This window comes from Panicum hallii, chromosome 4 (genome assembly GCF_002211085.1).
Source record: "Panicum hallii strain FIL2 chromosome 4, PHallii_v3.1, whole genome shotgun sequence".
NCBI classification, from domain to species: domain Eukaryota; kingdom Viridiplantae; phylum Streptophyta; class Magnoliopsida; order Poales; family Poaceae; genus Panicum; species Panicum hallii.
The window spans coordinates 33,428,252-33,499,950 of record NC_038045.1 but is presented as its reverse complement, the minus strand read 5'-3'; the positions used below and the strand labels follow the sequence as shown (position 1 = coordinate 33,499,950).

The window sequence follows — 71,699 nt, the reverse complement described above, 5'->3', positions numbered from 1 at the left end:
TCGCCGGATCCCCTGCAGGTATCGTGCTAACTGAACAAGAGCGGTGCAGCGAGCCTCTTTGACAGAATCGAGCTCTAACTGCCTTGCTTCATCCGCCTCACCTTCATTGTACATTTCAACCCTTGGGGATTTCCATATGATGTCGGCCGCTAAGATAGCTTCGGAGCCGTAGACAAGGAAGAACGGTGTCTGTCCTGTGGCTTTGGACGGCTGTGTCCTGAGCTCCCAGACGACGTGTGGTAACTCGTGTATCCACTTTCCTCCTTACTTGCTGTTTTTATCATAGAGTCTTTTCTTGAGGCCATCAATTATCATGCCGTTCACCCTCTCAACTTGACCATTGGCCCTTGGGTGTGCAACAGAGACATATTTGACCTCGATGCACGCATTTTCACAAAACTCCCAGAACTGGTTGGCCGTGAAGTTTGATCCCAGGTACATGATGATGGTATTCGAGAAGCCGAAGTGATGCAAGATATCGGAGATGAAACCAACGACTCGATCTGGTGTGAGCTTGGCTATTGGCTTGTACTCGATCCACTAGGTAAACTTGTCGATAGCCATCAATACATGGGGAAACCGCCTGGCACCGTTGTGAAGGGCCCAATCATATCAAGGCTCGAGCAAGCGAACGGCTAGGATGGCAGTTTGGTGATGAGACTATGAGCTGGGACGTGAGATTGCTTGCCAAAGAATTGGTAGTTTTGGCATCTCCGCACATGGTCCTCAGCATCAGACACTGCGGTGGGCCACCAGAAACCAGCTCTGTATGCTTTCCCCACCAGCGTTCGTGAAGCTGCATGGTTGCCACAAACGCCCTCATGTATCTCCCACAGTATGTCGTAGCCGTCTTCTTTCGTGACGCACTTCATGAGGACACCTGATCGTGCGCCACGCCGATAGAGCTTACTATCGACTAGGACGAACCCCTTACTTCTATGCATGACACGAGCTGCCTCTGTGCTTCTTGCGTCCATCCCTGCTGGTAGTCTTTGATCCCGGATGAAATCGATATAAGCCACTCTCCAGTCCTCTCCAGTCCGATCAGGCTGATGAAGGCCAGAATCAGTGGTTACCTGAGGTGAGGATTTGATGGATGGCTGTTTCAGCTCCTGGACGAAGACTCCTGCTGGAACCTGTGGGCGGGTGGATCCTAGCTTTGATAGTATATCTGTGCCAACATTATGCTCCCGTACCACATGATGAACCTCCAGGCCGAAAAATTTATTTTCCAGCTTGCGTACCTCTTGTACATAAGCGTCCATCATCCCCTTGTTGCAGTCCCACTATTTGTTGACTTGCTGAACGATAAGAAGTGAATCGCCATATACAAGTAGTTGCTTGATGCCTAGTGATATCGCTAAATGAAGCCCAGCCCGTGAAGTAGTGCTTCATACTCGGCTTCATTATTGGATACCTCCCAAAGGATCTGGAGGACATACTTTAGTTGTTCGCCTCTTAGAGAAATAAATAGGACTCCAGCACCACCGCCATCGAGCTTAAGAGACCCATCGAAGTACATGGTCCAGTGCTCTGGCTTATCGACTGGAGTTGGAATTTGATTCTCTCTCCTCTCAGCCATGAAATCGACTAGAGCTTGAGACTTGATTGCAGTGCGTGGCTTGAAGTCGATAGACAAAGCCCCCATTTCCACTGCCCACTTTGATATGCGCCCCGTGGCATCTTGATTATGGAGAATATCCGCCAACGGAAAGTCCATAATCACAGTGATCTTGTATTCGTTGAAGTAATGGCGCAACTTTCTCGATGTAATCAGAATCACAGTGATCTTGTATTCGTACCTTGGATTTGGAGAGTACCTCACTGACAAAGTACACGAGCCTCTGCACTCCAAACGCATGGCCTTCCTCGCTGCGCTCTACTACAATGGCACTGCTGACAACATGAGTTGTCGCCGCAATGTAGAGTAGTAGATCTTCTCCCGGCAATGGTGCTGTAAGGATCGGAGGAGACTGAAGGTGATGTTTCATGTCTTGCAAGGCTCTCTCAACCTCCTCCGTCCACTAGAACTTGTCTTGGCATTTCAGGAGCTTAAAGAAAGGTAGTCCTCTCTCCCCGAGTTGGGAGATGAACCTGTTCAGGGCTGCCATACATCCTGTTAGCTTCTACATATCTTTGATTGTGGCCGGGGCCCCCATATCAGTGATGGCCGAAATCTTCACAGGGTTGGCTTCAATTCCCCAGTTGCTGACAATGAACCTGAGCAATTTCCCTGATGGTACTCCGAAAACGCATTTAGTTGGGTTGAGCTTCCACCAAAACCTGCGTAGGCTGCTGAATGTCTCTTCCAAGTCTGCAATCAGGCCATCGGGATTCCTGGTCTTGATGACCATGTCATCCACGTAGGCTTCAATCTTCCAATGCAGCTAGTCCGCAAAGCACATCTGAATCGCGCGCTGATAGGTTGCTCCTACATTTTTCAACCCGAAAGACATAGTTTTGTAAGCGTACATCCCAAACGGGGGTGATGATATCCTGAATAACAATCAAGGAAGCAGAGGAGTACACAACCCGCCGTCGAGTCGATGACTTGATCAATGCGCGGTAGCCCAAAGTGATCCTTTGGGCAGTGCTTGTTGAGATCGGTGTAATCAACGCACATTCTCCATTCATTATTATTATTATTCCTTACAAGGACGGGATTAGCTACCCACTCTGGATGAATCACTCTTTCATGAAGCCAGCCGCGAGGAGTTTAGCTATCTTCCATTTAATTGCTTCACGCTTGTCGTGAGCAAATCTTCGAAGGCATTGCTTTTTGGGCACAGCCTGTGGGTGTACATTCAGACTATGCTCGATCAGTTCCCTGGGCACCCCTGGCATATCCGCTGGTTTCCTTGCGAATATGTCTCGGTTAGCCCGGAGGAAACTGGCGAGCGCGAGTTCCTATTTCTCATCTAAGCCCGCGCCGATGACAGCGGTCTTGGATGAGTCACTCTCCTGGAGCTGGATCGACTTGAGGGCCACATCGCCAGTCGACTGGATGCTCAACTTGCTGGCCTTTCTCAAAGGGATCTCTAGCCCGTCTTGGGAAAGCTGCTGCGCGGCCGCGAGTACTTCCCCTGAAGCATCTGGCACACGCGTAGTTGAAGCATACTGGATCGCCTCCTAGTTGCAATCATATGACTTCTTCAAGTCGCCTCGGAGAGTGAGTACTCCACTTTGCCCTGGCATGTTGAGAAGTAGATAAACATAATGTGGCACTGCCATGAACTTGGCAAGTGCCGGTCGGCCCAGTTTGGCATGATAAGAAGATTTGAAGTTAGCAACTTCGAATTTAATGAACTCGGTGTGGTAGTTCTCCCTCGTGCCGAAGGTGACTGGAAGGACCACCATGCCAAGTGGGTGCGCCGCATTACCTGGGACAATGTCGTAGAAAGGAGACTTGCTTGGAACCAGCATGTCCGTGAAGTCCAAACCCATCTTTCGTAAAGTGCTGGCGAAGATGAGGTTGAGACCACTCCCACCGTCGATGAGCACCTTGGTAAGCCTGACTTCTGCCACCACCGGATCCAAGACCAGGGGGAACTTACCGAGCTCCGAAAAGCTTATCCACTGCTCATCACGGGAGAACGAGATGGGCACCTCTAACCAGCGGAGTGGTCGCGGTGCCGCCGGCTCAACGGACATGATCACCCGGAGAAGCAGTTTTTGTTCCCGCCTGGAAGCGAAGTCTCCATCTCCACCGAAAATGACGTTGACGGTCTTTGAAGTGTAACACCCTAATGTAAAATTCTGAGATTTATAATGAATTTAATTTGGCTTCAATAATTTTCTAAGGATTTATTTTGCCTAGTTTGCATTTAATTTAATTAAATTCCACAAAGAATTAAAATTTATTTTAGTATCAACATGTTTGTGCATTCATGCTGGTGCATAAGTTTTATTTGGTTGAGTGCATAGGAGTTGAATTCAAATTTGATTTGAAATAAAATAGATTTGAGTTGGTTTGGAAAAGAAAAGGAAAGGAAATAGGAAAGCATGCCAGCCCAGCGGCCCAGTCCTTCCCGCGGCCCATTCCCTTTTCCCTCTCCCGCACGCGGCCCAGCTAGCACGGCCCGCTCTTATTTCCCCGCGGCCTGCTCCACTCAGCCCACCTCCTCCTCTTTCCGCGCTCAGCCCAGCCCGTGCTCTCCCCCTCTCATCCTCCGACACCACGACCCCACCTGTCGGCGCCCGGCCTCCTCCTTCCTTTCTTCCTCCTCGCTCCACCGGCCGCGCAACATCCGGCCTGCGATCCTCGCCGGCCTTCCCCGAGCGCGCCCCCCCAAGATCCCCGGCTTTCCCCTTTAAACGCACCCGTAAACCCCCTGCGCCCTTATCCCCTACCCCGTGGCCGCCGCCCCAAACCCTAAACCACCGCCCGCTCGCTCCGCCGCGCAGCATCTCCTGCTCCGCCATGGACCCGCCGCTCCGCCGCACCCCAGACCCGGCCAACCCTCGCAATTGCTTCGCCTCAATGCCAGGGAGCTCCCCAAGCTCTTCACCCGCGACCCCGGCACGTGCAACGGCCGGAATTGCACTAGAAGTTGCCGCCGGTAAGTAGCTCTGCCACCGCGATTTCTCTCCGCCGGCATGTTTCCGTCCTCCTTAACCCCCGTGGTACCTTCCCAGCACCACTACGAGCAGATCCACGGAGTCCAGAAGCCAGGAGGACCTCTGCAGCAGCTTCTTCCCCGATTCTGGCCCATCCCCGCCGCTCGGACCTCACCGCTGGCCACTCTGCGCTGTTTCTCCGGCCAGTCCGAGCCCTCGGTGAGCACCAGTGCCCTCTCCTGCACCTTTTGTGCTAGATGTAGTAGATCGTAGCCCATCCTTGTGGCCAGACCACGCATGACAGCGCTCCGCCGCCGCTGCTCCACCGGGGCGGGCTCTCTGCAGCACTGCACCGCTACCACATCTCCCAGTTTTGGCTTGCCTTTGCAACACGCACGCAAGCGGCCCCGTTTGCGCCCTTTCCTGTGCCCAGAACAACACGTGCGCGCGCATGCCGGCAAGCTCCGCCGTGCCGAACCGCCACCACCATCGCAATAGCGTCCCCGAGCCTCACCGAGCCCCGCCAAGGCCCTAGGTGGATTACGCATGTCGCGTAGCCTGTCCCAGACCCAAGCCCCGCTCGATTTGGCCACTGGAGCGCCGAAATCGGCGAAGTCCGGCGAGCCCGAGCCGCGCGCCGCCGCGGAAAACTATCTCCGGTGACCAGCGCCGCCACCCCGCGCTCCCTTTAAACCCTAGCCGTCCGATCCACTGCCGCGATCAGATTGGACCGTCCGCTCCACCCCGCTAGATCGGACCTTCCGAAACCACCTCGTCAGATCGGACCGTCCGATCCAGATCGGGTCCGAACCATCCGATCCAGATCTGATGGCTCAAATTATAAGGTACCGCTTCAGCAGTGCTGTTTTGCTAAAGAGCCCCTGAGTTTCCTTGAAATTAACCCGCAGTCCACATTAGTTCAAAAGAAATTCCATTTAAGTCCTGTTTTTTTGCGTCTAGGCTCCTGAGCTTCTTAAAAATAGAACCTGCCATCCAGCCCCTATGCTTTTGCATATTGGACGCTAGATCTACCCTTTAATTATGTTTAGACCCCTAGTTTTCACGCAGAACCCCCTTGAAACTTCAGTTTCCTCATAGAAAAGCCCTTAGACCCTGTTTTAGCTCTAGTTTTCGCGTCTTAGCTCCGTTTTAAGTGGTTTTCGCGCCCACACGACCATTGTAACGCGTAGAATAGCGTTAGCTCAGTTTTGTGTGCTGTTTTATTATATTGTTGTACTATTTCTTATTTGTTTTGCCATTGTTTGCATGTATGTGCCTGTGTGGACCATGTTTTGGCGTTACGATTGTGAGTAGACGTTGAACCACCGGAGGAGTAACAGGAGCCACCTTCTTCAGACACCTTTGAGCAGCAGCAGGAGAACTTTGAGGAAGGCAAGTATAACATGAACATTCTATCATTTTTAAACTGCATTTTAATACTATATGCCTATAAGGATTTCCTAGCCACTTTTATCCTTTATATATAAATACCTTGGGTTGCATTTTGGTCAGTTGTGCTAGGTGCTACGCTCTCACACATTGTGGTCCTTTTTAATTAAACTTGATTAATGGTATATGCAACTTGATTCTGAGAGTGGCCCTCTATGCTGTGTGCTTGAGCGGCTCACGTCTCGTTAAAATATGTTTTTATTAGAAACATGGTTTAGGGGGTCAGCACGGTGCTTAGTGCTTGGTTGGCCACTCTCCATAAGGACCGGTTCATAGAGCGACAACCTGGGACACCCGCGCAACCACAAGACTAGAATGGGACGGTCTTGACTTACTAATTAGGTCATTTTGGTTTGGGAGTAACTTACCTGCGGGGCAAGAGGGATGGTAAGCTTCAATGGTCTCTGCTCCTCCGGCTTGGTCTGTGCTGTGTGCTTGTACCCCCGTGAGGTGGGCCCCATCGTCGCTGATCCAAAAACCTTAGCGGTTAACCTTACTGACGTGGTCCTTTGTAACGGTCTCGTAGTGCGCTTGCTAGTCATCTCACCTAAGGAAGTGTGATGAACAACTAGCGTAGCTCACAACTTGTGGGTAAAGTTGTGCAACCTCTCGAGAGTGTAAAACTGGTATACTAGCCGTGCTCACGGTTATGAGCGGCCTAGATCCTCAATCTGATTAGTGGGGTTTATCTTTGGTGGTTTGGCTTGGTTCTTAGTAGACTCATGATTAATTTTAATTAATTATTCTGTAACTTGGGTTATGGTAATTCATCCACTTGTAGAAAATAGCTTTAATAAAATTTGCCAAGATTAAAAGCTAATGAAATTGAGTCAGCTAACTGTAGAGTCTCATCATTCGTGTTATACTTGTTGAGTACAAGTTGTGTACTCACACTTGCTTTCTCCACTCTTCTATTTTCTTTGGGATATCTTCAACTGCTGCTCAGTACCAGGCGATGTGGAGGACTACATCAGAGGACTCGATGATTTCTAGGCGTTTGTCTCCCAGCCGACGTCCCCGTGGCGCCCTGTTCTTAATGTATTTACTTTACGCTTCCGCACTTCTTGAACCGATTCTTGATTCGGTTGTAATAAAGATATTCGTTTACAATTTATACGCTTTTATTTCATGATGTGTGTTGTGATTTCTTGATAATTCTCTTGTATATATGCGTGACTTGATCCTGGCGCATATATGATTGCTCGGTTTATGTTCTTGTAAATCGGGTGTGACAGAATTGGTATCAGAGCCATATCAACTGTAGGACGAACCCTAGATAGAAATGGTCGAGTCTAAGGACTTCTTTTCTTTTGCCTTGCTTCCGCAAAACTCGAAAACTCATTTCTGCTTCTATTCCTTGAGTTCTAAACTTTGATTTGCTAGCTCTCTCTCCTGTCCTTTCCGAGAATTAGTCTGATCTCTTCCGTAGATGTTGGCCTCTAATTTTCTATCTGTCCTCATAAGCCTAGGATGCCTTTGCAAAAATACGCTAGAGCGTCTGTTTGTTTTAGTTGAGTGGTGTGATAAACTTGGCTAAGGTTTGAATATTGAGTGTTTGTGATTGTGCAAAATGTTTGATTTGGATTTTTGGTTGATTCCATAGTTTAGAAGTTAAACTTGCTCATGCAAATCGACTTAAACGCGAACTTGAATTAAGTAATAAAACTGAGATAGATCGTTGGGGGTAAAACCGTACACTCTTCACTCTCTACTTTACCCTGCCAGAGTTTTTTTTCCGAAATTGCACAATATCTATCTCTTATAAATTTTGTTCTGCTACAAACAGATGGTGAACACCTAGAGCACCGGCACCGGTTCTAGCCAGCAGGGGCAGAACAACTAGAGTACCCGCCAGCCAATGCCGATGCCTCCACCCCTTACTTCGGAGCAGTTCTTCCAGCTCCAGATGCAGATGATGGCCACTCTGAACAACACTGTTCAGACTCTGCAGCAGATCCACACTCAGCCGCCACCTCCTCCATTGCAGCAGCCCCGCGACAGGCGTGTAGACTTTCTGAGGGGTCACCCATCGATGTTCTCCCATGCGGCTGATCCACTCCAGGCAGACGACTGGCTTCGTTCTGTGGAGCACCAGTTGGATGTCACTTAGTGCGACGACCGGGAGCGAGTTCTATACGCGGCAGGGCAGCTGCGAGGCTCAGCTCTTCATTGGTGGGAGTCCTACCCAGCTCGGGACCGCGACGCCCTCACTTGGGTCCAGTTCCGGGAGCATTTCAGGAGCCACCACATCCCCGCTGGTGAAGATGAAGCACAAGGAGTTCCTTGCGCTTAAGCAGGTAAATTAGAGTAAAATCTTTCCGCAGCTCCTTTTGAGCTCAAGCCCACCCTTGTTTACCTCCGTGAAATAGGAAATGTTGAGTAATTTCCATCTTCTTTTTCTGGTATTTATCATTTCAGGGAGCTATGATGGTGACAGAGTATCATGACCGTTTCCTCCAGCTCGCTCGCTACGCCCCCGCTGAGGTCGCCAATGATGGCGATAAGCAGGAGCGCTTCAGGGAGGGGCTGGATGATCATATTGAGTACGTGCTCCTAAACCTCTGCTTCGACAACTTCAACCATCTGGTTGACTCCACCCTCAACACCGAGCGCAAGCGCCGGGAGATTGAGGACAAGAAGAGGAAGATGGCTCCTGCGGCGTCTGGCAGCAACACTCGGCCTCGGTACTAGCACCGCAGTAGCAGCAGAGGCCACCTCCGCTATACCAGCCGCGACAGCAGCAGTACCCGCCTCGTCCTCAGCAGCAGCAGCAGCAGGCGGGACAGGGCCAGAGGTTCCCAGCACCTTTGGCACGCTCAGCTCCACTGGCTCCACCAGCTCCACGGCAGGGAGTGCCTACTCCTCCTGCCGGACAGCAGGCTCCAGCACTCCCATGGGCGTGCTATCACTGTGGCGAGCCGTGACACTACACCAACGCTTGTCCCCGGAAGGCGCAGTCTGGACAGCAGGGGCGCCCAGCTCAGCCCAGGGCACCATCATAGGGCAGGGTGAACCACGTGACGGCCGAGTCGGCGGCCGAGGCTCCCAACGTGGTTATTGGTACGTTCATGGTTAATACCCACCCTGCTACAGTACTTTTTGATACTGGTGCTATGCATTCTTTCATTACTCAGTCTTTTATCGAGCATCATGGTATTCGTACTAGCACATTAAAGAGGTGCATGTTAGTATCTTCACCGGGAGGGCAGTTGAGGTCTCATATCTTCTGCCCTAGAGTCAGTGTTGCCATAAGGGGGGTAGAGTTCGGTGCAAATCTGATGATACTAGACACCAAGGGTATCGATGTGATTTTGGGAATGGAGACCCTTGCTAGATGGGGTGTCAGGATTGATTGTGCTCAGAGGACTGTCCACTTGTCAGCACCGGATGGACAGGAAGTCACAGTCAGTGCTTCGGAGCCCTCTGGATTTCTTTGTCAGATGGAGGCTAGACCCACGGATGGTATTCGCATGGTGTCTGAATTCCTGGATGTTTTTCCGGATGATCTGCCAGGTATGCCGCCTGATCGTGACATTGAGTTTTCTATTGATCTCTTGCCTGGGACAGCTCCTATTGCTAAACGGCCCTATCGTATGGCACCGGTTGAGCATGAGGAAGTTAAGAAGACCATCGATGAGTTGCTAGCCAAGGGCTATATCCACCACAGCTTCTCTCCTTGGGCTTTTCCTGTATTGCTCGTAGAGAAGAAGGATGGTGCGAAGAGAATGTGCGTAGATTATCGGGATCTTAACGCAGTTACCATCAAGAACAAGCATCCATTACCCCATATTGAGGATCTCTTTGATCAGCTTCAGGGTGCTTGTGTATTCTCGAAGATTGATCTGTGTTCGGGTTATCACCAGCTGAAGATTCGTCCCGAGGATATCCCGAAGACGGCATTCACCTACAAGTATGGGCTATACGAGTATACGGTCATGTCCTTTGGCTTGACCAATGCTCCGGCTTTCTTCATGCATCTGATGAACAAGGTTTTCATGGATTATCTGGACACCTTTATGGTGATATTCATTGATGATATCCTGGTATATTCCAAGTTAGAGGCAGAGCATGAGAAGCATCTGAAGCTTGTGTTGCAGAGTTGAGAGAGCACAAGCTGTATGCCAAGCTCAGCAAGTGCGAATTCTGGATTGACGAGGTTCCATCCTCGGTCATGTCATCTCCAAGGGAGGTATTGTGGTGGACCCCAGCAAGGTGAAGGATGTGCTTGACTGGGTGGTGCCGCAGACAGTGAAGGAAGTCCACTCCTTTCTGGGCTTAGCAGGATACTATCGGAGGTTCATTGAGAATTTCTCCAAGATTGTGAAGCTTTTGACTTCCTTGCTAGAGAAGGGTGTGGATTTTGCCTGGACTGATGAGCGTCAGATGGCCTTCGAGGAGCTGAAGAAGAGGCTAACTACGGCGCCAGTCCTTACTCTGCCAGACCAAAGCAAGAGGTTCACAGTGTATTGTGATGCTTTGAGGGATGGTCTTGGTTGCATCCTGATGCAGGAAGGCAGAGTTATAGCTTATGCTTCGCGGTAGTTGCGCCGGCACGAGCTGAATTATTCCACTCATGATCTGGAGTTAGCCGCAGTTGTGCATGCTCTGAAGATATGGAGGCATTACTTGTTTGGGCAGAGGTGTGACATTTACACCGATCACAAGAGCCTCAAGTACTTTTTCACGCAGAGTGAGCTGAACATGCGGCAGAGAAGATGGCTAGAGTTAGTCAAAGATTATGACCTAGAGATTCACTATCATCCAGGCAAGGCCAATGTTGTAGCAGATGCTCTGAGCAGGAAGAGCTATGTCAACATGGCTGTGGCTTTTCAGATGCCTCAGGAGTTATGCGAGAAGTTTGAGCAGTTGAGTCTGGGTTTCTTGCATCACACCTTGAGTGCATCATTCGAGGCAGAACCCACTCTAGAGGCAAAGATCAGGCAGCATCAGAAAGAAGATAAGAAGCTGCAGGAGATCCGTGAACTACTCAAGATTGGCAAAGCACCTCATTTCAGAGAGGATGATCAGGGTACCTTGTGTTACAAGGGCCGGATATGTGTGCCAGATGTAAAGGATCTCACGAAGCTGATTTTGAGTGAAGCTCATGATACAGCATATTCCATTCATCCAGGCAGCACGAAGATGTATTATGACCTCACGGAACGATTCTGGTGGTATGGGATGAAGCATTCCGTTGCGGAGTACGTGGCTATCTGTGATACCTGTCAGCGTGTCAAGGCAGAGCATCAGAGGCCAGCAGGTCTACTGCAGCCATTGAAGATTCCAGAGTGGAAATGGGAGGAGATCACTATTGACTTCATTGTTGGATTGCCTCAAACTCAGAAAGGGTACAACTCTATATGGGTAGTAGTGGATCGGTTGACGAAGGTTGCCCACTTCATTCCGGTGAACACTACTTACTCCGGTGCTAGACTCGCAGAGTTGTACATCTCCAGAATCGTCTGTCTGCATGGTGTTCCGAAGAAGATCATATCTGATCGAGGATCTCAGTTCACTTCATGATTCTGGAAGCAATTGCATGATTCATTGGATACGAAGCTACGCTTCAGTACCGCCTATCATCCTCAGACAGATGGGCAGACAGAGAGAACCAATCAAGTGTTGGAGGATATGCTTAGAGCCTGCGCTATTCAGTATGGTACCAGCTGGGATAAATGCCTGCTGTTTGCAGAGTTTTCATACAACAACAGCTATCAGGCCAGCCTGAAGAAATCTCCTTTGGAGGCCCTGTACGGGCGGAAGTGCAGAACTCCGCTGTATTGGGATCAGATTGGAGAGAGGTAGGTGTTCGGTCCGGATATTATTGAGGATGCAAAACATCTAGTACAGCAGGTACAAGAGAACCTGAGGATCGCACAGACTCGTCAGAAGAGCTATGCAGATGTGCGTCATCGGGACCTGACCTTTGCGGTGGACGATCATGTGTATCTGAAGGTCTCGCCGATGAGAGCAATCCGCAGGTTTAACGTGAAGGGGAAGTTAGCCCCTAGATACATCGGTCCGTTCAAGGTGTTGGAATAGAAGGGTGAGGTAGCATACCGTTTGGAGTTACCTCCCAGTCTCTGAGGAGTGCATGATGTCTTCCATGTGTCTCAGCAGAAGAAGTGCTTGAGAGTGCCGGAAGAGCAAGCACCACTAGAAGGGTTAGAAGTATAGGAGGATCTGACCTACACTGAGCATCCGGTGAAGATTCTAGAGACGTCTGAGAGAGTTACTAGGAACAAGAGGATCAAGATGTGCTGTGTTCAGTGGAGTCATCACACCGAGGATGAGGCTACTTGGGAGCGAGAAGATGAACTGAGGAAGACATACCCCGATCTATTTGCTAGCTAGCCTATTCGAATCTCGAGACGAGATTCCTATAAGGGGGGTAGGTTTGTAACACCCTAATGTAAAATTCTAAGATTTATAATGAATTTAATTTGGCTTCAGTAATTTTCTACGGATTTATTTTGCCTAGTTTGCATTTAATTTAATTAAATTCCATAAAGAATTAAAATTTATTTTAGGATCAACATGTTTGTGCATTCATGCTGGTGTATAAGTTTTATTTGGTTGAGTGCATAGGAGTTGAATTCAAATTTGATTTGAAATCAAATAGATTTGAGTTGGTTTGGAAAAGAAAAGGAAAGGAAATAGGAAAGCATGCCAGCCGAGCGGCCCAGTCCTTCCCGCGGCCCATTCCCTTTTCCCTCTCCCGCACGCGGCCCAGCTAGCACGGCCCACTCTTCTTACCCCGCGGCCTGCTCCGCTCGGCCCACCTCCTCCTCTTTCCGCGCTCAGCCCAGCCCGCGCTCTCCCCCTCTCATCCTCTGACACCCCGACCCCACCTATCGGCGCCCGGCCTCCTTCTTCCTTTCTTCCTCCTCGCTCCACCGGCCGCGCAACGTCCGGCCCGCGATCCTCGCCGGTCTTCCCCGAGCGCGCCCCCCGAGATCCCCGGTTTTCCCCTTTAAACGCACCCGTAAACCCCCTGCGCCCTTATCCCCTACCCCGTGGCCGCCGCCCCAAACCCTAAACCGCCGCCCGCTCGCTCCGCCGCGCAGCATCTCCTGCTCCGCCGCGGACCCGCCGCTCCGCCGCACCCCAGACCCGGCCAACCCCCGCAATCGCTTCGCCTCGGTGCCAGGGAGCTCCCCAAGCTCTTCACCCGCAACCCCGGCCCGTGCAACGGCCGGAATTGCACTAGAAGTTGCCGCCGGTAAGTAGCTCCGCCACCGTGATTTCTCTCCGCCGGCGTGTTTCTGTCCTCCTTAACCCGCGTGGTACCTTCCCAGCACCACTCCGAGCAGATCCACGGAGTCCAGAAGCCAGGAGGACCTCTACAGCAGCTTCTTCCCTGATTCCGACCCATCCCCGCCGCTTGGACCTCGCCGCCGGCCACTCTGCGCTGTTTCTCCGGCCAGTCCGAGCCCTCGGTGAGCACCAGCGCCCTCTTCTGCACCTTTTGTGCTAGATGTAGTAGATCGTAGCCCATCCTTGCGGCCAGACCAAGTACGACGGTGCTCCGCCACCGCTGCTCCACCGGGGCGGGCTCTCTGCAGCACTGCACCGCTACCACATCACCCGGTTTTGGCTTGCCTTTGCACCGCGCACGCGAGCGGCCCCATTTGCGCCCTTTCCTATGCCCAGAACAACATGCGCGCGCATGCCGGCGAGCTCCACCATGCAGAGCCGCTGCCACCATCGCAACCGCGTCCTCGAGCCTCTCTGAGCCCCGCCAAGGCCCTAGGTGGATTACGCATGTCGCGTAGCCTGTCCCAGACCTAAGCCCCGCTCGATTTGGCCACCGGAGCGCCGAAATCGGCGAAGTCCGGCGAGCCCGAGCCGCGCGCCGCTGTGGAAAACTGTCTCCGGTGACCAGCGCCACCACCCCGCGCTCCCTTTAAACCCTAGCCATCCGATCCACTGCCTCGATCAGATCGGACCGTCCGCTCCACCCCGCCAGATCGGACCGTCCGAAACCACCTCGTCAGATCGGACTGTCCGATCCAAATCGGGACCGAACCATCCGCTCCAGATCTGATGGCTCAGATTACAAGGTACCGCTTCAGCCCTGCTATTTTGCTAAAGAGCCCCTGAGTTTCCTTGAAATTAACCCACAGTCCACATTAGTTCAAAAGTAATTCCATATACCTATTTTTTGCGTCTAGGCTCCTGAGCTTCTTAGAAATAGAACCCGCCGTCCAGCCCCTGTGCTTTTGCATATTGGACCCTAGATCTACCCTTTAATTATGTTTAGACCCCTGGTTTTCATGCAGAACCCCCTGGAAACTTCAGTTTCCTCACAGAAAAGCCCCTAGACCCTGTTTTAGCTCTAGTTTTCGCGTCTTAGCTCCGTTTTAAGTGGTGTTCGCGCCCACGCGACCGTTGTAATGCGTAGAATAGCTTTAGCTCAGTGCTGTTTTATTGTATTGTTGTACTGTTTCTTATTTGTTTTGCCATTGTTTGCATGTATGTGCCTGTGTGGACCATGTTTTGGCGTTACGATCGTGAGTAGACGTTGAACCACCGGAGGAGTATTAGGAGCCACCTTCTTCAGACACCTTTGAGTAGCAGCAGGAGAACTTTGAGGAAGGCAAGTATAACATGAACATTCTATCACTTTTAAACTGTATTTTAATACTGTATCCCTATAAGGATTTCCTAGCCACTTTTATCCTTTATATATAAATACCTTGGGTTGCATTTTGGTCAGTTGTGCTAGGTGCTGCGCTCTCACACATTATGGTATTTTTTAATTAAACTTGATTAATGGTATATGCAACTTGATTCTGAGAGTGGCCCTCTATGCTGTGTGCTTGAGCGGCTCACGTCTCGTTAAAATATGTTTTTATTAGAAACATGGTTTAGGGGGCCATCACGGTGCTTAGTGCTTGGTTGGCCACTCTCCATAAGGACTGGTTCATAGAGCGACAACCTGGGACACCTGCGCAACCACAAGACTGGAATGGGACGGTCTTGACTTACTAATTAGGTCATTTTGGTTTGGGAGTAACTTACCTGCGGGGCAAGAGGGGTGGTAAGCTTCAATGGTCCCTGCTCCTCTGGCTTGGTCTGTGCTGTGTGCTTGTACCCCCGTGAGGTGGGCCCCATCGTCGCTGATCCAGAAAACTTAGCGGTTACACCTTACTGATGTGGTCCTTTGTAACAGTCTCGTAGTGCGCTTGCTAGTCATCTCAACTAAGGAAGTGTGATGAACAACTAGCGTAGCTCACGACTTGTGGGTAAAGTTGTGCAACCTCTCGAGAGTGTAAAACTGGTATACTAGCCGTGCTCACGGTTATGAGCGGCCTAGATCCTCAGTCTGATTAGTGGGGTTTATCTTTGGTGGTTTGGCTTGGTTCTCAGTAGACTCATGATTAATGTAGTTGAGTCAGCTAACCATAGAGCCTCATCATTCGTGTTATACTTGTTGAGTACAAGTTGTGTAGTCACACTTGCTTTCTCCACTCTTCTGTTCTCTTTGGGATATCTTCGACTGCTACTCAGTACCAGGCGACGTGGAGGACTACATCAGCGGACTCGATGATTTCTAGGCGTTTGTCTCCCAGCCGACGTCCCTGTGGCGCCCTGTTCTTAATGTATTTACTTTACGCTTCCGCACTTCGTGAACCGATTCTTGATTCAGTTGTAATAAAGATATACGTTTACAATTTATACGCTTTTATTTCATGATATGTGTTGTGATATCTTGATAATTCTGTTGTATATATTAGTGACTTGATCCTGGTGCATATATGATTGCTCGGTTTATGTTCTTGTAAATCGGGTGTGACATGAAGCATCCTGGAACTTCGCGTTGTGCGCCTAGTCCCCTTGGTCGCCGTCTTCAGGTTCTTTGTCCACTGGCATCTTGTTCTTCTTGCCGCCACCGGGATTGCTGAATGTCCTCCGGAGCTGGTAGCAATCGATTGCCGCATGATTGGCACCTGGATGCCATGGTCACTTCTTTTGCAAGAGCTTTTCAAACTCGTCCAGCGTTGTTGACTTCTTGCCTCGCGAGGGACGATCCACAGCCGCAATGAGATCATCTGGCTTGCGCTTTCAGGATGGACCCGAATAGTCCCGCTGGCTCTTGTCATTGCGGTTGTCATTTGGATGCCTCAGAGTGCTATCTTGGCGCCTCAGGAACCGCTCCCGCATCTTCTCTTCCTGCTCGGACCAGTCGTGCATCATGTCACGAAGCCCCACAACAGTTTTCAGTCTGTTCCGCCCGAAGTCTCTGTAGATGCCTGGGTCGGTGATGCCGTTGTAGAAGCAATCGATGATGTCTTCCTCCAAAATATTCGCAATGGTAGCGTGAACATCGAAGAAACAACGTGTATAGGACCGTAGGAGCTCATTACGTTCCTGTTTACATTGAGCAAGATCGTGATGAGTACCTGCGCGAGTGATCGCCCCTTGGAAGTTGTCAATGAAGACCTTCTTGAGCCGCTCCTAGGAGTTGATCGAGTTGTTGCTGAGGATCTCCAGCCACGTGAGCGGCGCAGGGTCCAAAGCAATCGGGAAGTAGACGACCTTGGTGATGTTGGAGCCCCCTGCGACTTAAATGGCGGTGGAGTAGCAACGTAACCATTGCTGAGGAGCTTGCTTGCCATCATACTTGGTGATGCTGATCGGCTTGAAACCCTCAGGGTACTTGTAACTGCTAAACCGTGCGGAGAAAGCTGGGAAACGATCGCTGCAGCAGTCAGTGCCCTCTGTCTCGACTACTTCGTGCTCCTTGCACCTGGAATCAATTATAGACTGCGTATCGCGTCCTTCATTGATTCGTTGGTGCAGGTCTTCTGGAAGAGGCCGATGATTGACCTGTCACGGGTTACCCTCTGGAGGTGGCTGCTGCCTCCCACCAAGGGCCTGACTCCCATAAGCATTGTCATTGTTGCTGCGCTGAGGTCGAGGATGGCCGCCTGCTATTGGACTGTGAGCCTGGTTTTGGCTTTCGCCCACACGCTCCTCCCTGAGGGTAGACGCTAGGTTTTGTTGTTCAAGCTGAATCCAAGCCCTCTGTGCGTAACAAAGTGCTTGACGCACGTTTGGATCGCTTCTGCGCTCGAGTATAGCCATAACCCTGGTGATGTTGGCCACCGGAGTCCTGAAGCCCCGCTCGCTTACGGCAGCGAATTCGGCGTCAAGCTCGCGATGCATGGATCGCATGCGCTCATTGACCCTCCTTCGGCGAGCTGCGCGAGCTTTGTTCCTAATCCTCCGTGCCTCACGATCGGCATCGTTTTCATCGCCGCATCAAATTCGATGATGGGCAAGTCGCCATCGTTCTCGCCTTCTTCCGCCATCAGCACCCGGCATGAGATGAGCTCATCAGAGCTCACGTCGACTCCTCCGCCACGGTGGGTAATGGCCTGCCCTCCTAAAAAGGCAAAGGCTCGAGGTGTGCCACAAGTCGGTCTTTGGCCTCGAGTAGATCAGAAAGTTTCATGCCCTTCCAATGCACGAAACGCCCCTCCGGAGTGGAGGTGATCATCAGATCGTTGGCACCAAAACAACCTGAGGCCCCCCGACGTGCGGTGGCTTCGGGCTTTCCAAGTTGGAGTAGAGTGTCCAAGTCCTCCTCCAATGTGGAGAGGGACTCGGAGATGTCGGCCTCCTGGAGCTCAGTGGCCAAAATACATAAACCGACTTGTGATCGGCTACGCGAGTCCTCAGATTGAAACGAGTCCAACCTAAAGAAAAGTAACGCCCGTGTTTTATCTTATTTAAATTGCATTACCAATCACTCGCTTAAAAATCTTTTAAACCTTTTCCGCCGCTTGAGCTCCCGAAGCCCACCTCCCGATTTTCTGTCGTTCCGACATCGCGCAGTCTCTTCCTCTTTTCCGTGGAGCCGCCCGTCCCTTTTCCTTTTCCACTGGCCCCGCCGTCCCGTTACATCACCATCGTATCGCAGTCGGCCGCGTGCGCCTGCCCAGCTGCAATCGTCAGTGCTGCGCGTGTGACCTCTCTTTTCTTTTCTCATATTTTGTTCAAATCCATTTTATTTCTCTCTTCTAATTTTTTTCCAGACTCTTCTTTTTTTGCACTGGCTTCCTTTTTCTTTTTCTCCCCTGTGCTGCCTGCTGCCTGCTCGAGCTGTAGCCCGCTCCTTGCACGCACACGCGGGCCAGCGCACGACCCACCGCTGCCCCCGTTGCTGGTTTTGCACGCGCGCTCGCATCACGCCGCCCGCGTCACGCCACGGCCGGCGCGGCCGCTGCTACTCGCCGTGCTGCTGCGTGCCTGCTGCCCGTGCACGCCAAGCCAGCATGCAGCCCGCTGCTGCGCCGGCCCGTCTTCGCCCCGTCCCCTCGTCCTTGCAGCTTGCGCCTTGTCCCCGAGCATCCCGGCCGCTATTAATGGCGAGGCTCTTGTACTGCCCGTGACCCTCCCATGCTGGCCATCTCCCCTCTTCCTCTTGGCCTATAAATCAGACCCCAAACCACCCCTCACTCCGCCCACACCGCCCCAGCACCTCCCCTCCTCTACCTCACGCTGCAGCTCTCCGCCGCCGCTCACCATTGCTGGCCACCACCCATCTCCGTGGACAGCCCTCCATAGACCGTCTCCGCACGAGGTGAGGGCCGGAATCAGACCCCCTCAGCCTCCTCTCCGTTTTTCCCTCCTCCCCAGGCATTGCCATGCACCAGGGGGCCGGCGCCCATGGCCTGGCCGCCCCCCCTCCTACCATTCCCCTCCCCCTCCTGTTCTGTCTCGAGGAAGAAGAAAGGCAGACTTGTGCATAACCCCCTCCACTTTTCCTCCTTATGCAGTCCGCAGCCCTCCATTTCATGTGACATTATGTTCCGAATCGATTCCAAACTCTACCACGCATCAAATATTCTCTCCAAGTCTCAGGACATCCGACAAATATAATAGTCTTCTCTATTTTTTTAATTGAAGCTCTCTATTTCCCTCTCTCTTTTTTAAGCTCATCGGCGAACTTTGTTTTTATTTTGTGATAGTTTGTGTGTTGTAGCCGACGGTGTGACCGAGGAGGAGCAGGACCGCGAGCCGGAGCCCCAAGACCCGTACCTCGAGGAGGAGCTTCCAGAAGGCTTTGAGGACGGCAAGTCCAATCCCATACTTTGATGCATATTTATCCCAATTTTATAAACACAACTTATTGGCCTGTTTTATAAAATGCATTATTGCAAGACATGGTTGGATAGCCACCCCTTGATTGCTATGACGATTCCTTGATGACCTAGATTAATGTCTATATAGGGTTGCTCTGCTGGATGTTAACTACTGCTAGAGATGCTTAGGACCTTTTATTCCCTTTATTATATTTTAATCATGACCACAACGCGCTTTATCAAAAATAAAGGTGTGAGTGTTATAAAAGATAAAATGGGATTTTAGGAAAATAAAAGAAGGATATAATCTGATGAGATGGACGGTGTTTCCTATGCGAAATGCCACGGGTGAGCTTGCACCTTTGTGGTTGAGCATGGTTGGGAGATGTCCGTCTTGTCAATGTAAGGATGAACTGAGGTGTCATCTTGCCTAACCCACTTATCGTACAACCACTCGACCGTTGAGTGGGCAACGGCTTAGCATAAACCCCACTAGTTGTTCTGCTAGCCAAAAGGAGAGCTGGTGAGCAACGGGTGATCATGGAGAAGGAATACGATCTATGTGAGTTATGTCCTGGTTATGACTTTGTTGATAGGTCATTAACCCCATGGTTGCTTCCGTGTTGGTTAGTTAGATTCAGCTAAGGTGGGTAATGGCTTTGTTAGGATCCGTAGCGACACTAAGGTGTTCGTAGTGCGGTATCCTACTTGTGGATAAAGTGTACAACCTCTGCAGAGTGTAAAATCTATTCGAATAGCCGTGTCCACGGTATTGGATGAGTTACGGCATGGTCACTTCAATAGACATTTTGGGATGGTTGGTTTTGTGGCGTGAGTTGTTTTGAAAGTGTCCAGCAGTTGTGCCGTGAGCTACCGTGGACATGGAGTCCGGTAGCATTAAAACTTGGATCCTTTGTGTAGGATCAACCCCACTTATTATTCGAATACTACAGAAATGTTTTGAGACAACTCTTTTATTAAGTGAACCCTTGCATGTGTAAAACCTCGCTTTATCGCAAATGAACCCTAGCCTTACCCTTGATATATCCTGTGCATGATCTTTATTATCCCCCTCCGTGGGTGTGGTTGGATTTGTATGATTACGTATGTACTCACTCTTGCCTAGTTTTTACAGAGGAGGATCCGAACTTCATTCCTGAAGATGTCAAGTAGGTCGCCGTCCTGCACCCAACCTTGCCTGTGGTTCAGGGTCTCCACAGGAAACTTACCATGGCGCAAGACTCTGATGTTATCTTAGATTTCATTGGCACTTTAGTTTGGCTTGTAGTCCTTATGTTGTCCCTCTTGATAGTGGCGCTTCAGTGCCGGCTACCTCAATGGTTTGTACGGTAATGAACCATCTGATGTAATAAATGTGTTATCAGCCTCCTGGGACTGATATTTGTATCACATTTAGTCACCTCGGATGAGGAGACGCTTCAGGTGGTATCAGAGCCATAGGTTGGTTGTAGGACGCGACCCTTAGGACCGAGGACATTTTCTAAGCCGTTTCCCACTAGATCTTTCCCCACTTAACTCACCTTTCCACACGGCACTTACCTTTGGCCCTTGTTTGGTTTCAGATGGCTGACAATGGATGGAGTGACGGAATCTGCCCCGCAGAGCGTGGCCTCCCAAAGTTATTGCTACTCAGCCTAGAACGCGTCGGAGTTGTGGACCCACCGGAGTACACCTACCGGAGTACAACTTCAGAGGCACCCTTCGGTGTGACCTGATGATCTCCGTGGGAAAAAGCACACTCTACCCCGACATGGACCCCTGGTTCATCTCCACCACTGGCTTTGGGAAGGGAAGAGGATGCCCGAAAGGCTGCCCGAAAAGCCCTGCGACGCCTATGCGTGGTCTATAAGCATCATCTTCAGCGAACTCCTATGGGATTTTTCCCACCTATTGGAGGAAGAGGACGCTCATGGATTGCCCGGATGAGAGGATTGGGAAGGGAAGAAGAACTAGAAGTTACGGTTTCCCACCTGTCCATTTACCTCACCAGCCTAGACCGACTTTACCACGAACAGGCAAAACAACTGAAGCACCAAATCCGCAGGGCAGAAAAGGCAGAACAAGAGTTGGAAATACAATGGAGGAGAACAATAGAAGCTAAGGCACAAGCTGAGAGTTCCCTAGCCTCTCTCCAAGACATATGGCGAAGCAACGCTCGAGAAAGGAAAGTATCAAGGCACGTAGAAGAGAAGCTGGTTTACTGGAAGGAGAACCCGAAGAAACCCATTGGGATAAGGGCACTCAGACCAAAGATGAGGTATTGGAGCAATGTCTTCCACCAAAGAAGTGCCCTAACCAGATCGAGGAAGAATCCCCTTGGGAAGAGTAGAGTACCTAAGCTGGAGCTATCACCCTAGTAATAATGTATCCTTGGGAGATGTACCCAACCCTGTTGAAAAATAAGGACCACCTATCCTTTTTTACCCTACCATGTGTGCAAGACTTGTTCACTCTACCTTTGCCAAGAAGAGCTTGGTTTTCCCCACCTTTTGATCAACTCCCTGGAGCGCCTCGGTGTTACTGAGCACCCAAGGTACTACAGCAGAGAGTATGAACACCTCGGCACTCTTCGCTGCAGGGTGGTTCTTTCCGTCGCCAGAAGCACCCGTTACCCCGACATCGAGCCGTGGCGAGTGACTGCCATAGGATTTCAGCATCGGGATGCCTATCCCTTGGCCATCAGAAAGGCTCTCCGCTACCTGTGCCGGATCTTCGAGGAACACCTCATTCCCACACCGATGAGGCTTTTTCCCCCGGCCATCAGGACGCAAGTCTGGTAGGCCTGCATGAGGAACTTGGAACGGTGCCGCCATCAAGAAGATGTTTTGTACCATGTGGTCGCCAACCTCATCTCCTTGGACAAGCTCTTCAACGAGCACGCCCGATTTCTAAGGGAGCAATCCCACCGGGCCGAGCAAGCAGAGCTTGCAGTGAGGATGCACCAAATCCGGGTGGCTCAAGCTGAAGCAAGAATCACGGCTGCTATAAGTAGCGAAGCCATCGTTCATGAGAACCTCAGGCAGATTCAGGATCGGTGTATGCAAGAATGGACAAGCAGTGGAACGCCCGTCCCGTCAATCGGGGAGACCCAAGTCCTAATTGGAACACCCATCATAGGATGGGGAGGACTTTTTGGGACCCCGCAAGCTCCACCCGAAGGTGCCGAAAGGTCAGCTGCAGCCGCAGAAGAAGGAGCTGTCAAACAGCCCCGAGAAAATGGGATCCTCGAGGACGACGAGGAAGAGCTACCCATCCCACTGGAAGTGCACTCCGCCCCGGAAGACGGCTCGCCCCGTGAGCAGCATGCCTCAGAGATGCCCCCAGGAATGAAGCCATCCCGGTCCTAAGCTTAGAGTTGTGCCTCTCCCATCTGTTGTGCCCTTTGTACCCGACTGTGTAGTGCGTGTTTTGGCTGTACCCTCCCAAGTGTTGTACCCCCAGCTTAATAAATAAAACTATTTGTGCTTGTACTTGTTAATCTGTGTGCTTGTCTGCAGGAGGTGGATTCTGCCTTTTCAAAAATATGAAAATAAATAACTTAAACATCACTTAATTCCAAATCTAAGTCTCACAAAAGTTTTACCCAATCCATAGATGGGCCCCAGGTGTAACACCAGGACCTTCCAAAGTCAAGCACATACCACTCCAAGTACGGAGAGGCAGCAGGGTGTGCAAGGACAAGCCCCCGGCCTTGAAGATCAGGAAGATCAGGAAGTAAGCCAGCAGGGAGGAGAAAGCTAGGTAGGAGCACGTCAGGCCCCACCCCCACCGACCATTGACCTGGTGGAAGTGTTGAACAACCAGAACCTCTTACTGGAAGCGTTGACCAATGTCATCACCAACCCAAGGCCCCATGAGCAGAGTACAAATGACAAACTGATAGCTTTTCTGAGGGCCAAGCCACCCACCTTTGCAGGATCCCACAACCCCTTGGATGCAGATGACTGGCTGCGTGTTATCAAGAGAAAACTCGAACCATTTGAGCATGGAGACTATGACAAGGTCCATTTGGCTGCTCACCAGCTCACTGGAACTGCTTTGGCTTGGTGGGAGAACTACTGTGAAGCTGCTCAGGATGCCTCCACTATCACTTGGAAGGAATTTGTGGATGAGTTCCGTTGCTATCACATCCCAGCAGCCACCATGAAGCGCAAGGCAGATGAGTTCCATGAGCTGCAACAAGGCAACAAGTCCGTTAAGGAGTACACATATCAGTTCATAGAACTAGCTCGCTATGCACCGGAGGAAGTAGACAAGGATGAAAAGAAGCAGGATATGTTCAGAAAGGGTTTGAATGCAGAACTTAAGAAGCTGCTTTCCCCATGCATCTACCCAGACTTCAACACACTGATGAACATGGCTATCATCACTGAGAGAGCCATGGTAGAGGAAAAGAGAGACAATAAGTGTAAGTTCCTGGAAACCAAGGCTTGCCAGCAGGACCGTTTCCAGAAGCCGAGGCACTTCGGCCTTCCAGTGCCTAGGTCCCAAGCCCCTATGCAGTACAGGACCCAGTCACAAGCTACTGGCTCTCAAGCCCCAACACCCAGTTTAGACAGTTCAAGAGCCAGAACACCATGAAGGCCCCACAGAGCAATGCAAGCCAAGTTACTGCCAGCAACAATGCCAGAGCATGCTTCAACTACCGTGAGACAGGGCACTTCATTGCCAACTGTCCATATGCCAACAACAAGCCGGCAGCATCAGCCTTCTCCAACTCGGTGAATGGACCAAGGCCAGCTCTATCAGGAGCCAATCGTGTACCCATCCGCAGCAACAACACCGGCAACAACAACCAGCAGATAGGGCCGCCCCAGCAGTCCTTCAGAGCGCAAGAGGCTCAAGAGGCTTAGGATGCTCAGGGCGTAGTGCTCGGTGAGTTTCTAGTCAGCTTAGTTTTAGCAACAATATTATTTGATTCTGAAGCATCATATTCATTCGTATCCTCAAGTTTTGTGGAAAAGCACAATATACCTACAGTACTACTAAAAACACCCCTATTAACCCGAACACCTGGATGTGACATTAAGTGCCGACTGGATTGTTCTCGGGTAAGGATCATTTTAAGTGGGGTAGAGTTCCTAGCAGACGTAGTAGTACTTAAGTCTAAAGGTATAGATGTGATCCTTGGAACGGATTGGCTAAGCCTGCATAATGGCCTTATAAGTTGTGATGACAAGGTGGTACACCTAACCAATCTAGAAGGAGTACAAGTAACCTGCCATACTCGGGGAAGTGGACCGGACCCAATGGTTTTTAGTATGGAAGCTAAATCCTTGGAAGAAATTCCAGTAGTAAATGAATACTTAGATGTTTTCCCTGAAGAACTCCCGAGAATGCCGCCAGATGGGGATATAGAGTTTATCATTGACCTTGTCCCTGGAACCTCCCCTATAGCTAAGAGACCTTATAGGATGGCAGCTTTCGAATTGGCAGAACTAAAGAAACAACTAGAAGAGTTACAACAAAGTGGTTTCATTAGACCGAGCTCATCACCATGGGGAGCTCCGGTCTTGTTCATCAAGAAGAAGGACGGAAGCATGAGGATGTGCGTGGATTACTGTGCACTAAATGAAGTCACCATCAAGAACAAATACCCTCTTCCCAGAATTGATGACCTCTTTGATCAGCTGAAGGGAGCCAAGTATTTCTCCAAGATAGACTTAAGGTCAGGATATCATCAGCTCAAGATTAAGGAAAGTGATATTCCGAAGACGGCCTTCGTCACCCGCTATGGGCAATATGAGTTTACGATGATGTCCTTTGGACTCACCAATGCACCTGCTTATTTCATGAACCTCATGAATAACGTGTTTATGGAAGAGTTAGATAAGTTTGTCATAGTTTTCATTGATGACATACTTATTTACTCTAAGAGTGTCGAAGAACATGAGCAGCACCTACGAGTGGTTTTGGAAAAGTTGAGAGCGCACAAGCTCTACGCCAAATTCAGCAAGTGTGAATTTTGGCTTGAGGAAGTAGCATTCCTTGGTCATATCTTGACCGCAGAAGAAGTAGCAGTGGACCCTGAAAAAGTCGAAGCAGTCTCCAATTGGCAGCAACCAACCAATGTTAGTGAAATCAGGAGCTTTCTCAGTTTAGCCGGATATTACCGGAGATTTATTGAAGGATTCTCCAAGGTAGCCCGACCCATGACAGAACTACTTAAGAAAGAGAAGAAGTTCACCTGGACCGAGTCATGTGAGAGAAGCTTCCAGGAGTTAAAGAGAAGACTGACAACTGCCCTGGTATTAACCTTGCCGGATATTCAACGGGACTTTGTCATTTATTGTGATGCATCCCGTCAAGGATTAGGATGTGTCCTTATGCAAGATGGGAAAGTAGTGGCATATGCTTCCCGACAACTCAAGCCTCATGAGCAGAATTACCCAACCCATGATTTGGAGTTTGCAGCCGTAGTACATGCCCTCAAGATTTGGAGATACTATCTAATTGGAAATAAGTGTGAGATCTACACAGACCATAAGAGCTTGAAGTACATCTTCACCCAGCCAGATTTGAACTTAAGGCAAAGAAGGTGGTTAGAACTAGTTAAGGATTATAATGTGGTAATTCATTACCATCCTGGTAAAGCAAACGTGGTAGCAGATGCCTTAAGCCGGAAATCTTATGGACCTAAGGATGCCCACCTACAAGAAGAAATGGCACGATTAAATGTGCACATCGCGCCCCATGGTTCCAGTCGCAAGTTGAGTGTTCAACCCACTTTGGAGGATAAGATCACAAAGGCCCAAGGTTCAGACAAGGACTTGATGAAAATCCGCATGCATACTGGAGAAAACAAGGCAACAGATTTTAGAGTGGATGACAAAGGAACCTTATGGTACAAAGATAGAATTTGTGTACCTAAGGAAGGAGAATTCCGGCAGACTATTATGGATGAGGCCTACAACTCAGCATATTCCATCCACCCAGGATCCACCAAGATGTATGTGGATATAAGACAAAAGTATTGGTGGAGTGGAATGAAGGCAGACATTGCACGGTTCGTCGCCCATTGTGATACTTGTCAGAGAATCAAGGCCGAACATCAGAAGCCAGCAGGATTGCTGCAACCCTTACCCATCCCGGTTTGGAAATGGGATGAGATAGGAATGGATTTTGTAGTGGGTTTACCAAAGACACAGAAAGGACATGACTCCATATGGGTGATAGTGGACCGGCTCACAAAAGTCGCTCACTTCCTACCCGTACGGACCAATTATGGTGGAGAAAAACTAGCCCGGCTCTATGTGGACAACATAGTGAAGCTGCATGGTGTGCCTAGCAGAATTGTTTCGGATAGAGGAACCCAATTCACCTCTAGGTTTTGGAAAAGTTTGCATAAGGCCATGGGCACCAAGTTGGATTTCAGTTCGGCTTATCACCCGCAGACCGATGGTCAAACAGAAAGGGTGAACCAGATTATGGAAGATATGCTAAGAGCATGTGTCCTTACTTATAGCAAGGATTGGGAACAAAATTTACCCTATGCTGAGTTTTCGTACAACAACGGTTATCAAGTAAGCTTGGGCATGTCACCATTTGAAGCTCTCTATGGGAGAAAGTGCAGAACCCCCCTGATGTGGTCAGAAGTTTGAGAGTGTGCCCTAGTTGGACCTGTACTCATAAAGGAAGCGGAAGAAAGAGTGGCCGAAATTAGAGAAAAACTGAAGGCCGCCCAATCTCGACAGAAGAGTTACTCAGACAAGAAGAGACGAGAAGTAAGCTTCAATCCAGGAGACTTCGTCTATCTCAAGGTTTCACCTATTCGAGGGACTCGAAGATTTCAGGTACATGGGAAACTAGCCCCTCGGTACATTGGACCGTACCGAGTACAGAAGAAAATTGGAGTTGTAGCATACCTTCTAGAGCTACCAGAAAGAATGGCTGACATACACCCAGTATTCCATGTATCCCAACTGAGAAGATGTCTGAGGGTACCCGAGAAAGAGCGTGTGCCGGAAGAAGAAATAGCTTTACAGACAGATCTTCGGTACCAGGAAGTACCTGTCAAGATTTTGGACACTGACACAAAAAGGACAAGAAACTCCAAAGTACGGATTTGCAGAGTTCAGTGGAGCAGACATGGAGTGGAAGAAGCTACATGGGAACGTGAAGATGCCCTGAAGAAAGAGTTTCCCCATCTATTTAGGAGCCAGCCGAATCTCGAGGATGAGATTCATTTTAAGTGGGGTAGGTTTGTAACACTCGTGTTTTTATCTTATTTAAATTGCATTACCAATCACTCGCTTAAAAATCTTTTAAACCTTTTCCGCCGCTTGAGCTCCCGAAGCCCACCTCCCGATTTTCCGCCGTTCCGACATCGCGCAGTCTCTTCCTCTTTTCCGTGGAGCTGCCCGTCCCTTTTCCTTTTCCACTGGTCCCGCCATCCCGTTACATCACCATTGTGTCGTGGCTGGCCGCGATTGTCGGTGCCGCGCGCATGTCCCCTCTTTTCTTTTCTCATATTTTGTTCAAATCCATTTTATTTCTCTCTTCTAATTTTTTCCAGACTCTATTTTTTTTGCGCTGGCTTCCTCTTTCTTTTTCTCCCTTGTGCTGCCTGCTGCCTGCTTGAGCTGTAGCCCACTCCTTGCGCGCACGCGCGGTCCAGTGCATGACCCGCCGCTGCCCCATTGCTGGCTATGCACGCGCGCTCGCATCACGCCGCCCGCGTCACGCCACGGCCGCTGGTACTCGCTGTGCCACTGCGTGCCTGCTGCCCGTGCACGCCAAGCCGGCATGCGGCCCGCTGCTGCGCCAGCCCGTCTCCGTCCCGTCCTCTCGCCCTCGCAGCTTGCGCCTTGTCCCTGAGCATCCCAGCCGCCATTAATGGCGAGGCTCCTGTACTGCCCGTGACCCTCCCATGCCGGCCATCTCCCTTCTTCCTCTCAGCCTATAAATCAACCCCAAACCGCCCCTCGCTCCGCACACACCGCCCCAGCACCTCCCCTCCTCTACCTCACGCTGCAGCTCGCCGCCGCCACTCACCATTGCTGGCCACCACCCATCTCCATGGACAGCCCTCCGTAGACCGTCTCCGCACGAGGTGAGGGCTAGAATCGGACCCCCTGAGCCTCCTCTTCGTTTTTCCCTCCTCCCCGGGCATTGCCATGCACCAGGGGGCCAGCGCCCATGGCCTGGCGGACCCCCCTCCTACCGTTCCCCTCCTCCTCCTGTTCTGTCTCGAGGAAGAAGAAAGGCAGACTTGTGCATAACCCCCTCCACTTTTCCTCCTTATGCAATCCGCAGCCCTCCATTTCATGCGACATTATGTTCCGAATCGATTCCAAACTCCACCACGCATCAAATATTCTCTCCAAGTCTCAGGATCCACATCCGACAAATATAATAGTCTTCTCTATTTTTTTTAATCAAAGCTCTCTATTTCCCTCTCTTTTTTCTAAGCTCGTCGGCGAACTTTGTTTTTATTGTGTGATTTTTTGTGTGTTGTAGCCGACGGTGTGACTGAGGAGGAGCAGGACCGCGAGCCGGAGCCCGAAGACTCGTACCTCGAGGAGGAGCTTCCGGAAGGCTTTGAGGACGGCAAGTCCAATCCCATACTTTGATGCATATTTATCCCAATTTTATAAACACAACTTATTGGCCTGTTTTATAAAATGCATTATTGCAAGACATGGTTGGATAGCCACCCCTTGATTGCTATGATGATTCCTTGATGACCTAGATTAATGTCTATATAGGGTTGCTCTGCTGGATGTTAACTACTGCTAGAGATGCTTAGGACCTTTTATTCCCTTTATTATATTTTAATCATGACCACAACGCGCTTTATCAAAAATAAAGGTGTGAGTGTTATAAAAGATAAAATAGGATTTCAGGAAAATAAAAGAAGGATATAATCTGATGAGATGGACGGTGTTTCCTGTGTGAAATGCCACGGGTGAGCTTGCACCTTTGTGGTTGAGCATGGTTGGGAGATGTCTGTCTTGTCAATGTAAGGATGAACTGAGGTGTCATCTTGCCTAACCCACTTATCGTACAACCACTCGACCGTTGAGTGGGCAACGGCTTAGCATAAACCCCACTAGTTGTTCTGCTAGCCAAAAGGAGAGCTGGTGAGCAACGGGTGATCATGGAGAAGGAATACGATCTGTGTGAGTTATGTCCTGGTTATGACTTTGTTGATAGGACATTAACCCCATGGTTGCTTCCGTGTTGGCTAGTTAGATTTAGCTAAGGTGGGTAATGGCTTTGTTAAGATCCGCAGCGACACTAAGGTGTTCGTAGTGCGGTATCCTACTTGTGGGTAAAGTGTACAACCTCTTCAGAGTGTAAAATCTGTTCGAATAGCCGTGTCCACGGTATTGGATGAGTTACGGCATGGTCACTTCAATAGATATTTTGGGATGGTTGGTTTTGTGGCGTGAGTTGTTTTGAAAGTGTCCGGCAGTTGTGCCGTCAGCTACTATGGACATGGAGTCCGGTAGCATTAAAACTTGGATCCTTTGTGTAGGATCAACCCCACTTATTATTGGAATACTACAAAAATGTTTTGAGACAACTCTTTTATTAAGTGAACCTTGCATGTATAAAACCTCGCTTTATCGCAAATGAACCCTAGCCTTACCCTTGATATATCCTGTGCATGATCTTTATTATCCCCTCCGTGGGTGTGGTTGGATTTGTTGAGTACGTATGTACTCACTCTTGCCTAGTTTTTACAGAGGAGGATCCGAACTTTGTTCCTGAAGACATTGAGTAGGTCGCCGTCCTGCACCCAACCTTGCTTGTTGTTCAGGGTCTCCACCAGAAGCTTACCATGGTGCAAGACTCTGATGTTATCTTAGATTTCATTGGCACTTTAGTTTGGCTTGTAGTCCTTATGTTGTCCCTCTTGATAGTGGCACTTCAGTGCCCGCTACCTTGATGATTTGTATGGTAATGAACCATCTGATGTAATAAATATGTTATCAGCCTCCTGGAACTGATATTTGTATCACATTTAGTCACCTCGGATGAGGGGGCGCTTCAGGAAAGTTGTTGCAGTGCTGGATGAAGTCATGCCGGAAGCAAACTCCTCGGTCCTCGTAGCGGATCCATGGATTGACAAGTCATCGAGATCATCAACGAACTTGTTGAGGTCGCTATGAGAACCCGCCGCAGGAGTTTTCGGCTTCATGTCGATGAGGAATCGATGGAAACTGCACGCACCATCTGCGACGCAGACCCACGAGCCAAAAACAAACGTCATACCCTGAGAAGGTACTAACCTGGTGAACTGGAAAGATGCCATCGAGTTCGCCGGTGGATCTTCGATGCGCTCCCCTACCTGGCGCGCCAGCTGTCGATGTTTTACCGGCTGCCCACCGAGGGGTATACCCAAGGTGGTAAGTTTAGGTGAGGAGACGCCGAGATCAGAAACTCGAAGGTGCAAGGAACACAAGACTTAGACAGGTTCGGGCCGCGAGGTGCGTAATACCCTACGTCCTGTATGGTGGTTTGTATTGCCTTGGGTGTTGATGTTGTGTTTTGAATGGGTCCCTGCCCCCCCCCCTTATATATCCGGGAGGTCAGGGTTACATGAATCCTAGCCAATACTAGCCAAGGAATCGTACCCGGGTATAACTCGAGTAGTTTCCTTCTGCACCGACTAGCTTTATCTCCTACTCAAACAAGTAGAAAACAACATAAATAAGAGATAAGATAGGATTTATCTCTTAATCCTGTTTAAACTACGTTATGTACACAGCCCCATAGCCCCGGGTCTAACAAAACAGTTCGGTCCGACCACGACAAGACATTGGGAACTTCAGAACAAGAAAAAAAAGAAAGGGGAAAAGGAAAAGTTTCTCGATAACTCCAACTCTGTAGAGGAAGGTGATCGGCGGTGTGTGTCGGTCAGGTAGCTTTGATGAGCTATTAAGCTTCGGAAAGGAAGGGCAAAAGAAGGACAAAAGGCGAAAACAAGGATGTTCACTACGGTACCTCAAGGAGAAGCTTTTGATTTACTTTTTATCAACAAAACGCGACAGATAATGAGATTATGGCGGTGGTCAAGCTCAAGCTTGTACGTGGCATGATTCTAGAATTTAAGGCGGACTAGACCCAAAACAAGTTTAATCCAGCTCGAGATGAAAAGAAAAAGAATTCATTTTTCAAAACATATATTCAGGCTTAAAATAAATCAAGAAAAGTCTAGATAAACATTTTAAACCATGAAAAATATGTCCTGAGGACCCGAAAAATTTCGGAAAAAATCCTAGGACACGAAGAGTCCAAATAAAATACTTGGATCTCACGAAAAAGATTTTAGAGCCTTCAAATAAATAGATTTTGCTATAGGAAAAATAAGAATAATTGCTAGAAAAATCTGAAAAATTCCTAAAAATCCTAACGATGGATGAACGCATTCTAAAAGATAATCACATCCTAAAATTAAATATTTTATAGCATGACATAGCTGCCCAGGAGATGATGGTGAAGGAGAATGTTGTGGTGCAGCTGGCGGAGATGGTGGACTCATGCTGGGTGCCCTTGGAGGAGGTTGCGAAGATGATGGCCTTGATGCCTGATCAGTAGGCTTGAGGATGATGTTGCGCTTCTCCCACAAGATATAACCATGAATGGCCTTACTAGTGTCTTCTCCCCATCACCTCCAGAAATGTCGAGCTCGAGCGTCTCATAACCCTTGCACACCTCCTCCACGCCCACTCTTGCGTATCCATCCGGAATCGGCTGTCCATGGTAGACCTCGCCTGTTTGGTTTGGCATAGCGGTAGCAAAGGCAACCATGTTGATTAAGCCTATGATGAATTTGCAGCTCACACGGTGTCCGCTGAGTGATATCATCCACAGGATAGCGCTGCTGGCCGGTTTCAACTGCGGAGATTATGTTGTCGACAGGGAGACCCATGGAAGAGCAGCTACTTCTTAGCTGAGACAAATTTGCTGGATTGACATTAGGCTCTGGAGTCGAATCTGGTTGCTGCTGCTGGCTCATTACTATGGCAACTTGTCGTTTTATTTCCTCCACCATTCTATCATCTTGAGATAACAACTGTTCTTCAAGACTTCTCAAGTGCACTTGCTCCTCGTTCTTCCTTCTTTGTCGACTTCTATAAGAGTCGATGTACTTGCTGAACCCATATTTCCACGGAATCACGCCTTTGCCTCATGTTTGGCCCGGATGTTCTGGATTCTGATGGGCGTAAGTCAATGCATCCTTTTCTCCATCAGGCTGGAATGTTCCCTAGGCAACTGCTTCTATTGCCTCAGGCAGAATCCCCTGTAACACAACCGGAAGAATTTGAGTCAAAAGCACGTGACACTCATGAGACTTTAGGTTTGTGAATTTCTTCTCTGGCATATTTAGGATTCCTTTTATATTCGAGGAGTATCCAGATGGGACCTTGATACTGCTCAAGCATTCAAAAAAGCTTTCCTTCTCTTCTTTGCTAAGAGTGTAGCTTGCAGGACTTAAGTAGTGTCGTCCATTTTCTCTCATTTCTGGATGTAGGCCATCTCGCTCTTCCATACGTTGTAATTCCTGTCGTGCTTCTAGTGTATCTTTTGTCTTCCCATACACTCTCAGGAATTCTATCTGGTTGATGCAAAGATTCTTCATGACACGCATCACGTCAATTGCATTGCGAACATCTAAGACTTCCTAATATGGTAGCTCCCAAAAAATAGACTTCTTCTTCCACATGGGCGCCATTCCGTTTGCTCGGAACAAGTTGGCTACCAGGTCCCTTGCCAAAACTACTTCTATATCCTTTAGCATATCAAAGACTTCCCTACCACTACGGTGCATCGGCTTTGTACGGTGGTCTGCTTGCCCTTTGAAATGCTTGCCTTTCTTTCGTACCTGATGTTTGATGGGGAGAAACCGACGATGACCCATGTATACAACCTTTCAGCAGTGATTCAAGTATATACTATCTGTTTCATCTAAGCAGTGTGTGCAGGCTCTATATCCCTTGTTTGTTTGTCCGGACAGATTACTAAGAGCAGGCCAGTCATTGATGGTTATGACCAACAATGCTCGTAGGTTAAAGTTCTCCTGTCGGTATTCATCCCACATCCGTACACCTTCTTGGTGCCACAACAATAACAGTTCTTCTATCAATGGTCTTAGGTACACATCAATATCATTCCTAGGCTGCTTTGGGCTTGGGATAAGCACCGGCATCATGATGAATTTCCGCTTCATGCAGAGCCATGGTGGGAGATTATATATACATAGAGTCACAGGCCAAGTGCTGTGGCTACTTTTCATTTCACCGAAAGGATTCGTGCCATCCGTACTCAAAGCAAACCTTATGTTCCTCGCATCCAGTGCAAAGTCTCTGTAAGTTCTATCTATTTTTCTCCACTGGGAACCATCAGCTGGGTGTCTCAACATCATGTCTTGCTTTCGTTCTTCTTTGTGCCATCGCATCAACTTAGCATGCTCTTTGTTTCTAAATAGACACTTCAAACGTGGAATTATAGGAGAGTACCACATGGCCTTGGCAGGAACTCTCTTCCTGGGACGACGCTCCCCTCAACTTCCCCAGGGTCCTCTCTCCTGATCTTATGCCACAATGCACCGCATACGGGGCATGCATCCAAATTCTCGTACTCATCACCGCAGTACAGGATGTAGTCATTGGGACATGCATGTATCTTTTGTACTTCCAATCCTAGAGGGCAAACAAGTTGAGTTGTTTTGCTTCGAATATTGTGGTAGGCAACTCATTATCTTTACGAAGCATATTTTTTAAATGTTCCAGTAATCCACCAAATCCCTTATCGGATACACCATGGGTTGCCTTCCATTGTAGCAACTCCAGAGTGCTGCTAAGCTTCTTCGATCCATCTTTGCATCTTGGGTACAACAATTTGCGGTGGTCCTCTAACATCTGCTGGAACTTCATCCTCGCCTTCTCACTTTCACAATCTTCACGCACATCGCGTAACGCCTGCCCAAGATCGTCGGTGGGATCATCATCTGTCGCCTCTCCTTCAGGAGTCTCTTCCATTGCAGTATCATCATCAAAGGCACCGAATCCAGCGTGGGCAGGAAAGTTGTCTTCACACTCTTGTTCTTCATTTTCCTCCATTATAACCCCTATTTCTGCACGACTTGTTCAACAAATGTAATTGGGTATGAAACCATGGGCAAAAATATAGCTGTGAAGGGTTCTTGAAGAGGAGTGATCCTTCTTGTCCTTGCAATAACTGCATGGGCAGCACATGAAACCATTCCGCTTGTTTTCCTCGGCCACATCCAAAAAATGATGCAGGCTATCGATGAACCCCTTGGAACGTCGGTCAGCATTGTACATCCATTGCCGGTCCATCTGCATTGTTTCCAAAACTAAAACTAATTTTACCACTAAAATTCTCATATTCAGAGTTGAAATGGATACAATTCGTTACATGTATCAAATAAATATAAAAAATGAATAAATTCTCATAATAACAATAATATGAATAATTTAAAGGTCCAAAATATCCATCGCACAACATGAATAATAAATTGAAAAGTCAAGAATTAAAAGGTCCAAATTATTTTGACATTCTTCGGTCGTCCCACGCCATATAGGATGCAATCAAGGTTCACAATTTTATTTCAAGCGAAATATTCTACGATTATCGAGAAGTAAAAAAATCTTTATTTCGAAACATGTATCTGTCGTTAATCTTGACTCTACGTGATGATACTGCCATTTAGGACCAACATTGATATCCGCGACACAGTGCGGTATAAGGACGTGATGAAGGAGTGCGGCCTTGGTCCATATGGTGGCATGCTCACCTCGCTCAAAGGTGAGGATTTCTTCATTGAGATCAAGACCGTACTCCTTCATCACGTCCTTATACCGCACCGTCTTGCGGATATCAATGTTGATCCCGAATGGCAGGTCATCATTGCAAGGTCAAGATTAACGACAAATACATATTCCGAAATAAGATATTTTTTCTCTCGATAGTTTCAATGTGAGCCTGAATAAAGTAAATACCAAATATACAAAGTAATAACATATTGCAAAGTAAATACCAAATATACAAAGCCACGAAAATAAAAATAATTCATTCATAATACAAAGTAAATACCAAATATACATCTATTTTTCACTTTCAATAATTATTCAATTTGAAATTTCACATTCACATATTTACATTTCACATTCAAATCCACATATGGTCATATATACATACTCTCATTTTAAAAATAAAAAATTTCTAATATACTTATTGTCATATCCATATTTTTTCTAAATACTATTCCCCTCTCTCTATATATACTCCCATTCCAAAAAACAACATTCTGCTCTATATACTCATTTTGATGAACTAATACAAGTAAATCGTATTTACATATGCAAACCTTAAGTAAATTTGAGCTCAAATGATGTATAAATCGAAAAAATTCCAACATTTAACCCAATCTAAAAAATCCTTAAAATCTCTATTTCTAAATCATAAAATGAGCTCCACTAGCGATTGAAGTTGAGAGGATCAGGTTTCTAACCTTTAGAACTGTTAGATGGAGGGAAATCAAAAATCTTCTTAAATCTTGGAGAAAATGGGCATGAACTCCCCGCACCCGAGCCAAAAATAAGAAGAACATGACTGGAAAAATGGCTTGGGCGGGGGAGGAAGAAAGTGGCTAAAAAGGTATGAGGAATTAGTCCCAGTTGGAGCCACCGACCTGAACTAAATGGGCGTCTTTAGTCCTGGTTGGAAGCTACCACCGGAACTAACTGTGCCGCACGTTATTAGTTCCGGTTGGAGCCACCAACCGGGACTAATGATGGAGCTTTAGTTTGTGGCTCCAACCAGAATAAAAGGCCCCTCCCTACCTCCATTCCTAGATGTTGGACTCACAACTGATGTTTTCATATTTTCATTAGTTTGGGATCTAATCCCGATCGGAATTAAAGAGGTGGATGAAAGATCTGTTCTTGTTCTGTGCTAGTGACACTTACCAGAAGCCATTTATTCAGTGCATTATTCCTGTTGAATCGTGACCGATGAGTTCCCGTACGCCATGCATTTCGGTGCCACATATTATTGTTAGAGGTCACAGGATAATTATAAGCTATAGATTTCAGTAACCCTGTCACTTCGTGTAAGCTACTAAGTCAGTTTAGGCATTATTGAGCCATACAAAACCTAAGAATTAGGCGACGTGACATGCATGTGTAGCGGCCGCTTTTGTTGTTGCGTAGACAGCTCGCGGGCGCGGCTGCAGTGCTGTACTCCAATGGGTAGTTACCAAAGATTTATACGGAGAATATCTCGTCTCCGCGTGAGTGGTTGGCCGTACGTCACCCTAGGAGAAGTATTATGGCTAGCTGTAATCACGCTAAATGCTGATGTGGAGAAACAAGGAAAGGAGGGAGAGAAGAAGAGGGATGTAAGTTTACAGACGGTTTTGGCCAGTTTGATATAAGAATCAAGGATGAGTGTGTTATGTATTAATGGTAAAAAACTAACAAGGTTAAGAAATAGGCAGTAAAGATCCTTATAGCGAGCGAGCGGCTGTATTATTAACTACCAGCACTACATCAAAGCAGCTCAATTTCGTCGGCCAGATGTAATTTCGTCGGCTAAGATCTGGCCGACAAAATAAATGGACCATTTTCGTCGGCCTGCCCTAAGCCGACGAAAATAAGTCATTAGAGGTACCCTAATAGCCCCATCGGATCTCGTTCTACGCCCCCACACGCACGGTCTTCTCTCACCCGCGCCCGAGCCCCCCGCCCCAAGCCCCCCCCCCCCACCCCCGCCGCCACCGCCGCCGCCTCGGGCGCACGGCCCCCGCGCCGCCGCCGCCTCGAGTGCTCAGCCCCGCGGCCGCCGCCTCGGGCGCACGGCCCCCGCGCCGCCGCCGCCTCGGGCGCACAGCCCCCGCGCCGCCGCCGCCCCCGCGCCCCTTTGCCCCGCGGTATGTACTAAATGATCCTGTATTTGACAGTTATCAAGTGGAAGATATGCGGTGAACAATTTATGGCAATGAAGTTCGCTAGTGTAGCCTGGATAATTAGAAAGTTCTAACTTATCTACAATTCTAGTTTATATATAAGTGTTATGTACTAAATGTCTAAACACAATTCTTAAGCAAGAAATATTTGTTTGCATATGCACTAGTAGGTTAGTAGCTTTCATTTATTTTCTGAATTTTGTACAAATGTAGTCCCATGTGAACCAAGATAAGAACAAGTTAAAGACTTCTGTAAACCTGTTTTTGGCAATCTTTTGAACAAATAGCGCAAGTGCAAGGTGTTCTATAGTAAAAGATAAATAATACTATTGTTTTTCATGTCTAAACACAAAATTTGCAGGTTTGTTGAGGGGGATTTTGATACATATGTATCGCATATTAGGGAGCCACATGTGTGGGGTGGCGAGCCAGAATTGTTCATGGCTTCCCATGTTCTTCAGTAAGTAACTGCATTTGTATTTTGATACATGCATTTCAAATTTTGTTAGCAGCAATCCCTAACATTTAAGCTTACTAACTCTTGTGATCTTGTCTAAAATGTCTATCAGTGCAGTGTCATCATTAGTTGAATAGTCGAATTGTGCCGCCATCACATGCAACTGATAATGGTCACTAGAATGCATTCTGATGATACACTACTACTTTGTGCACAGGATGCCAATAACTGTTTACATGCACGATGAAGATGCGGGTGGTCTGATAGCAATTGCGGAATATGGCCAGCAGTATGGGAAAGAGGACCCAATCCAGGTCTTGTATCATGGTTTTGGCCATTATGATGCTCTACAGATTCCAGCAAAGATTGGTTCAAAGCGGAAACTGTAGAAATTGTTCGGTTCAAAATTGAAAAGGTAAGTCATGAGGTGATATCTTCCCCTTTCTTCATTTGTAAATAGATACTATTACTAAAGTGCAAGAGCGAGCTGCTAACCCTGTCTCAGCGTTCATCCCACTTACTGAACATTCAAGCTATATGCACCTGTACATATGTGAATGTGGAAGATGGCTTTGATGAGAACTTGAAATGGCATCAACTCACCAAGCAGAAATGTTGTTGCATAATTCAATACTTCCCCAGCGCCTGATGAATTAGGAACAGAGCATCACTTGTACAGAAATATATACCATAAATGTTACTGTATACAGGCTCTGAATTTCTACCGTAGAAATTCGTGTTCCATGGAGTAGTTGGTTTTCTTTGTGCACTAAATGTGATCACGGACCATCTGCTTGCCCATTGAGACTTGCAATTACTTCACCTCTCTTCTGCTTCTATATAGCCAAAATGCCAAATTAAGTCACTGGCAATGTGCAAAGCTGGAGCTACAGTGAAGAAGATTTCTCTTTTTTTTAGCAGGCATCCGATTATTTTCGTCGGCCATTAAAGCCGACGAAAATACTTGGCCGACAAAAATACTTGACGTATTTTCGTCGGCCACTTAGACCGATGAAAATGTGAACATATTTTCGTCGGCCGTATTGGCCGACGAAAATACCGTTATTTTCGTCAGCTGCCGACGAAAATAATCCTATTTTCGTCGACTTTATTCCGTCGGCCTATTTTTGTTGGCATTTGATCGACAAAAATAGCCTATTTTCCTATAGCGCAGCGGCCGGCTATATTATTAAGTTTGCTCTAACGGTGCGGATGAAGAGGCCAAATCAACACTTAAACGCGATCATGTGCCTGCCCTTTTCATATCCTATCCCCACACATGCCCCTGTTGCCTGCGTGTCAATAAAGTCGCCTGCCGCTGGCTCCTGCCGGTCGCCGATCGAGCGCTGCAGGAGCTGGAGGGTACCCGTATTTAATAGCTGCAGGGCGGCGGATGCAACGCGCAACCACCGGATCATGCACGCCAGTGGCGGCGTCACAGCTGCTGCACGCGCGCCCGCGCGCGTGCTTCCCTCCACGTCTCGCGCGCGCTATAAAACTGGTGCGGTGTCCCGGCAGCAGCTGCAGAAGCGACTCGCCAATAATGGCATCTTTGACTACCTGTCTTGGGGGCCATTCTTCGTGGCGCCGGCCGGTACTGCTGCACCTCGTGGTGGCGGCGGCGGCGGCGGCGGCGGCGTTTCAGCCGGGGGTAATCCATGGGGCAGCCTCGGCTGAGGACCAGAAAATCTCGGCGATCTTCATGTTCGGCGACTCCATCGTCGATCCCGGCAACAACAACAACCGGTTCACGGAGGCGAAGGCTAACTTCCCGCCATACGGGCAGGACTTCCCCGGCGGCGTTGCCACGGGGAGATTCTCCAATGGGTTGGTACCCGGGGACCTCTTAGGTATGTTGTTGAGTTATACTGTTTACGACTCAATGTTGTAAATTGTCGGATCGGAGGTAAGCAACAGATTAATTTAGAGCATCTCTAATAAATTACTCATACCTCATATCTAAAATACATTTTTTCTCTATTATTAATAACTACTTTTATATTTTTATACTTTTGGTAATAGTCACTGTAGCAAACTATTAAAATATAATCACCAAGAATAGGGTAGAACGATAAATTCTCTTCATTCAAGATGGATCCAATCACCAAAAATCTGGAGGGAGGTGTGTTTTGTTGATTGCTAAAAAATATTTAGATATTAGGGATTGAATTGGTAATCTGTTGGAGCACCTTCAATCATCAAAACATCATTTTTTTATTGGAGAGAGGGATGAATAATCTGTTAAAAATGCTCTATAGAAGCTCGTATACATTTATTAATCCATGCATTTTTTTATTAGAGGTGCACCGTGTTCTGGACACTGCGGATGCTTGCGATCCTACAATAAATGTAGGCATTTGAGTACATGGAACAATGGTGGCGAGACTGACTGGTAGATGAAAGCTCTATGGGGAAGTAGTACACATGAAGAATGAAATCGTTTGTGGCACTCCAATACATTCGTTTTGTTTCACTATAAGTCGGTTGGTGCTCTGGAGCTTGCGAGCTAGTAGAGATTCTTCAAGGGTAAGTTTTGGAGAATGATAAATTTATTCAAAAATAAAGTTTTGGAGAACGACGAGACTGATAAAGTTTAGGGAATTGTTAAGTAAAACTCGATAACATTTACATACAATGTTGGATAGAACTTTTCCATCGTACAAGTCTGCAACTTGCTTAAATGGCACGGTTAGATATCCACGAGAACTAACTCGATAGAACATGAAACAAGGCGCGGCTTAAATGGCACGGTTAGATATCCACGAGAACTAACTCGATAGAACATGAAACAAGGCGCGGCTTACTTCAAAGTCAAATTAACTGAACAGCTAGTTACACGCAAATTAATACGCAACAAGCATATCAGAGCATAGATGAGAGGAACCCAATTGCAAGGATTGGCGAACTGTTGGTACTCTGCTTGCCGCAGAATGGCGAGCCTACCACGTCAATCGTGGGCATCTCCCGTTTCCTCATCACCGGTCGGAAAAATGGTGGGAACTTATTCTGGTCCTCCATCGCGCGTCTATCCTCCCGCTTGTTTGTCTTTAGCGGGTGTATATGTAGTATATTCATTTTATTTATGGACCGTATATGTACCTTAGACGGAATCCCGGGCTGACCGATGAGCACGTAAAGCTCTGATCCAACATGCTGCACTCGATATCACTCAGTTTCAAAATTTGAAAGTTATCCGTTAGACATGGCCAGTTCTCTGCTGCTTATTCTCATTTTTTAAATCTATGTTTATTGTTAGGTTGATCCTGCATTTAAGATAAATAGGTAGCACATCTATTTCAATATACATGGTGGTACTGCACATGTACCCATTAATTCATCACATATATAAATTTCATAAATAATGTTCATTTACCAATGTCTGCCGTGTGTTATCATATAAGCTATCTAACTATTACATTGTCCTTCATTTTTGTTTTAATATACACCGTGGTACCACACAGTACCACATAATATTTATAGGTACCAAGGAGTACAACAGACATAATTCATATTCATGGCACATAAAACACCTAAAATTTTATGTTCCACGATGTAATATATTAACATCAATAAAAACATAAATACAAATTCTCCCTGTACATCACAAATTGCTCAAAGATCACTCTAATTTACATTTTTTCTGCTTGAGAATATTTGCACAAAATAGTCTCCCATCAAAAAGTGACAGGAGCCGCTGACCCACAAAGATTAATCATGAATTGGGGATGAAAATGAAGAGCTCCAAATCTGTGCTCCAACAGATTTCACCAAAGAAACACGCACAACTCTACAAGCCTTACCTGCTCCGCGTGGCCGCGAGCATCCCCAGTTCAAGTTGACAGCCGCAGCAATTGCAACTTGCAACACCACGCTGATGCACCCGCTCCACGAGGAGTTGACAGGCAGAGGAGCAGAGGTAGATGAAGTGCTGGCGTGCGGCAGCGAGCTCGACCGCGGTGGGCGCGGCGCAGGACAGGAGCAGCGGCCGTCATCGCCCTGGCCACGCCTGGAGCGCGCGCGGCGCCGGCGCCTCAGCGAAGGGCCTGCACGGCAGCAACGGCGGCTGCAGGTCGGCAAAGAAGCCCCCGCACGCGGCGTCGTCGTCGCCCAGAAACGCCGCTCGTCGTCCTCCACCTTCAGCAGGTGCCCGTGGAAGAGCACCTCGCTGCGGCGCCGCGTTGGTCGGAGACGGGAGCGGTGCCGGCGCCGACCTCACAATAGCCGCGGGGCGCGACGCGGGCCACCACGCCGGACGCCTCGGAGCAGTCGCACCCGTACGTGACCCAGTCAGCGCCGCAGACTGGGTTCGGGCTGAAGCAGCGCACCGGGCCCAGGTGGACGTCGCCGTCCCCGTCTGCGGCAGGGGTCCTCGACGCGTGCGCCGAACCGCGTCGCGACGCCGCCGCCGCGGCGTAGCCCTCCATGTACGCCACGAACTGGTCCTTGAACGGGTACACTCTGGGTAGCCCTCCGGGAACGGGAGCAGCGACAGCTCGCAGAAGCGCTTAGGGGAGGCGGAGCGTGAGACGGTCGTAGGTGCGGTGGCGCGACTTGGAAGCCAGCGTGTCAGCCATCTCCAGCACCGTGGTCGAGACACCGCGCGCCAAGAGACACGCGGCCGCGGCTAGCCCCGACGGGCCCGCGCCGACGATGATGGCGCCCGTCTCCCGCGCAGTGCTCGTCGGGGCGCGTCGGGGAGCAGGCCACAGATCTGGAGGGCCCGCGCAAGCAGCTGGAGGCCTCCGGAGCCACTGTACCGCGCCGAGTTACGCCACATCTAGGCCTGGCACCGCCGGATCTTGGCAGCCTCCCGGCCTAATCTGGCTCCGGCACCGCCGGATCTGCTCCGGTTCCGGCGACCATCAATTGCCCTCCGTGGCTGCTCTCGCTGCCAACGTAGCTCGCGTTCACCCTGTCGAACCTCGTCTAGGATGCCATGCCGCTGGATCTGGCCGGGGCTTCGTATGCCCGCCGGCGGATCTGGCCGAGGGGTCGCACGCCGACGCCGCGGATTTGGGTACAGAAAGAGTGAGCCGGCGGAGGACTGGTAGAAGAGAGAGAGGAAGGTGCTGACGGGGGGAGAGGGAGGAGGGTACATATTTATTATGTATCGCTTCTGTACGTGTACGCGGGGTCCACTCCACTGTACAAATACACGGTGGGATATAAATCTGTCCATTCTAACATATGCCTCACATCTCGGCATACCAACAGTATACAAACCAACGGACAGAATAACACCCCTCGTGCTTCCATGATGTATTATATCTTAGTTCGTCACCGGTCTTCTTGCACGGAAAGACGAACAGCTCGCGGACAAGAACGCGGCTAGATGCTAACTCCAGCAAAAGAAGCCACTCGGAGTAGGCAAATACACATTTTGGCTACCGGTTAGGAAATAGTTACGGTAGTTATTTTTTCTAACCTCCAATAGCATAAGCAAAAGCATACTGCATTTCACTGGTAGTTGGCTCCCGCCAGCGGCAAGAAATCTCTCTCCTCCCGAACCGGCGAGTTCTCCCTTGCCCCATAACCTTCTCTCTCCTCCCACCCAACTGACCGTTGGTCCAGCCGCGGATGGCTTGGCCTGGCAGACCATGCATTTTAACTTCCCTCTCCCCTGCTAGTCAAAATATCTTACCTTTATGTCTACTCTGTTGGAGACGGATATCTAGTGCCATAGTACTTACACAGTAGCCATTTTGTCTTTGCCTAGCCGAATAGCCTAGCCGAATAGCTCGTCTGTTGGAGTCAACCTGCACAAGATATGGACGACGAATGTGATGTGGTGGTCCTGGTGGAGAAGAGGTGGTGGCATGCATGCAGTTATTGGCCGGCAGGCCGTGTATTGGGAGTGAGCTGGACGACATGCTTCTGTGCTTGAAACGTCGTTAGCGCGGTTGCTACATGCAGCTATCTAGTCTCCAATTGTCCTAGAATATTTTTCATGTGAATTTCTTGTATCTCCATCGCACTCCCAGTGGTCCAAGCCATACGTTTCTGTTTGTTTGTTTGGCTATATTGATTGCAAAAGCCAACCACCGTAGCCCATTCACCATAGCTGCAGTTCTCCTTCCCATGCCTTAGCTTCACGCGGCCATGATTGGCCAAATGGTTTACGACGTTTGGTCCGGCTAGGTTAACAGTTTGACTGATTATGTATATATCTACTAGGACCATCAGTCTATTTTTAAGTGTATAGATTTGAAAAATACAAAGTAAAATATTGCATATTGATATATATATATATATAATCTCATGAATTATTAGAAACAAAATCTAAACATTTCTTGAATTCTTTCTGGCCGTCAAATATTTTTGAATTGAAATTTTGGAAATCTTCCCTTCTTTATTAATGAAATAGGCACAATCTCGTGCCCGTTCGTTCAAAAAAAATCTTGGAAATCAAAAGGACCTTATTATAAGTTAAAATGGGGTGGAGTTCTTGATAATTCTTGAATAGTAGTGCAATGCATCACCTATAGGGCAACTCTGGGAGAAATATTAAACTTCTTGTAAAGTTGTAATGTAATTATTGTTTGAACACAGCTTCAAAGTTGGGTGTTAAGGAGCTACTGCCTCCTTTCCTTGGTGATGATCTTGAACTAAAAGACCTACTCACTGGTGTGGCATTCGCATGTGGAGGCAGTGGCTATGATCTACTCACATCAAAACTCGCGGTGATTTCTCTCTCTCTTTCAAATAATGTATCTATACCAATGTTGGAGTATTTAGTTATTTTTTAATATATCTGGGAACAATAAAATCCAGTCGAAGCTTATTAATGTACGATGCTTATCAATGTAGACAACCTTGTCGAGTACCGATCAACTTGACCTATTTCGTGACTACAAGGAGAAGCTAAGAGCCTTGGTTGGAGAGGAGAAAATGACACGTGTTATTTCAGAGGCCGTCTACTTTACAGTAATGGGGGCAAATGACATTCTAAATAATTATTTCATAGTTCCGTTGAGACGCCACGAATATGATCTTCCATCTTATGTGGATTTTCTTGTCTCTTCGGCAATCAACTTCACCAAGGTAATTGCTATTGTTTGAATTTTTCTGATAAATTCTCTTTGTTTAATTTCCATCATCTGTTCATTATTAAAAGTCGTTTGTACATCCCCTAATTTCTTTACGTGCTTCTCAACAATCTTACCTTTTATTTTGTTTCTTCCTCTATTTTTTGCCATTTTTTACGCTGAAAGATTTGGCTACATCCCCTAATTTCTTTACGTGCTTCTCAACAATCTTACCTTTTATTTTGTTTCTTCCTCTATTTTTTGCCATTTTTTTACGCTGAAAGATTTGGCATGCTATCATATTCTGTTCATTAAATGAACCCCCTCAGTGCACTGAACCTTCCATTCTGCGTTTTGTTTTTGTACTACAACGGCATGTTTAATAATTCCTCTCTACTTTTGTATAGACTCTGAATGATATGGGAGCTAAGAGGATTGGGTTTGTTGGTGTCCCACCATTGGGATGTTGTCCTTCACAAATAACACTTGGAGGAAGCCCCTCACGTCAATGCGAACCATTAAGGAATCGAGCATCAAGATTATTTAATTCTAGAATTTCACAGGAAATAGAGATACTAAATGCTGAACGAAGTGCTTCTGGATCAAAAATTGCTTATTTTGATATATACTACAACTTACTTGATCTTATTCAGAATCCAGCTTTATATGGTAAGTTTTATGCTGTAACCCTATTTATATATTTATGTGCAGAACTTATAATTTTACGCAGCGAGACTTCTTTCCACAGCATGGGGAAGAAAATGTAGCTTTAAGATGTGAAAACTAATCATCCATTTTTCCTATTAGCATGTAGTATGTAGTTGGTATTGTGTCTTCTTTCTGAATTGAATGTGTTAGTTGACGTGTTCTGGATACGACCATTTCTGTACTAAACAATGCGGCACAATTTTGTAGGTTTCAAGGACGTGAGCGAAGGATGCTGCGGTAGCACAGTGTTAAATGCTGCCGTATTCATTGCATATCACAGTGCATGTCCAAATGTCATTGATTATATTTTCTGGGACGGCTTCCATCCTACCGAGAAGGCCTATAACATTGTAGTGGATAAGCTTATTCAGCAAAATATGAAGTACCTAATGTGAAGAAATTGTTTGTTGTACGTACGCCCTGAAACGATTTAATTAATATCACATTACCATATAGAACAATCTGACCATGAATGTAACTTTTCAATGCCATTTGCCTAGTGGACAAAACATATTGGTCCATTTGTTTTTTATGCCCAAACTTTTCCTGGCTGAAAAAATGGAACTTGCAACTCCAATCAACTAAAGATATCCTGCAAAATGACTGTTATAAAGCACAAAGAAAATCATGCAAGCATGCTTAGGCACCATCATTGTTCTGCCATGTATCCACCATTTGGAATCGGAAAAGCATCAAGCATCCTACATCTGTCATCTGAACATTGTAATGTGAACCATACATGGCATAGTAGAAGTACACTACAATAGCAATACAAATAGTATACATCATAAGTTTTTGCCATTCAGATCACAACCGTATTCTGTAAAGTGCAAGCAATTTCTAAGGCCGAGTATTTTTTTCTTTCAATGACGATGAGTTAATTCAAAAAAATTCATTGTCATCACATCTCAATGTATTTCAAGCAAACCATCGATTTGATCAGGAGGCTGGAAAATATATTCTGTAGTAGGCAAAGAGCAGTAGAATTGTTGAGGTAGGCAAAAGAGCAACAAATCATCGATATTGAAGGCATGAGTCTCGATTAATCTGGCATGCTCGAGGTCTTCGATCTACCCCAAACTAGGGGCACTGTGTTTGCGATGGCGTCGTGGGGTGCAATGGCGTCATTTTTTAGTCCATTCTTGTTGGACCTAATTACGAAACAGGTCGCGAGGAGTCAAGCGAGGAGAGGTGCGTTCTATGGGGCCATCGGCGTGGGACGCGTCCGCTTGTGCCACGCGGGATCGAGATTCGAGCCTGCAGCTGCCGTGCCGAGGGAGGGTTGAGGCAACAAACCCGAGCGCGACGAGAGGGATGCACCCATCACGAGCGTTAAACACAAGCAGCAAAGGCAATGGACGGGGGAGGGAGGGAAGGCGATGAGGCGGGTCGTCGCTGCCGCTGCCGTGTCTAAAGTATGGTTTTTCCTCCCTATCCAACACTTTCCCATCATCCTTCTTAACCTGCACAGTTTGTACAACGTGAGAGGTAAGGGGAAATATATTCGGGTGGAAAACGTTCTTACCAGAACTAAATCTTTTATCTCTACAACTAAAAAGACCAAAAGAGCGATGGCAGGTCGCCAGCGATCCCGCGATCGTCCGGCCGCCTGCGAATTTTAACCATGCGATCGTACGTCCTTTGCCGAACGATAACCCAGAGCCATAAGATCTGATGTCCGTCATCCGCACGCGATCGTCCTGCCACGCTATAAGCTGCCGCTGTCCGATCGTACCGATCCTTGCGCCCTCCGATTGCGCCCGCCTTGAGTCTCGGTACACCCGGCAACTAATGATCCGCAATCATCGGGAGTAAACAAGGGCATGAAAACACGCACGGTTTGATTTTCATCGCGTGTCCTCTCGCGACGGCGGAGTCGTCGTAGTCCTCTCGCGGCGTCCGGTCGATCTCCTTCGTATCCTTACGCGACGCCGTAGCAGTCGCTACGCCGGACGGTCTGGATGCCGGCGCTTCCGTGTTGGACGACCTGGACGCCGGCGCTTTCGTGTTGGGTCTGCCGTGCCGTGTGCGCCGCTGGTGCGTCCGGTGTTCAGAGAGCTGCATAGGTAGTCCGCGACTTCGCTTCTGTTGCCGGCCCCAGGTACGTTCTTCGTCGTGGTGGGTTTGTGGTGCATTGTACGCTTGATGTTAGTTTGCTTTCCGAATTTCAGCCATGGGATCGAATGGCAATAAGGTGCCATCTATTGGTTCTTATTGCAAATTTGCAATGCTAATCATCACTGCTTCAACCAGATGCAAAAGAATTAAAAAGACAAAGGGAGAGGATACGAACCAATGCTATGTCTCAAGAGCAGAGGGATGCACTGGCGACGAGAGGCGTACGCAAAGAAAAAGGCTGATAAGAAAACTGAAGTCGGAGGTGATGTCACTCAACAGCTAGGTATTGTATGCTTAGTGGCAAAAGCCGTAATTGTGTTCGCACTCTGTCTCCTGACCATCAGAAATCCAGGTACACAAGTCGATTTTGTGGATGAACAAGCCATTGGTGCGATGGATTTTGGAGAATGTACTGATAAAAAGGCTGAAGATAAAAATGAGGTAGTAGTTGATGCATCTCAGCAGCCAGGTATTGTTGGCCTACAGCCGAAAGCCGTGGTTGTATTTAAACGATCTGCCTCCTGACCATCAGAAATCTATGTTCAGATGTCTATTCTATGGATGAACAAGCCAATGATGCAATGGATATTGGAGAAGGTACTGATTGGTTGCACAGGAATGATGCATATGTGTGCATTCCCGTGGAGCAGCAATCCGAGACGACGAACAGGGATGCAGGTAATCTCGCATATAACCCTGTATGGTGCCGTACATATTTTTGAATATTTATCGTTTCTTATGTGTGAAGTTGTGGGAGATGTGAGTCTGGAGCTACTCAATGTGAATCGTCCCACTTCGAAATGTGATTTGACCTGTGTGGAGGAGTTCAACACCCCGAAGGCGACGCACGGTGTTGTTGATGCTATGCCTGTCACCTGTGATAAAACACAGGTAGCACCGTGGTGTAGTGTTTGAATTATAAATTCACGTGTGGATACTATAATAATGCAATTTTTTCAGGTATTACTGACCCTAATCAGCGTAGACGGGAAAGGGTTCGAGCTCGAAGGGTGTCAATGTCAGTGGAGAAGAGGGCCCTTATAAATCTCCGCCGTCGCAAGTCATACCATGCAAAGAAACTGAATAATCTTTAAAGTGTGGAGAAGATGAAATTGCAAAACAGAGATCAGGTACGGCGGGAGGCGAAGAAAGATTATAAAAGAAGACTCAAAGAGTATCGTGCGAACAATTTGCACAGAGAGTCAATTGCCATCCCAACCCCTAGCTTCACTCCAAAGCTTACATTCCCTTATAATCCTAAGCCAGTTAGCGCACAATGTGTTATTCCCGATTTTGGATGGACACCGTTTTATCCTCAGCCACAAGTAGACAGAGTGGAAGAACACATGCTGGAAATCATGTGAACACTCCAAGGTTGCAGCCTCTAGCTTCAATTTGGAATTGAAAAGAGTTGTAAATGCTGAAGGTGAGTCTCAATTGTTCTTAAAAAAGTACCTGAGTTTTTATGTTGGCATTGTTTATGGAAACATGTATTGCTTCATATACCATTTCCTTATCAGAACTTAAAGGTGTGCAACTTTTCTGATGGCTGCATGGACGGCAAGGACTGTGTATCTATAATGGCTTGCGCTTTCAAGGCATATCTGCTTGTTATCTCATGTGTAACCTGCAGTTTTGTTTCAGAGGTGACAATGCAATTGTTTAATTAGACTATGGCTATAATGTGCTTTGATCAATTTATTTTACCGTTCCTACATTATTTTTCATAATTTATGCACTACCAAAAAAAAGAGATGCACAAAGTTAGCGAAAGCAAAAGAATAGATCACCAGGTCTTAATATTCTTTTTTTAAGTAACGAGCATGTTCTGTTTGAATCCATGATGTGTCATATATAGCTAGATATTGAGTTGTTCTGGTGATAACCTTTAAGTCATATGTTAATCTTGAACTTGCAGCTACCGGGGGGGGGGGGGGGGGGGGGGGGGGCGGGGGGCAACTAATAATTCCTGGTGTTAAGTTTGAGAACATGCATAAATGCACAAATCTTGTGCAAGCAAATTAGTTAATTCATTTGTTGTGCATAGCAACATATAGATCCAATTTGAATTAATAAATTTATTATCCGTAGCAATGCACGGGCATACTCCTAGTAGTATAGATTTTGTACTTTACTATCCAGTTTCCAACAAAGCACATTTGTCATGATTATTGGACCAAATGAAGACTACATGACCATTAGCTCTGACTGATATGTGCGAACTGGAATATTTTATTTTTTCAGAATTACTCATCATCAACCAGTTGATTTTCTATTTATCTATCAATTGACGACATGGTCTGTTGGATCGGCAACGGGCAAATGAGATTGACTCATGCATAAATGGTTCCCACGCGGCCCGACCCAGCCGGCCCAGTTCCCCTTTCCAAGCCTGCCCCGCCTCCCTTGCCTCTCCCCTCCCTCTCTCGCCGCCAGGTGGGACCCGCCCATCGGGCTCGTCCCCCACCTCGCTCTAGGCTTGGATTTGAGCCCGAGTCCAGCCGGGGCACGCCTCCCAGGCCATGTTGGCCCGCACACCGAGGCCCTCGGCCGCCCTTATATAAGTGCCGCTAGGATCCCCCCTTGACCCCATCGAATCGCAGCCGCCGCCTCACGAAACCCTAGTCCTAGTCTGCCGCTGCTCGAGCTCTCGGTGCCACCGCCCTCCCACCGTTCCGCTGCCCCTCCTCGACGACAAGCCGCCGCCGAAGCTTCGCCGCGTGGTAACGACCCTTGCCGGCCTCTTTTCCCTCTCCCTCATGATTTCTCGCCGGAGCAGTCGAGCCGCGCGCAGCCACGCGCGCCCTGCGCCGCTCGCCGAAGCCCCGCACCGAGCCCCTGATCGTGTTCTCCATCCCGCTCTCTCTTTCTTCGGCCTTTTTCCGAGTCGAACCGAGCCCTAGAACACCAAAAGCGGTGAACTCCGCCGGCAGCCACCGTCGTAGTTCTTCAGCCGGCCACCCAGCGTCGCTGCCCGAGTGCCCCTTTCTCCCTTAGCCGCCCGATCTAGATCGGATGGCTCAGATCTGATCTAGACCGGATTTAACCCAAGTCAACAAACCAGCACCCTTCATCCCTAGGTGTTTTTGCAAAAGAGATCCTCTATTTTATGAAAATCAACCCGCTCTCCACCCTAGTTCAAAAATATTTATAAAAAGATCCTTTTTCTTCTATTTTAGTCCCTACATTTTTATAAAATTAAACTTGTCGTCCAAAACCCATCGGTTTTCCAATCTAAACCCTAGATTTTAGATTTATTTATATTTTGGCCCTTGTTTTATTTGGACAGAGCACTTTTAGTTTCAAATCTTTTACAAATAAGCCGTTGTAACCTTGTTTTAGGCATAACTTCTTTGTTTAACTCTGTTTTCATCAATTCTTGCGCTCACGCAATCCTTGCGACGTGTATAGAGCTTTAAAACCTTCTTTTGTACTATTTATATTGTTTGGTATACTGTTTTTATTTATTATACTTGCTTGTATGTACTTGTGTGATTCGATAGAAGGTGCGCTGTTCGAGGATCCGCAAGAGCGAGGGTTCGAAGAGGCTGAGCAGCAGCAGGATTTTGAGGAAGGCAAGCGTTCCTTGATCATATTCCGTTTCCAATAACTTTTACTATACACATTTACTTTATATGCATGCATGTATTTATAATACGATAGAATCCCAAATTAAGGATATGCCTAGTTTCTACTGTACTTGCTTGATTAAACCTGGGTTGTTTACTTAATGTTGGGTACCTTTGCTAGTTGCGTACACGTATGGGCTATGGTTGGTTAACTTGAAACAAATGCTACACCTATTTTAATTCATGTTCTGGAATACTTTTGGTGATGATTATAAGATCATTGCTTTAATTGGAACATGGAGAACCACCCAGAAAAATAGTGCAACCATAATACTATATGGCTCTGATCTTGGCTAATTAATTAGAAATTTTAGCTTGTAATGGTCTTACCGAAAGGGCAAGAGGGGAGTGTGTTGATGGGGTATAGCTCGGTCCTCTTGAGGTTTAGATATGATCCTGGTTAAGGCGTCTAACTCATTAGGGAGGGTTATAACCACTGCGGCCTAAAACCTTAGCGGATCATTGCAAGTTAGGGAATCTTTATAATGGCCTTGTAGTGAATCCTTGCCACTCACCTCGGAAGTGTTTAAGTGCCTTGCAAACCTGGGCATCAAGGGAAACACGAATTGTGGGTAAAGTGTACAATCTCTGCAAGTTTAAACTGATATATCAGCCATGCTCACGGTTAAGAGCGACTTGAACCCTCATATGATAATTGAACTTGAAGATGATCTAAATTGATGCTCTTTATTTATGTTGTTGTTACTTATCTCTTTTAATTATTTAAGGGTTTTTGTATACACTTACACTTAATGCTTGCTAAATAAAACTTGACCTACTAAAAAGAGCTTATCGCGGTCAAACTATGTCAGTTATTCCTTGGAATTGGCCTCGCATATCATATAATTTACTCCACTTGCTGAGTACCAACTATAAATGTACTCACACTTACTTTATTAAAACCAGAGTTCCCTGAAGACTTTGAGAATTTATAGGCGTGTGTCTTCCAGTTATCTGCCTGTGAAGATGAAATTCCGCTGCTAGTTTAAGATGTTTATTGGTTTTCTTAAGATCAAGACTTCCAATCATGTAATAAAGTACTTTAATACTCTCTTTCGTTATGATATTGTTTCGAATATACACTTGTATTGTCTATCGTATATGTGGAACTTGATCCTGACGCACATATGAGATGCATCTGGTTTCTTTTTAAAACCGGATATGATAGAAGTGGTATCAGAGCAGTATTGGCTGTAGGACGTTAGCCTAGTAATTAATGGTCGAAATTAAGGCTTATCTTGCTTTAATAACCTATCTTCTGCTCGCTTGTTTTCAAAAATTGCTTATTTCTAGATTATATCACTATTATCGTACCCTTGTTTTCTTGCTTGTGTCACAAGTGTGTTTGCCTGTTTTTCAAACTCCTTCTTGCTTTAAGGTCACTCATAGCCTCTTTTAAATATCCTCTATTTTGCGCTATCCTTATTTTTCTACAGATGGCCAGAACCAGGAAGACCGCCTGCAAGAGCACTTGTGGACCGCCCCATCAGATTTAGCGTCCTCAGGAGGTGCATGTGCAGCAGCAGGAGTAGGAGGTGCCCACATAGGAGGAGCCTGTGCAACCAGACGACGCCCCAGTGCTCGTGGAGATCAAGGATGAGCCCTAGGAGGAGGATGACGATGATGATTACTACGGCTACTATTGAGGAGGATGGGTGGACACTAACCCTGACGAGGAGCCCATGGAGTTGCTTGAGGACCACCCAACTGAAGAGAGAGGAGATGATTCTGATCAAAGCGCCGCAGGAGGAGACGGCACTGATCTAGGTGCCCTAGGAGGAGATGACACTAGAGATGATGGAGATGACCAAGCTGCACCAGATGGTGGTGATGATGACCTAGAGGACCCCCCAGAGTAAGCGGCACTAGCAGCAGTGCCACCAGCATCCCATTATGAGAAGGAGCTACAGTATGTGGACTTTGCTGAAGATCCATTCCCAGCACACTATGGATGGCCATGTAGAAGATTGGCTTTTCACTGATACCATGCTATGAAGCCTACTTGTTCAAGAATGCCCAGGAGGAAGAGAAATGGTTGGTGTCAGTGGTGATCACAGTTCCGGATGAGAAGTATGGCAGTCAGAGGGAAGTTCAGACGCACTATGATGATGTGCCCAGGAAGACCTTGGATGCAGGGACCAGTGAAGCTGCTAGGAGAGCTGTCTTCTCACTCTGCCATGTCTACCGGGAAGAGCTGCAAGACACCGCACCGAGTTCCAACAGTTCCCTCGCCACATGAGAGGTGCCGCCAGTGCACAGATTTCTGTTCCACCCTCGGTGGGAGGAGCCTGCTCATGGAAACCACACAGGAGTTGGTGGCCGCCCTCAGCACTTACTTGGATGCCGCTGGGATAGAGATCAAAGAGGTTAAGGAGAAGTTGAGGAAGACGCTTAGAGAGAAGGAGATTCTAGAGGCCCAGCTGAGATGAGATTAGGAGCTGCCCCCAGAGTACGATAGTGATGACTCGGCAGACTACTGGGTAGAATCACCTCCGCGCAAGCGTGTTCACTATGGAGGCCCTGGCCACCACACCCGCTACCTTTAGAGATGATGGAGTTAAGTTAGGAAGTCGTTTAGGAGTGTTCTTAAGAGTCTTTTTGTGTCACACCCAGTTCAGAAAAAGGTAACCGAATGCATCCCATATGTGCGCCAAGATCAAGTTCCGCATATATAGTAGACATCACAAGTGTATACCCAAAACAACACATTAACGAAATAGAGTAAAATAGTACTTTATTACATGACCGACAGTCTAAATCTTAAATGAATAAATAAACGTTATGAACTCGCAGCGGACTTCAACTTCACAGGCAGATGACTGGAAGACATACGCCTAGTACTCTTCAAAATCTTCAGGAAACTCCGGACATTTATCTTGTTCTGAGCAGCATTAGTTTTTATAAAGCAAGTGTGAGTACACTTATGGTTGGTACTCAGCAAGTGGAGTAAATTATATGATATGCAAGGCTATAATCAAGGAAAAAGCTGATATGGTTTGACTGCGATAAGCATTTTTAGTTAGTCAAATTTTATTAAGCAAGCATTAACTAAGTGTAAATATATACTAATTCCTTAAACAAATATATGTATTAGATAATCAACAACATAAATAAATAAGTAAAGACCATCAATTTAGATCATCTTTAAGTTCAATTATCATGTGAGTGTCCAAGCCGCTCTTAACCGTGAGCATGGCTGATATATCAGTTTTCACTCTGCAGAGGTTGTACACTTTACCCAAAATTCGTGTTTCCCTCGATGCCTGGGTTTGCAAGACCCTTAAATACTTCCAAGGTGAGTGGCAGGGATTCACTATGAGACCTTTACAAAGATTCCCTAACTTATGATAATCCGTTAATGTTTCAAGTCAAAGCGGTCATAACTCTCACTAATGAGATAGTACCTTAGCCAAGGACCACATATATCCATATGCCTCAAGAGGACCGAACTATACCCTGACGATGCAACCCCTCTTGCCCTTTTAGTAAGATTATCATAAGCTAAAATTTCTAATTAATTAGCCAAGACCAGAGCCATGTAGTATCATGGTTGCACTATTTTTCTGGGTGGTTCTCCATATTCCAATTAATGCAACGATCTTAATTATCATCAATAAAGTATTCCATAACATGAGTAAGCCAGTGTAACATGATTTGCAGGTTATCCAACCAAAATCTAAGTAAAAGCAATTAGTGTAGCTACAACATAAATATAATAACCTAGGTTTAATCAAGGAAGTTCAATAGAATCTAGGCACATCCTTAGTTTGGGATCCATCATATTCTGGACACATGCATGCATATAAAGTAAATGTGTGTGTGTTTATAAAGTTATTAGGACTGAAGTATGATCACGGACCACTTGCCTTCGTCAAAGAACTACTGTTGCTCAGGAACGTCTTCAAAGCTCGGCTCTTGCGGACCCTCGAACTGCGTACCGTCTATCATAACACACAAGTACATACAAACAAATAAATACAATAAATAAGAAACAGTATACAATCAATATAAACAGAGCAAAATATGGTGATAAAACTACTGCATATGTTGTAAGGATCGCATGAGCGCAAGAATCGATAAAAATAGAGTTAAAACGGAGAAGTTAGGGCTAAAATATGATTCTAGGGGCTTATTTGTAAAAGATTTGAATCTAGAAGGGCTCTGACCAAAGAAACCGAGGGCTAGATCATAATTAAACCTTAGACCTAGGGGTTAGACTATAAAATAAAAGGGTCTAGGACTGCGGGTTCTATTTTTGAAAAAGATAGGGGTCTAAACAGAAGAAAAAGGGATCTATTCGTGAATACTTTTGAACTGCTGTGGACTGCGGGTTGATTTCTACAAAACTCAGGGGCTTAACTGCAAGATTTCCTAGGTTTGACCGGTATTCATTTATTTGACTGTGGTCTAGATCTAATCTAGAACGTTGGATCTGGATCGGACGGTGTGGGACGGTTGGGGGCGCGGAGCGGTGGCGGACGGCGGCAGCTCATCGGGGAAAGCGCGTAAACGCGCTCCCGGCCTCGGTTTTGAGCGGGGATTGCACTGGGAGGTTGCGGGCTCCATGGGTAACCCATCTAGAGGCTTTGCGGGCGGCGGAATCGGCTAGAGTGGTAGCGGGGTGGCGAGCGGCGGCTCGGGAACAACGGTGAGGTTGCGCGAGCACAATGGGGCAGGGAAGAGAGGAAAAGAGAGGCCGGCGAGGATCCTCACCACCACGTGAAGCTTCTAGGCAGCTGGCTCAATGGTGGGGAGCGGCGGAGCGGTGGTGCGGCAAGCGCCCGAAGCTCGGAAATGGCGGCGGCGGAGGAGCGCGGGTGCTAGGGTTTTCTCGAGCATGCGGCGACGGCTACGGCTTGGAGAGAGATAGGGCACGGGGCGGGGCTTTAAATAGGGGCGGTTGCGAGCCTAGGCGTGTGGGCCCGAGGCCCCACGCGGTGGAGCAGCGCCATGTTCGAGCCCGGCTCGGAGGGGGAAGACGACCCCGACAGATGGGGTCCACCCATCAGCGAGAGGAGGGGGAGAGAAAGAAGGCGGGCCGCGCGGAAGGAATTGGGTTGGGGGAGCTGCTGGCTGGGCCGTGCGCGAGAGGAGAAAGGAGGAAAAGAAAAGTGGCCGGCTGGGCCATGCGGTGGAGAAAGGAAAGGCCGGCTCGGGCTGGGCCGCAAAGGAAAATGGGAGAGGGAAAAAGAAAAAGAGAAGTGGGCCGGGGCCAACTACGAAATGAGAGAGAAAAAGAAATGTATTCAAATGCATTTGAATTTGAATTTGAAATTTAAATTCAAATGGAAGACGATCAATAAAACAATGCAATGGGGCATGACATACACAAAACCTATAGTTCCTTATATTTCTTTTTATGGTTTATTAAATTGCTATTAATTCATGGTAAATGCTCTAAAATCAAAATGAGGAGATAAAAACCTTATGGTCCTAAGAGGAATTCTAGCAAAATTTATTCAAGTTCCTAAATTCAAAATTAGGGTGTTACAAAACCTACCCCCCTTAAAAGGAATCTTGTTCTCGAGATTCGGCTGGGCTAGCAAAGAGTTAGGGAAATTCTGCCTGTAACTCGTCCTCTCGTTGTCAAGTGGCCTCATCCTCTGCATGGTGACTCCACTGAACCATACACATCTGTATCCTCTTACTCCGGGTGATTCTCTCTGCTGTGTCTAGGATTTTGACCGAGTGCTCCATGTAACTCAAGTCATCCTGCACATTCAACTCCTCCTGTGGCAACTGTTCCTCTGGTACCCTCAAACACTTCTTCAACTGTGATATGTGGAACACATTGTGCATGTCTGACAGTCGCGCAGGTAGCTCTAGCTGGTACGCTATGTCGTCTTTCCGTACCAAGATCCTGAACGGGCCAATGTAACGAGGTGACAACTTCCCTTTGACCTTAAATCTGCGCAAACCTCTGATAGGTGACACTTTTAGGTACACATAGTCTCCTTCCTCAAAAGTCAACTCTCGTCGTCGAGTATCTGCATAACTTTTCTGCCTTGACTTAGCCATTTTCAAATTGTCACGGACAACCTGTACTTGTCTTTAATGATCTCAGGCCTGAACAACTGACTTTCTCCTATCTCACTCCAATACAACGGAGTCCTGAACTTCCTGCCATACAATGCCTCGAACGGTGCCATCTTCAAACTGGCCTGATAACTGTTGTTGTAGGAGAACTCTGCGAATGACAAACTCTTATCCCAACTGCCCTCCATGTTTTAGAGCACAAGCCCTAAGCATATCCTCCAACACCTTTGTCGACACTATCTTCTTAGGTACCCAATGCAAACACATGATTCGGGAGATATATAACTCCGCTAATCGAGCTCCGGTGTAGGTAGTCTTTACCGGAGCTTGGAGGTAAGTCCCTGTCCGGAGAGAGGTAGAAAAGATGATAAAGTTCTGAGCAAATTCGCTCAAAATCTTCGCCCAGATCTCTTTCATAGGTTGGGTTCAGACCAGGATGGTCTTCATAAATTCCAGTTTCTTCTCTCTGCGGAATCATCATACCATTACTATCAAGATTCGCAGCATTACTTGTATTAGATCCGTCGGTTATTGTTCAAACTGAGCTGACGGTTGTATGAACGGAGCTATCGATTGTTCCATCCCCGCTGACTGCTCGGACTTCATCAATAATGCACTACCCTTATCAAACAACCATCGGGGCCCAATGGCGCCTCCATCTTGGTCGGGCGGGCCTAGGCATTGGAAGGGTACGAGTCCTCCAAGCTAACCGGCTTAGCCCACCTTTCTACGCCTCCATCATGGTTGGGCGGGCCCAGGCATTGGAAGGGCACGAGTCCTCCAAGCTACCCAGATCAGCCCACCTTTCTGCGCCTCCAACTTAGTCGGGCGAGCCTGGGTATTGGAAGGGCACGAGTCCTCCAAGCTACCGGGCTCAGCCCACCTTTCTACGTTTTCAACTTTGTCGGGCAGGCTCGGGTATTGGAAGGGCATGGAGTCCTCCATGCCACCCGGCTTTCACCTTTCCGCGCCATCAACCCTGACAACCTGTTGGGCCTAGCACCGTTCCAAAAAGGCAGGACCCTCGACTCCTCGACGACTACTTTGCCATCGCGAGGGCACTCGGCGACCCGCCGCCGACTACTTCTACTACACAACTAGTTGGGAGCGGGACCCACACCGCCAGTACTAGTTGGAATTGATTCCGACTAGTTGGGATAATAAACAAACCAGCGCAGCTTCATCAACAAGCGACATGATTTTGTCGGCAATCACCAACGTATCAAGATCACCAATTATCTACGCTTGTTTGGTTTGTACGCTCTGGGCTGAACGCATCAAGGAGGATACCCATGAGAAGATTGAGACCAGATTCAAGGAGATTTTATGGAGAGCTTTAGAATCTCGTGTGTCTTCTGGATTTGGAGTACGAACTATCTTCGCCAGCCCAAGGAATTTGTTTAACCATTGTCTCGAGTTTTATCTCAACACAAGGGGTTTTTTCCCAAAGAATTCGTTCAACCACTCGATTAGGGCATCAAGGAGTTTACCTAGAATAGGGCTTGTTCGTTCATCTATATTTCAGTGCTGTATGAACTGTCTTCGCCCGCCCAAGGATTTCCTTCGGGCTAGCCGAGTCATCTTTGCACAACGACTACTTTCGTAACAATGCATGTGCAGCATTGCGTTGTCACTTACTTTGGGCTAACCGAGCAGAAAACCAAGAAGGGTCTAAGACTTCAAGATAGTTGAAGACAAAACTTGCCTGCTTCTGCAGTGGCTGGATCCGCCTGCGATCATGAGAACGTGCTCACTACGCAAGTAACGCCCGCATCCCTCTGCTTTTTGATCATACCAAGTAATTCTGGGATCTGACTTTCATCCCTGTAGGGCTTGGACCACTCACGCGTGATCTTAAGTGCTCCCGCGCTCCTCTCTGGCAAGGAAGGTGCGTGGTTTCTGATGTAGAACCACTTCTCTCTCCACCCATGACAAACTACTCGGGAATTTGTACAAGATGTATTTTTTCTCCATCCCTTGCCTCAGCTGCAGCCCAGCACCGCCGACCTCATATGGGACCTTATCATTGGGTTGGGACTTGAGGTGGAAAAGATAGGTGAAGAGGTCAAAGTGCAGCTCTATTCCTAAGAATACATCACAGAATTGAACAAAAATGGAAATGTGAAGGATGCAGATGGGATTAAGATGATGCAACTAGATTCCATAGTAAAAGAGGAGATCACGGAAAAAGTCAGAAGTCGGGAGGGCTAATCCTCGCTCGATGAAGTATTGAAAAAGAACAATCTCATCAACTCCTTCATATTGCCTTTTGTCCCCAGTGGCAGGGCGCCACTGGATGACTTCTTTGCTCTGGAGAAGACCCTCATCGACGAGGGCATGGAGATTCTTGGAGCACTTACTTGGCTTCCACTCGTCTCCGGTTGTGCTGGCAGCCTTACACTCCTTTTCTTTCCCCTTGGAGGCACCTCGCTTATTGCCGGCCATCCTTGTGGTCACGAGATGCTTCAATCGCATGCTCTCGGGGGCTACGATGAGAGAGGCGGCGGAGCAGGGCTTTTAGGGAGAAGGATGAACTGGGTGACTACTTCTTGCAATGCAAATGACCTAGATCTAACTCTAGAAGTGGCAGTGGCTGCGAGATAGAAGAAGATGAAAGGCTCGAGCAGTAAAAAGTACAAGTGAAAAGATGAGTAAAACCCTAGGTTACCGCGCGGTTAAATAACCAGCAACGGGCCCAAATTCCCTATGCGGAATGTGAAGAGTTTTTTACAAGATAAGATTTGTTTTGAGCGGTAATCTCGGGTTACCTTGGGAAAGTTTTGTTTAACCATTTTTTCAGGGATAATGTCCTGGAAAAAAGGCTTTTCAAATTTCCAAACCAATTTACCCATTTTAACCATCAATTCAAACTCTTATTTTTACACAACTCATGCCACGGCCTTTGGGATCCTTTTTTCAAAACTGAGAATTTGGGTTAAGGGCTCGGGGCTCCAAGACACGTGTCATCGATGGATTATTTTCCAAATTCAAGACTAATTTGACCCTCAGCCTGATTCTTCGATTCGACCTAAGGCTCGGGGGTTACTCCATATAGAGTGCGAGTTCAATCGCACCTCATATAAAAGAAGACTTGAAAACTACACGGGACATGAGCATCTCATAGCCTCGAAGCAACCAAAGAAGTACTCAGAAGAAACCTTCAAGACGGAGTTTGGAAGAACTCGAAGATGCCTTCAGAAGTACTCGGGAGCCTGCAGTACTCGACTATGAAGAGCTCGGAGGTTTCTCAGACCCGGAAGCACGGGACTGCGCACATGGCGTTCTTATTCTAGGATAAGGGGTGGGACATGGGCCACACCCTACACCAGTTGTAACTATTCGTACAGGAGTAGGACTAGTTGGAACAGAAGGAAACTACCCGATTAGTACTCGGGTAGAACTCCTATGCTCGTATCTGGCTAGGATTTCCATGAAACCATATCCCCCAGACTATATAAGAGTGGGCAGGAACCCCCTCGAAACACATTATCATCTAAGACAATACAAACCACCACATAGGACGTAGGGTATTACTCTCTCTGTGGTCCGAATCTATCTAAAGTTTTATATTCCTTGCACATTTTAGTTTCTAATCTCGGCGATACCTCACCTACAATCTACCAACTCGGGGTATCCGTTGGTGGGCTTGGAGGTTAAACACCAACACTTTCTTTGCCTCGGTCTAATTTCCCATCATTTATTTCTCTTTTCTTTTTTTGTTTCATTTATTTCAATTGACATATAAATTACTCTAATACGGATAATGGATTTCTAATGATTTTTTATTTATTTGCATGCGCTCAAGATGTTGGGGGCAACAATCATGAAACTTAATTTAAGAACTGTCCAGATCTATTTTTAGGTCGTGTTAACCAACTTTTAGATCTACTTTAATAAATTCCTCTATAAGATGTAAGCAGGTCATGTTCAACGGTAATAAGAAGTTCAAATCTATGCCTTGGAAATTGGTGGGGATTATTGGATTAATTAGGCCTAGGCCTATTTAGCCAATTAATTGAATAATTTTAAGACCCAAAGAAAATGGTGGTAGTTACATTTATGATAAAACCACCTTTGAAGTTGAGAGGTCCCTAACCAACTCACTGGGCATGGTCGTGTTTTGCCGCTCTTAATCATGAATAGTAACTAAAGCATTGATGACTGGCAGCAAAAGACCAGTAAACGAGCAGTAACTGATGTGTTGATGACTGGCAACAAATGACTAAACTGGAGAGATTGATGGTTGTAGAGTTACCTGTAACTGATGTTTAATAGCAAGAGTTATCGGTAACTGTGTCATTAGTGCAGCAGATGCTCAACAGTCTAAAAAACGTCAATAAAAGAGTACCCTCCTCTCTGCTTACGCACACGAATCAACATACTGACTCCACTGCCTTTGCTGCTCCTTTGCATTCCTGTTCTAGTGGTATGTGCGCATAGACTTGCTGGAAGAGTGCCTTCGAAACTCTGTCCTCTCCGAGACTCTGCATCGAGTGGAGGAAATCAAGCATTTGGGGAGCGACTATCTGCGTGACTTCTTGCAGCGACTACTTCCCGACGAGCTGTTGTAAAGGACTTTCCTGGTGGCGCACCTACACAACAATCATCTGCACGACATCAACTAGTGATAGACTACATCGAATAGACCCGATCATAATATCGACTAATATGGGTAACAAGCATATAGTGCCTTCGGCAGTGACCCGCTTCAGGGTACCTACTAAATTTTTTGTTTATTTTTGCTATCGTTGTTGCGTACACAATGAACCATGCTCCTATTTTTGCTATCATATTTTTCATGTTTTATCTCATATTTTGGATTAAAATTAACCATAAATTGCGTCTAATTCCAACAATCTAAAAACTTAGAGGCCTTTTTGTTCCCCGGTTTTGCTGCCCATTTGAAACTGAATATTTTTATAAAAAACTATAAGAGATGGATTCGTAAGCTTGAGCTATGGCTCATAGAGATGAACATATGGTTCATCACTGAAGGTCCTCCTGTCGGGCTGCGTACTCTCCAAGAGGAGAGAGCATATTAGACTGCTGACAAATTGTTCATATGGGCTGTGGTATGTGTTCTTGGAGAGAACCAGGTCGATGCATATACGCAACTTCCCTCGTGTCATTTCCGGAAATGGCCGGCAGCTAAACCTACTCGAAGTGTGTATCGTGCATCATGATCGGAGGTGGTCTAGCATACAATGACTCAACATTTATACTGGTTCAGGCAAATGTGCCCTACGTCCAGTCGGGGGCAGTCGGATGTAATTCTTGAGCCTAGAGTCTCGTGAGAGTTGGGGACTTACAAGCTTTCGAGTGGAGGATGAATCTCTTGGATTTCGGTCCCCTTTCCTAGGCGGCTGACCCTCCCTTTTAGATAGTAAAGGGGGGTCTCCTTTATGGGGAACTAAGGGTAGGAAAAGAGAGGTAGAGAGAGAGAGAGAGAGAGTTCTTATCCCCACCGGTCGGGGTCGTCAGCTCTGTCAGTCAAAGTCGTTGGGTGGTCACCGTCTAAATCCTATCTCACAGAGTGGCCATCGCGTTCCATCCCTATACGTCGTGTTCCGTCGGTCGGGGGGTGGGTGTGCGCCGATAAGTACCGTACGGCAGCCACGCCATGCCCTGTCACTCCGTCATGATCAAGGCATGTCCGTCATGTCATGATGACGTTGCACCCCGTCCCTTCGTGAGGATGGGTAGGTGGAATAGCATCCCTCTGCTGTGGCAGCAAGGGGGACTGTAGCCCCCGTGGAGGGGTTGGTTGGCCCTGTACGCCAAGTTGACTCCAGCGTCCGCCCTTATCCTCAGTACCTGCTCCCGAGGACTATTAGTGCGCAAGGCCTGGCCGGCCCCCAACCTTGTTAGTCGGGGGTAGCGACATGTGTACGGCGGAGTCCAGTCGGTCCCTTAGTTCATGACCATGGTACAAACCTAGGCCCCAGTCGTCCTTCGGTCGGGAATGCCGGTCGAGGATCCTGCCGACCCGCCGGCCGGTCGGGACCTTGGGCCGAGGCGGCCTGGAGAAAGTCATGGCATAGGAGGGCAGTTGTTTGATCCATGCATGGTCTTAGGCTATCCAGACTGCCAGTGGGAGGTGGACCCACTAAGGACCCTGGGTCCCTGGACCCGTTAGAGGCCCCCAAGCAGCTTTGCAATTTGTTTAATCACGAAGGCGCTATTCTCACTCCGCTGTGCTTTTGCTTAGAGTGAGAGGTCACATCGCTCTGCCTCAGCCGCAGAGGGACACAACACAAGAGAGTCACCCCCTTGTGACCGCGAGTCAATGGAGGTTGCCTTGGTCTTGACCGTGTAATGAGTGTGCCGCAGTGGTACCAGCCGCCTGCTTTCGATGCGGATTATCGAGGCCTGCCCGATCCGTCATGTCGGCCCACCGTGGAGGAGTTCCTCCCTATTTCCCCCATGAGGGTTTCCATCCTTTTGAGGTGGCGATGCGCGCCACGCGGCGAAACCAGCTCGCGAGACAGGGAGGTGCCTGAGTGGCTATAAATGGAAGCCTTCATGGCTCCATTTTTGAACTCATCCAGAACCTGAGTCGTGGGTGAGCCTTGTCTTGTATAATGGAGTTGCTCTCAGTCGTCGGTGGTTCCTTAAACATCTGGTGCTAGAAGAATGCTTGCGAGCGGTAGGGGAGAGCATGCATGCGATCCTGCTTGCCCGTGCTTCTCCCAAGCTCGAACCCCCGAGCGTTTCGCTCGGATGATCAAGGGAAGCGGGTGTGCAGGTAGGGCACCATCTTCGTCGGGCAGTCGGTGCGACCACGGGGGAGGCGTCAGCTCCCGGCGGAGGATGTGTTAGTGCTTCCACCAGCCGGGTCTGGGTACGGGGAGGAACTTCTCATCCCTTCCTGGTGCGGAGCGTGCCTACAGGAGCTGCTCGGAAGAAAGAGCTCCTCACTGTTGCTTGAGACAGTGAGGGAGATCAGTCGACGGTGGTGGCAAGTGGACTGCTTGCCGGTGTCCCCTGCCAAGTCATCCTTAAGAAGAAAGCTTGCAAGGAAGATGTTCTTGCCAACCTTCCTGCACTTGCAGCAGCCCTCCTCAAGGCTTTCAGCGTTATCACCCTTGTGGTGGTAACGCGTTTTTGTACTTTGTAACGGCCCTGGGCAGACTGTACATTTGTAATACTTATTAGCTAGGAATAAAGTGCATTTATTCTAGAGTGCTTTGTGTCAGCTACGCCCAACCATGAGTCCGGTCAGGGGGCTAGAAGTTTGCCGTCCTTTCCATGTAGGAACACGATACTCCGACTCGCTGCGGCCTTTGTCATAAAGGAGGGTGGTCGGGTCTGCGGCGTCGTGTGTGTGTACGCATAGAGGTGATCCCGTCCGCGGTCTCCGTGACCGGAGGGCTAAGCCGGTGTCACTTGCCTCAATGGCTCAAGTGACGGGCTTGGTGAGCACCTAACGGGTGTGCCCAAGCATAATTTCGGGCGTTCGAGTGGAATCTGGGTCCGTCGTTCGTGATGGGGTTGATATAGCCTGCAGATGGCATTCCACTGCTCCACAACCCGCCTCCCGGCAGATGCCCGAGTCGTCCGATCGACTCAGGTGGCCCGCTGGCCTCTTCTTGATGGAGATTCTGTGGGCATGGCTCGAGGTCCGGATCGGATGAGAAGGTTGAGATGGCCCGAAATGCTGCCTGAGCAGGTCGAGCGAGGGCCACTGGGGCTCATCTACATTTTCTCCCTTGGCTTCGTTTAATACAAGGTGGCCTTGAGTCCTCCGTGGACTGGCCTTCAAACCTCGGTCGGTTGGGTTCCCGAGACAGGACCCATCGGCATGCGCCTTTCGGGTCTTAGAATATTCTGAAAATCAAGTGATTAAATGCAGTTATTGATCGGTGGCATGGTCCAAGGAAACTTGCCAATAAAACCAGAGCGTTGCCTCGCTTTTCGCGTCCAAGCCGCGATCGTGGTGGGCTCCCGCGCCGCATGCTGCATCCCGTCGGTTGGGCTTTCGCGAGGCGCCCCTTAAAAAGGGGAATGGCCAGAGGTCATCCTCCTCCTCCGCCTCAACCATGCCTTTATTCCAGCCGTCAGCGCCGACCCTCTTCCCCTGTTTCGCTAATGCTGCTGCCTTCATTCTCCACCCTTGTCACACCTGAGGATGAAGAAGGAGAGAAAGGGAGGAAAAGAGAGAAAGAAGTTGTTCCTCTTCCCCCTCCTGTGGCTACAATGTCGATATGGAGGCCGTTGACTGTGGAGGAGATGTACCTCGAGGATTTTGTGGTGAAGGGGTTGTTCCTGCCAAAAGTGGTGGCACACTGGAGGGCTCCCCCAGTAGAGCATGAGGAGCTGCAGCCCGAAGCCGATGAGATCGTGAGCTTTATCGCATTCCACGAGCACAGCCTCTGGTACCCGGCGCACCCGGTCCTGCTCAGTCTGCTGAACGAGTGGGAGCTGGAGCTGCAGCACCTCAACCCAAATGAGGTGCTGCACAACGCGGGCTTTGTCATGCTCTATGAGTGTTTCCTCAAAATAGATCCACACGCGAATCTATTCCGAGCCTTCTTCCACGGTCGAGGCCTGACGGTGAAGGGGGACCAGGAGCTCGCGCCGGTCGGGGGCTTCGGCCTACAAAAGAAGCCCCGCCCATCAGGGGACTACCCGGCGTACACCCCCGCGGATTCGAATCGGGGATGGCATGAAGAATGGTTCTACATAAGGAACCTGGCGGAGACGCCGTTCTCAGCATTCACGGGGGCTCCCTCGTTAAGAAGAACAGTTGGAGATGGGGGCCAGTCACCGTGGAGAAGGGCTGTGTGTGGTTTCTCGAGGTTGCGCTGCGGAAGCACATCTCGGAGGAGGGTCTCGATGTGGTGCATCTTTTCAGCACCATGTACTACCGCTGTGTCGTCCCATTGGCCATGAGGACAACCAAGATGTGGGAGTACACTGGTATCACAGATCCTGACTGGGTGTCGACGGCGGTGGTGACCAATGTTGAGGTGTGGTCATGGCTTTACATGGTGCTCAAGGTGGGGAATCAGCAGACCGTCAGCGGTCCGCAGGCCTTCAACAAGGAACACCCGCCGGATTTGGTAAGTTTTTTCCCCTCTCCTTCTTCCTGCTGGTCCTCGGGTGCCCAACCAGCTCCTGACCTTAGCTTGTTTTTCTAGGGACTCGGTCATCCCCAATCCCTCCCTCATCTCTCAAAGGGGGCAACGGGCGCGGCCAAGCAGGCCACCAAAGTAGAGGCCTCCCGGGCCAGGAAGAAGAAGAAAGCCAAGAAGGCTGAGAGGAGGCAGAAGAAGGAGATGGATATCATGCATCAGGTTTGGATGGGGGAGGACCGCGATGCCGTCTAGGAAGAGCTCGAGTCGGAGCCCTCGTCTGACTCCGATGATGATGAAGAATCAGAGGAGGTGGAGTTGGATGACTCCGTGTCTGTGATTGGACCTTTGACATCGTGGCATCGAGGATCATGAAGGATCCCGAGGCATCCTCCAGTGCCCGTGATGCAAGACAGAGCGTCACCAATGAGAGCGCAGCACAGGAGGAGGCAAAGCGGGCCCAAGTGGGGCAATGCTTGGAAGTGGCAGACGCAGATGGTCGGAGGAGCGCGCTCACCTAGAGGCGCATTTGAGCGCGGCTGGCCCAACGAGTGGTCATGAGGACGCCATGCCAGGCTCCCTAACTGAGGACGTCGGCCGCGGCGCTCCACAGGCTAGTTAGGGAATAGCGAGGTCGGTTCCCACCGTGGCTGATGCGTTGGGGCTCAGCCTACGGCCGCCGTGGGGCATTTGGGGCTTCGTACTTCCCACGCTCGGCCGGGCGTCAAGGTAAGGGAATTGCTTCGCGGCTTTGATTTTGTTTTCAGATGTTTTTTTTGCTTATCGTACTCTTTTTGAAGTGCCCTGATGTCAACCGGTCTTCAACCCGGTGTCGAACAAGTGCCGTGGAGGCCAAACCCAGTGTTGTTCACTTTAGCCTATGGAGGGGGCCGGGGATCAGCTTCCACGAGCAGCCGCCAGTGATGGAGATGATCCCTGTACAGTTCCGTGCAGGGGTGATCGTGGCAATGCCTCCCCCGTCGAGTGCAAGAAGGGAGGAAGAAATCATGGCCCCCGAGTCCCCAGGTGGAGGTGGACTTGGTTCCCTCGCATGGTCCCGGCTGGAGGATGATGAGGGGGCCACTTCGACGCTCACGGACGTGGAGACCGAGACAGGGCAGCTCGCCGAGTGCGAGGAGGTCTGGACTCGGGGGATGAACACCCCGACAAGGAGGGCAACCCTCAGTGCTGCGAGCGACACCAAAGGGGAACTAGGAGAGGGCGATGGTCCTGGCCTCCAGGCCGTCCGGATTTGAGAGTAGGTCGGTCGCCGAGTGGGTGTGGCCCGACCCCGGCAAACCAGGTGAGGCTTAGTTTGTCTTGCGCGATCATCGCGAGGACAAGCTCTGGGGTCTTTTGGAGTGGAGCGGGCAGTCAGCCTATGGTGATCTTGCTGCTGTAGAGTCGGGGCTCGTGGAAGCCCTAAATAAGGTCAGGGTCGCTCGTTGAACCACGTCCGGTGAACTGCTGCGTTTTGCTCGGGTGAGTCTCAACGTCTCCTTCTTAGTTTCCATTATTTTTTATGGTGGGTAATCTGTCTCGGCGTCTCTGACTTTTTGCTTTGAAGAACCTGGAGAGGATTTTGATGAGCAAGTCCCGATTTCTCCGGGAGGAGCACACCCGACTGGGGCAGAACGCGGTGGCGCAGCGATGGGTCGAGGAGCTGACCTGCGAATTGGAGGTCGCACGGGAGTCAAAACTTCTAGAGCGCGAGCGCATGACTGCTATCGAGTATGGACTCGCCATGGCCTGGTTGGCTCTGAGCGTGGAGTGGGAAGCCCAAGCCCTTGCTGAGGGGTAGGCTCAATCCATGGGGCAACATATTACCGAGTAGGAGGCGACGTTGTCCCAGAGGGAAAAAGGGCTCAAGATCACGGAGGCGGCCCTAGCTGGTGAGTGGTTCCTTCCCTGCATCCCCTCAACCCTTTTTCACGTTTTGTGGCCTCTGACCCTTGCTTTGTTCATGTTCAGAGCTAGAAACGAGGAAATGGTCTCCTAAAGAGCAAACTGCAGAGGTCGGAAGATGCTCACCGCGTCGCCGAGTCCGTGATAGCCACTGCCAGAGAATCCATGGCACGGGGCGCGCAAGCGCTAGCAGATTCTTTGGAGTGGAGCAGGATCCTCAAAGAGGAGCTCGGCCAGCTCCGAGGCACAGCACGGTCGGTGGTCACGGAGGTGCACGGGCCTCGCCCGGGGTCAAGCGCGCTCGTTGCTCATTGCTGACATCTCGAAGATCCCGGGCAAGGTGGTGGGGCTCATCACCGATGGAGTCTTCCATGGCGCCTCACGAGTGTTGACGTTAGTGGCGTCGCATCACTCGACCCTCAACTTTGAAGCAGTCAGGAGAGGCTACGCCACCGGGTGGTCCACCGACCAGCTCCACGAACTTGATCAGAGCTTGGTGCCAATTGCGATAGCGATTGCGGAGGCGACCACAGCGGAGTGGGTGAAGGAGGCTCGTCGCATGGAGAGGGAAGCGACTCTAGGCAGAGGCGGCGACTAGTCTACAGAAGCTGAGTGGAGTGCTTCCTTGACCGAGCCGGCTACTGATCAAGGAAATCCTGCGGTCGACCCTGCAACGCGGCTCCTCCCGTCCACGTCGTCGGCCAAGGCGGATGAGGTGAGGTGCCGCAGTAGAAACATTCATAATTAGCTTTTGTTTTTGGACACATGGTGTGGGGGACTTTAAGGGGCCCCCGAGTGAACAACTTTAAGTGCTTCTAATCATTCTTGTTTTAATGATGCTTGGAAAGCCTATCCCACCCGTCTCCCTTCGCTTCCTAGAATGATTCTTGCCTTTGCACTTTCTCTTTCGAACCTGCTCGCTGACCGTAGGCTGCAGCGTGTAGCCTGGGGCCGACCCGAGTGGCATCAGCTACTAGTTCATTGTAGGTTGTCATGAGAGTTCAGTAGGTCAGGTGGCCTAGCAAAATTCACTTAGGTTCCGCAGGGGGAACGGGTCACCCTTTTGCTTGGGCGAAAAAAGTTTCCTTTTGTGCGTGATTTGCAAAAGGAAAGAGGGGGTAGCAGTGCACATGGCGGTATAGCCCCGTGGGGCCCCCGAGCGACTCGGGCCGAGAGTGCTCAGGCTGGGGCGCTGTAGGAGTCGGCATTTGTATGAAAGCATACGATGGAACTAAATTAGGGGAAGAAACGACATAACTGTTCCATGTTCCAAGTGTTGGTGAGGATGGTACCGTCATTGTCCTTCAGTCGGTAGCTTCCTGGCCGAACCACCTCCGCGATGGTGTATGGTCCTTCCCAGGGCGGAGTGAGCTTGTGCCTATCCTTCATCGACTACGCTCTCCATAGTACCAAGTCACCGACTTCGAGGGTTCATCCCCGGATCTTCCTCTCGTGGTACTTGCGAAGGGTTTGCTGGTAATGAGTCGACCGGACCAAGGCAGCCTCCCGGGCGTCCTCCAACAATTCGATCACGTCTGGCTGAGCCTCCGCAAGGCTTTGACCCTTGGGGCGCCATAGTCTAGGTTGGAGGGAAGCACCGCTTGTGCCCCGTATGTTAGAAAAAATACGGTGAACCCAGTGGATCGATTGGGAGTTGTCCTGAGGCTCCAGAGGACAGCAGGGAGTTTTACGACCCAGCGTCTGGAAAACTTTTTGAGCCAGTCGAAGATGCGAGGCTTAAGTCCTTGGAGGACTATGCCATTCGCCTTCTCCACTTGCCCATTGGTGCGAGGGTGTCCGACCGAGGCCCATTCGATCCTGATCCCGTAGCCATCGGCAAACTCCAAGAACTTCTTGCCTGTGAAGTTGGTCTCGTTGTCTGTGATGATGGTGTTTGGCATACCAAATCGGTAGACGATGTCTAGGAAGAACTTGACGGCCTCTTGGGAATTGGTTTTGGTGATGGGTTTTTCCTCAATCCACTTGATGAATTTGTCCACCGCGACGAGCAGGTGAGTGAAACCGCCAGGGACCTTCCTGAGAGGCCCGACCATGTCTAGACCAAGACCGCGAATGGCCATGTGAGGGGGATGGTTTGAAGCGCCTGTGCTGGCAAGTGGGTCTACCGAGGTGTAGAACTGACACCCCTCGCACGTGCAGACGACCTCCCCCGCACCGCACAGTGCTGTCGGCCAGTAAAAACCTTAGCGGAAGGCCTTGCCGACTAGCGACTGCGGGGCTGCGTGGTGTCCACAAATGCCTGCATGGATCTCCAGGAGGAGTTCCTTGCCCTGATGGGTCGGGATGCATTTCATCAGCATTCCCACCACCAATGGGTGCGCTCGTAAAGCTCGCGTCAACGGCGACATACGTCTTGGCGCGTTGGGCAATCCTTCGTGCCTCGGTTCGGTCGGTCGGGAGGACCTCATCAAGGACGTAGGCCAGCAGGGGCGCCCTCCAGTTGGAGTCGGTCGTTGGCGTGGTGGCCGTTAAGGTTGTGGCCTCCACCGCGAGGCAGTCAAAGCCCCTGAGCCATTGGTCGGGGGACGTTTGGTCGGGAGGCACCAGACCAGGTCGGACGGCCCCTGAGGTGGATATGGCTTGAAGCGGATCGAGGGTGCATGGAGGTCATTTTCAAAGATCCCGTTGGGAGCGTGAAAGGACCTCAAGATGACTAGAGGGGGGTGAATAGTCTAATCTGCAACTTAAAACACTTTTGAAAGAGTTAGTGACAGAGGAGCTCGGATACTCCGGGTATATGTCCGGATACTCCAAACTTTGTGTCCGCAGTCTTCGGATATATTATCCGAAATGTCTGGGTATGAAGGTAACGACAATAATACTAGTGTTGAAATAGGGAAAGTAGATTGAATAAATTTGTAGGTACGTGGGTATGCTCTAGAGTGTATTTCACAAGTTGAATCAAACTAGATATGTGTATATGAGTAGATCAATCTCAAACCCTAGTAAACAAGAGACACAAGGTAACAAGGCCAAAGTGCAAGTAAAGTAGACAAGAGAGGATAGTGATTTGTTTCCCGAAGTTCACTCCCAAAGGAGCTACGTCTCCGTTGAGAAAGGATTCAAGAGATGGTGCTCAAGAACCCCTATGCTCCTCTCGCAAGGGTGAGACCAACACTCAAACCCAAGGTCACTTACTATGTGTTCCTCCGAGAGGAATGATGATTACAAACTTCCTGTGGTGCTCACAACTTGCTTGAGCACTCGCGAGCAACGCCTAGCCATCTATGAGCTTGAAGCTCCAAGAGTAACAAACTTGAATCCACTGGCTAGACGAGGATGATGTGCTCAAAAGATGGAATGGAAGCTCACTAGCATAAATCTTTGCTCTTGCAACAATCTCACATGAATCCCTAAAGGAAATCACTCAAGAATGAAGAAAGGGAGAGTGAGAGAGTTCTTCTTTAGCTTGTGGGTGTTTTTGGTCGAAGTGAGCAAGAGAGAGTGTGAGTGAAGCGGTATGGGGGGTATTTATACCCCCCTCACAGAAAACTAGCCGTTGGCGAAAGGGTACCCGGATACTCCGGGTATATGTCCGGATACTCCGGACACTCTGGACTCAGAGAAATTTATGGACGGGGAACAGTTACCCGGAGACTCTGGGTATATGTCCGGATACTCCGGACATCTCTTTTCGGACATTCCGGACCAGGACCCGGGCACT

General features: G+C 48.5%; 2 protein-coding genes across 2 annotated transcripts; both read left to right on the top strand.

The window, feature by feature from the left end:
* Positions 1 to 39,035: 39,035 nt before the first annotated feature.
* Positions 39,036 to 45,784, top strand: LOC112889367 (GDSL esterase/lipase EXL3-like). Its single transcript, XM_025955951.1, has 5 exons — positions 39,036 to 39,369; positions 44,069 to 44,199; positions 44,327 to 44,560; positions 44,952 to 45,213; positions 45,460 to 45,784. Exons 1-5 carry the CDS (start codon positions 39,063 to 39,065, stop codon positions 45,645 to 45,647), a joined length of 1,122 nt encoding a protein of 373 aa, XP_025811736.1. The 5' UTR covers positions 39,036 to 39,062; the 3' UTR covers positions 45,648 to 45,784.
* Positions 45,785 to 47,763: 1,979 nt separating this feature from the next.
* Positions 47,764 to 48,437, top strand: LOC112890446. Its single transcript, XM_025957336.1, has 4 exons — positions 47,764 to 47,839; positions 47,917 to 48,048; positions 48,119 to 48,261; positions 48,331 to 48,437. Exons 1-4 carry the CDS (start codon positions 47,764 to 47,766, stop codon positions 48,412 to 48,414), a joined length of 435 nt encoding a protein of 144 aa, XP_025813121.1. The 3' UTR covers positions 48,415 to 48,437.
* The last annotated feature ends 23,262 nt before the right edge of the window (positions 48,438 to 71,699 follow it).

Coding starts and splice junctions, on each gene's coding strand:
- LOC112889367 (XM_025955951.1), top strand. CDS start 39,063: ATGGCATCTTTGACTACCTGTCTTGGGGGCCATTCTTCGTGGCGCCGG. Junction 39,370..44,068: donor GGTACCCGGGGACCTCTTAG/GTATGTTGTTGA, acceptor GTTTGAACACAG/CTTCAAAGTTGGGTGTTAAG. Junction 45,214..45,459: donor TCAGAATCCAGCTTTATATG/GTAAGTTTTATG, acceptor ACAATTTTGTAG/GTTTCAAGGACGTGAGCGAA.
- LOC112890446 (XM_025957336.1), top strand. CDS start 47,764: ATGGATTTTGGAGAATGTACTGATAAAAAGGCTGAAGATAAAAATGAG. Junction 47,840..47,916: donor TGATGCATCTCAGCAGCCAG/GTATTGTTGGCC, acceptor ATCTATGTTCAG/ATGTCTATTCTATGGATGAA. Junction 48,049..48,118: donor GACGACGAACAGGGATGCAG/GTAATCTCGCAT, acceptor TTATGTGTGAAG/TTGTGGGAGATGTGAGTCTG.